The sequence below is a fragment of the Megascapheus bottae genome, chromosome 4 (assembly GCF_031878675.1).
Source record: "Megascapheus bottae isolate mThoBot1 chromosome 4, mThoBot2.hap1, whole genome shotgun sequence".
NCBI lineage: Eukaryota > Metazoa > Chordata > Mammalia > Rodentia > Geomyidae > Megascapheus > Megascapheus bottae.
This window is the reverse complement of record NC_143512.1, coordinates 22,455,230-22,527,318: the sequence shown is the minus strand read 5'-3', so window position 1 is coordinate 22,527,318 and position 72,089 is coordinate 22,455,230. Positions and strand designations below refer to the sequence as shown.

Genomic DNA, 72,089 nt, shown 5'->3' with positions numbered 1-72,089 from the left:
AGATTATTATAGATTTGAAGGATTGTTTCTATACTATACCCCTGGCGCCTCAAGACTGTAAGCGCTTTGCCTTCAGCGTCCCCTCTGTTAATTTTAAAGAACCCATGAAGTGATATCACTGCCTTGTGCTTCCACAGGGCATGGCAAATAGCCCAACTTTATGTCAAAGTTTTGTAGCTAGAGCCATTTCTTCCACTCGTGAAAAATTTTCTTCTGTTTATATTGTTCATTATATGGATGACATCTTGTTGGCTTGTTCTGACCCTATCGTCGTACGACAAGCCTTTGGACAACTAAAGCAAGATCTGAGCCTCTTTGGCCTTATAATAGCAGCTGAAAAGGTTCAGGAACACCCCCCTTTTACATATCTAGGCCATATATTAGGCCCACACTATTTTAAAAGCCAAAAAATACAATTAAAAACTTCACACTTAAGAACTCTTCATGATTTTCAGCAATTCTTAGGAGATATAAATTGGCTTCGGCCTTATCTAAAGCTCTCCACAGGAGAGTTAAAACCCCTCTTTGATCTCTTAAAAGGAGATACCAACCCTACATCCTTGCGCGAATTAAATCCTGACGCCAGGAGGGCCATCCAAATTGTAGAAAAGGCAATTTCCCAGCAACAAGTGACCTATTGTGACTATTCTAAACCATGGGGAGTTTACATTTTAGCTACTTCTCACTCCCCAACTGCTGTATTGTGGCAGGATGGCCCACTTTTATGGCTTTATCTACCATCAACACCCGGCAAAGTGCTAACCCCCTACTACGAATTGGTAGCTAATCTGATACATATGTGCCGAGTGGATTCCCGTAAATATTTAGGTCAGGAACCTCATTTTATATGTGTCCCATATAATCTACAACAACAAGATTGGCTATTCGCCCATTGCGATTCTTGGGCCATTGCTTGGGCCAATTATACGGGAAAAATTTTGCATCACTACCCGTCTAACAAACTTCTCCAATTTGCTGCGTGTCATACATTTCTATTTCCTTCCATAGTACAGGCCTCGCCTTTATCTTCTGCCGCTTTGGTATTTACAGATGGATCCTCTAATGGAACGGCTGCTTTGACCATCAATGGGAAAACTCAATCTTGGGTTACGGGTTTTTCCTCCGCCCAAGAGGTGGAATTAGAGGCTGTTTTACAAGCACTCGTCCTGTTACAAGACGAGCCCTTTAACTTATACTCAGACAGTCAATATGTAATTCGTGCTCTTCAAGTCATAGAAACTGTTCCCTTTATTGGAACTACTAACTCCAATATTCAGACCCAATTTCGCCAAGTACAAACTTTGCTTTGTTCTCGCAACCACCCCTGTTTTTTTGGCTTTGTTCGAGCTCACACTAATCTTCCTGGCCCTTTAAGTGAGGGCAATGCAGTTACTGACTCTGCCACCAGAGTTTACTTAACTCAGGTTGAACTTGCTAAGCAGTCACATGCCATCCACCATCAAAACAGTCGAGCCTTGCGCCGACAGTTTAAATTATCTAGAGAAGCAGCACAACAAATAGTTAAGACTTGCTCCAACTGTGTCCCTTTTTCACCAGCCCCCCATTTAGGTATAAATCCACGAGGACTGCTTTCTAATCACATTTGGCAGATGGATGTCACACATGTTCCATCATTTGGCCGATTAAAATATGTTCAAGTTACTGTAGATACTTATTCTAATTTTATCTTGGCCACCCCCCTTGCTGGGGAAGCCACTAAACATTGTATTTCTCACTGCATTCGATGCTTTGCTGAGATGGGGATTCCCTCGCAAATAAAAACAGATAATGGCCCTGGCTATGCAAGCCGAGCATTTCAATCCTTCTGCCATTCCTATAATATCACTCATATTACAGGCATTCCTTACAATCCTCAAGGTCAAGGCATCGTCGAGAGAGCTAATGGATTATTAAAACATCAAATTGCTAAAATACAGAAAGGAGAGTCATATCCCGCTACCCCTGTGAATATACTTAATCATGCCTTATTTGTTTTAAATTTTTTGAATTTGGATTCAAATAATTTATCTGCTGCTCAGCGATTCTGGGAAAAAAGAGAGCAGCGTGCTTTTGCCTTAGTAAAGTGGAAGGATCCCCTAACTGGTGCTTGGCATGGACCCGATCCTGTTCTAACCTGGGGTCGAGGGCATGTATGTGTTTTTTCACAAGGAGAAAATGACGCCCGCTGGCTGCCTGAACGCTGCGTTCGGATCATGGAGAGTGACAGTGGCCATCCAAGCAGCGACTCACTGGGCCTACACCCCCAACCCTCCCGTGGTGCATCCTGCGATGTGGGAAGGACCTGAGTTATTTGTGCATGTCAATTGGGACTGCTACTGATCCACTTGTTCCACACATTCATATGAGCTGTGTTTCTCCTCCTTTTACTATTATGTAGGGACCTTTTAACATATTCATTGACTCTACACAATTTAATATGTGACATTATTTTGTCTTTACCAGCCCTCTTCTTAATAACCTTTTTTGTAAAAGATGCCCAGGTGAAAAGCAAAGGCCTCCAGAGGTAAGTAGAAGTCGGCCGACCCCCTTGTATGTCTGCGTTTTATTTTATTTTATTTCATTTTATTTTTGTTTGTTTTTGTTTGAAAAGGTGCACTGTGGGCCTAAAACAGAGGCCTGGGTGGTCAAGGGATGCCTTGACCCCCCCTCCCCTTCTGAGTTTCTTGTCGATAACAAGGCATACCTGAGAGTCCCACCAGCAAGACATGTCTAAATCTAAAAATAACTGTTTGGTGAAAACATTCATTTGAGCTCATGTTTTTTTTTGTGTTAAGTGTATCTGATTGAGTCCAATTTTCTTGTTATATGTCAATGTCTCATTATTTAAAAGTCTCCGTTTCTCTGTCCTGTTCGTGTTACAGTTTTGTCTTTAAAATTGGTACCATTTCTAAGTATGGATCCTTATGGTTTTTCTGTGTGTACTCAAGCACACATCCTTGTTATTTATTTGAACATTTCTGGGCCTAGCATGGCCGCTCCCCCATGTCTGCAGTTGTAACAAGCCCTGGAAAAATAAATTCCAGCCAAGTTGCCTTGCAAAAAGTTTTGTTTTGAACCTGGTTCTCACCTGTAAGAGTAAAATTGGCAAAACTCTCTTGACACAAACTTCCGGAAATTGAACGGCCGATATTAATTTTGCGCGCTTTATGATCTTTGAGTATGAATGTGTGTGAATGAGTGAGTGAACATGTTCAAGGTTAAATTGTCAGCATGCTGTATAAAACAGTGGATAAATTTATACTTAAACACAAAGACAATTGGGTAAATCTAAGCTTAAAACTTCAACCAAAATATTAGGTTTGAATGTTTTACAATGTCTCAAAGAATTATTGTGTTGTCTTAAAGAAAAACTGGTAAATATTTTTCTAGATCCTGAAATCTGCATTTTATTGCAGGACATACAGCTGTTTACATTGTAAACATTGTATCCTGTTCAGCACAGAGGTGTTAGGGAATTTGGGATTTATTACTTTAAGTTAAAGTTTGGAAACATGTATTAGAGATTTAAATGTAAAATTGTTCATTAACGTCAGAAACTTTGCCTGTCCTTTCTTGCAAACTGACACTAGAAATCTGATGGTAAAATGTGATAATGTGGTTAGTATTTTAAAGGAATGTTTAAAGGTTTATCTCCATGCTATTGGGTGTATTTTAAAAAGGAGAGGAAACTAAGTCCAGACTTAGACTTTTGGTGCACTGATGTCTATAGTTCTTGAATTAGGGAAAAACTGTTATTTGAGTTTAAACTGTTGTTGGAGTTCTAGACCGTAATCTAAACTGCAAAAGAGCCCTTTTTTCTAAAAGGCAAGAGGAGTGCCTTGGGCCTTAGGGGGCCTGAAGGCAGAAGGAGTTCTTTGTGCCCTTAAAGGTTTTTCAATTGCAAATAAAGGCTAAGGTGTTAATTGTTTAAGCCAGTATCAGTAAAAGTTATTAAGAACATTGGAAATGGGTTTCTAAACAATATTTGAAAGTGAAGTTGTCTTAAATGTTTAAAGAAAGAGAAAAAAAGGAAAATTAGGACTACCAAAGTAATTGCTTAATTGCTATTTCAGCTTGCTCTTGTAAGTTACCTTATAGCAACTTCCAGCTAGCCCATGGAGAAGGACAGCAATCCTTATTCAGATGTAACTTTGGCTTTTACCAGGTTCTAGGTAAGCTCATGCTTAGAGACTATTTCTGTGTTGACCACCTTGTTGCTTTAATTGGAGTAACGTGGGCTTTTGTAGGACTCATTGATCTGAAAGCCTCAGCTTTGAGCCTGCCCGGGCAAAGCAAAGTCCCTGTGAGACTGTGGTGTCTAATCTGCCAGCAGGATGCTGGGACAGAGTTGCTTTGGAGCTTGAAGTGGCAGAGTGCTAGCTCTGAGCTGAAAAGCTGGGGGGAAGCACTCAAGCACCAAGCTCGGGACTCATAGTGGTAGAGTGCTAGCCTTGAGCTGGAGAGCTGAGAGACAGTGCCCAGGCCCCGAGTTCAAGTACAGCAACCAACAAAGTGAAATGCCAATGGCATGTTTATCCCTGTGTGGAGAGACACTACTGGGACACGAAAGACTCTGCTTGGATGGCAGAGATGGTGTCAGATCTTAGTCACTTGTGCTTGGCCGATCAAATTAATCAGAGCCGGGAGGTCATAGAATAGTTTGTAAGCATGCCTTACTAATGCCCGTGCCTTTCATAACTGGGCAGGAACTTGTCAATCTTCTGTGATAGTGGGTAGTTTAAAATCCTAATTGAGCGAAATTTTTATTTTTTATTTTTGACACCAGCCACAAATTCAGGAAAAGTTTGTGGATCTGAGGCTTGTGTCTCTATTAATCTGTTTAGATCTGACAACTGAAGCATTGTTAAAGTTGCAGAAATTTAGTTCCCCAGACAATCAAGAAAAAGCCTTTGCAAATGGGTGCTATGTAAGCTACACTATTGTAGCCAAAGATGGTTTGTGCAGCTGTTAAATGTCAAATATGATCTCTAGTTTGGAGTAAATTATTGTTCCTAATATCTAATCCTTGCAACCCCTTGATAAAACAGGCTAGGCTTCTTAAGGTCCCTGGTCAAGCAAAGAGACAACACCCCTGAGTCAGCTTGAAGAAGTCACAGAAGTTGAATCTCCGCCCATCAATCCCCGTTAGACCAAGGGACCAAAGTCATTTTTGGAAAATGTGACAGGATAAATTAGGGGTATAGAAAAGAGTAAAAATTGCACTTGTGTTTCTTTTAAAATAAAAAACGGGGGATATGTTGGGAGCCAGAGTGGAATCAAACTGTACCTTGACTTGCATCAGACGATGGCTTTATTGTCTTATTGCTTTCTGGCCCTATTCTATGTAAATGACCTGAGAATTACCATATGAATGTAACACCTGGAGGTTCCCTGGGTCTGGAGGAGGGAAGAAGCGGGAGTGGAAAATAAACGCGGCAGTCTCGGCAGTCTTTACCTGGACTGCGGACATCCCGGACCCGGTGTGTCTGTCTCTCTTCTATTTCTTGCTAGTCTTTGCCCCCGATTTCAGGAACCCCAATCTGCGAACCCTGGTTTGCTGCTGGTTGGCCCCAGCAAAACACCATGAAATGGGAACATGTAAAGAGTGGAGTGGGGCCAAGGAGAAAGCAGTAGATGCTTACAGAGGAAAAAAGAGAAAGAATACCGTGAAGAATTCAATACAGATACTACAAATTTAAGAAAAGAGAGGGAAAAGGTGAATGAGGAGTGTTGGCGGGGTCACACTGATCAGGATACATTGTAGTCATGGACTGCTTAGTTGACGAGCAACTTCTTTGTACAACTAAAAGATAGTAAAAAAAAATTAAGAAGACAAAAAAAACTGCACTTTAACAATCTCCCTTAATTATGCACCTAAATTTAAGGTTATTAACTATAATTTTTGTCTTATTTTATTTGTATGGTTTCAGACACTGAACTCAGGATCTCATGCACATGATGTAATCAGTACCACTGAGCTGTGCTCAACCTAATATCATTCATTATTGACATGCAGAGCTCTGATTTTATTTCTTGCTTTCTACTTCTTTTCTTCAAAGAAATGTTCCTTTCCATTCTTTTTCTCTCTTGTTTATAAGTTGTACATATTCTAGGGCTTTATTTTTATTTGCTTATAATGTTTTGAGTTTCTCTCCACATAGAGATTTTCGATATTAATTTAGCCATTCTGATCCTCATATACTATTTACAAATATGATATCATTTATCTGTTCCTCTGAACCATAGAAGCCTTCCTCCTATTATAATCATTTTAAGTACATATTTTCTCTATGTATACTAGAATTACAGTGTACCTTCCTCCTTCAAATATGATGGAGGGAATTCAAGAAGAGAAGGTAAATATTTTGCCTTTGTATCTATAGCTTTGCTTATTGTTTTCCCTCCCTTCTTCCCTCCCTTTCCTTCCTTCTCTCCATCCTTCTCTCCCTTCCTCCATCCCTCTTTTTCTCCCTCTCTCGCTTTATCTCTCTTCCCTTCTCTTTCCCTCATTGCTCTCTCCCTCTTTTCTCTCTGACTCATTCCCACTCTCTTGCTTTCTCTCTTCTCCTTTCCCCAAAGTTCCTTCACTTATTGTTTTGTTTTTGTTTAAAACTTCCTTGAATCTTTTGTGGGGATAGGGTAGGTCTGAACATACGACATTCTTTCAGGCTTTCCTTTTCTTTCATTTTGATTTTTTTAACCTGTGAATGTCTTAATTTTTTTCTTTCAATTCTGAGACATATTTTAGGAGGCTATAGGATTTTGAGATAACAGTTCTTTCCTTTCAGTATTTGAAAAATAATGTTCCATTTTCATCTGGCCTCTTTGGCTTCTGAAAAAAGATCTGCCATTTCAGTTACAAATGAACTGTCATTTCTCTCCTGCAGCTTTCAAGACTTCTTTGTCCCTTGTCCACAGATGTCTTAGTGAATATTTCTGTAAGTGTTTCCTCCTTTGGATTTTCCTGGCTTCTTGACACTGTAGCCTTATTATACCTTTGTGTAACTTGTGATGTCTTCAACCATCACTTAAAGCACTTTTTGAGCAGTAGCTTTTTTCTCTTCCCCTTCTAACATTCTGATGATGTGAATGATAGATCTTTTGTCAGAATCCCATCAGTCCCTGAAGCACTTTCCTTCCTTCCTTCCTTCCTTCCTTCCTTCCTTCCTTCCTTCCTTCCTTCCTTCCTTCCTGTTTGTGTCTGTTTATTTTGGCTGTTATCCTGTTTTTTTATTCTATCTCACTGTTTCCTCTGTCATCACCATCATACTTTTGAGCTCATCCATTTTGTATTTTTTGCTTCTCTGTTTGTTTTCAAGTATTTTACTTTTCAGTTCTTAATTTTCCTTTCCAACGTTTCTGATATTTTTTCTTTACTGTGTTGTTCTGTTTATTCATTGGGTCTTCCTATTTTATTTATTTACTTGTCTTTTTGGTGGTGGTAGGGGAGGACTGGATTTCCTGTTTTCATTTATTTCAAATATCTTTTTGTCTGTCAATGAATTTTCAGAAAGACTTTTAAAAAGTTGCAGAATATTAAATCTAACTACTGTATCTTGAAGTATAGCAAGTCTACAGTACAAGGTGTTCCTTTGAGGGCTCACTGAAATCACTACACTTTGTTTCATTCCTCTTTATTTTTTTCTGGCAGTGAAATGGAGTTCTAGGACACCCACACAGAGAGCCTATGGTTATTCAAAACTCATGAAGTATCAGTAAGAGTCTGATATCTTCCCTGTGCCAGGTTTCTGCTTGAAGGAGAAATTATTGGAGCCTCTGAATAGCTCTGAAGTTCTGAGCTGGCTTGTTTTTCACAGTTGGTACACAGCCTTAGTGTCTGCACAGTTTCTGTGTGTTTGACTTGGTGTATGTATTTAAAGAGAGGTGTGTGTGTGTGTGTGTGTGTGTGTGAGAGAGAGAGAGAGAGAGAGAGAGAGAGAGAGAGAGAGAGAGAGAGAGAGAGAGAGAGAGAGAGAGGAAGTTATGAGAGAAGAGAGAAGGGTAAAACTTTTTTTCCCTCAGGGAAAAAATGGTAGGTTAGTACTAATATAGTAACATAATTATATTGTCCTATTTGAAACACTGTCTACAGAATTAATCACTTTCTGTTTTAAAATAAAAACCTAAAGCAAATAGATATCTAGATACAGTCAACTTGCTACTATTTAGCAACTTTTGGGAAGAAGGGAGGTTTTGGTCTATGTGGATAAAGAACAAGAATAAAATGAGACTTTGTTTTATTTCATGGGCTTCCACTATGGGAACGTTGTGTAGGGGTAGTGTCAGAGAATTCTCAGGCTCCAAGGAAGGAAATAATCAACATTTCTCATGAACCAATCGTGGGATTAAATTTTGTAAGTTTATACATCAATTATTTGGCCTAATTTTAGTGTTAGGCCTTATTTTCCCATAGAAGCTTGTTTTCAGAGAATCATAGGAAGAATTATAAACAGTGATGACACTAAATTATAATGGCTTAATTATTTGTCTTATACCCTTGACTTTAAACTTCTTGAGGGAGAGTGTTTTCCCTTTGTACTCTGTATTCTCAGTACTTGATATACCTAGAATTATTTGAAAAGTATTGCTCTTTGATTTTAGGGGAAAGACTTTTTTCCTTACTCTTGGTATTTCTATCTCAGTGAATGTAGGTCCAGTGGTAATTGAATTTCTGCCTTGTCCTCATGATCTTACTCTATCTTTCCTAAAGGCAGAAAGAGTCTCAACAGAGAATGAAACTGGGCACAGTCTACTAGCTCTTCTTGTCTACTTGAGCATAAGGGAGCTTTGTAGGTGCCAAGATATAATAAACTTCAAGTGTTTGATGGGTGCAGACCTTCCTAGTCTAGTACTGGCATTTCAGTGTAATTATGGGATTTATAAAATAAGATCATTGGAATTGTACAGTACACATCTTTCCTCCGTTGTTAAAGAAACAATTCTGTCCAATTTTTTACACATTTGTCTTAGCTTGGAATGGGACAAGGAAGAGGATTGCTATTCATTGAGTTCTATGCAGAAGTGCATGGATATTGCTGAAGGAAATGAGGCCAACAGAAGTAAAGTTAAATTTAGAAAAATTCAAACTGTAGCTTTTGAGTAGTTAGTTCATGCAATGTAGGTATTTTAAGGGACACACATAATAAACACAGCTCAGAGCTGTGGGTGTGTAGTACTGGTGATGGACCTCAATTCCTGGGTGCTCTCTTTGGGCCCTCTATCACTTGAACCACAGCTCCACTGTCAGTTTTTTGCTTAATTGGCTAGCTCTAAATTGTGATCCACAGATCTCAGCCTTTGGAGGAGATAAAATTATAAGCATGAGCTACTAGCACCAAGTCAGAACTATCTTAAGAAGCCAACTTAGTAATAAACCTAAAATTCTACACTAACCTTACGTCAGGGTTGAAACCAAAATGTGACTTCTTTTGTGATGTTTATATTACTGTCCTTTATTTGTTCCAGTTTCCTCTCCTATCTTCTTTTTCATGAAATGATTAAGAGTTAAATAAAAATTCTATGCAAATTATGAAACTTTATTGTATGTTTCTATGCTGGAATATTTTTTAATCACTGATATTAATTCTCTGATCTAACTCCCTGCTCTGATTTCTGGAGTGACTCTTTGGCACTCAGCCAAATGTTTGCTAACTAGCTTTTGGGGGCTGGTAGGGAGACAAAAGAGGTGGGAAATGTTGTTTATAGGCTCTGCCAATTTCCAAGGCTATCCAAGCTTTAAGAACCAGCTTTCAAGCTCCTGACAACTCAGCAATGAATTCGGAATTAGAGAGAGGTTAGTTCCTGCAAGACTAACTGAAAGATCTTCTCCCCTCGTGTGTCACTTAAGTAAGCACCAATTGCAGTGTTTGGCTGTAGTTTTACTTGGGGTTTAACTTAGTCCATGCTTTCAATGGTTAGTAGTAGAGAGTCTATTTCAGAATCATAGGTGGTGATAGGAATTCCTATCACGGTGGTGATGGGAATCAGGGCACACTGTTCATTGAAATGATGACATTTATGCAGAAAGCTGATGAATGGGAAGGGATGAGCCAGGCTGAGGCAGGAATGGACAATTCTTTTTTAAAAAATTTTTAATTTATTTTTTATTGTAATTAATAGAAGGGTTACATTATATTCACCAGATAGAAACATTCACAAACATTGATACTCTTTCTCATGACATGGTCCCCATTTCCCTCCCCCCTCCCCCAGCTCTTTTTGATTTCCCCCTTCCCTATCCAATTTCAAATAACCAATTAAGCACATATAAAATATATCAGATAACCAGGTGAAATATTGCAACAATATGATACAACCAAGGGATAGCAAAAGAGATGAGAGATAACATAGTACATTAAGGACAACAATCACTCATTATATGGCTTTTGTTTCTATATCCTGGAGGTCCTTACATTTAGTGTCATACTATTTGGCTTATGTCTCTAGATTTTGTTCTATTGTAAATCTCTGAGAGGAGAGCCCAAGGTTTCTACTGAATTTGACAAATGAGGGAGACACTTGGGCCTATGTTCCTTTGAGTCTGGCTTACTTCACTTAATATGATTTTTTTCTAAGTCTTTCCATTTCCTAACAAATGGGGCAATGTCATTCTTTCTGACAGCAACATAGAATTCCATTGTGTATAAATGCCACATCTTGTTGATCCACTCATCAACTGAGGGACATCTGGGTTGGTTCCACACCTTTGCTATGGTAAATAGTGCTGCAATGAACATCATTATGCTAGTAGATTTAGTATGCCCTTGTTTCTGACCATTGGGTAAATGCCAAGTAGTGGACTTGCTGGGTCATAGGGAAGTTCTATGTTCAGCCTTTTGAGGAACTGCCATACTGTTTTCCATAGTGGTTGAATGAGTTTGCGCTCCCACCAACAGTGTAGTAGTGATCCCTCCTGGCCACATCCCCGCCAGCATCTGCTGTTATTAGTTTTCCTGATCCTGGCCATTCTAACTGGAGTGAGGTGGAATCTTAGAGTTGTTTTGATTTCCATCTCTTTCATGACCAGAGATGTTGAGCCTTTCTTCATGTGTCTATAGGCCATTTTTGCTTCTTCTTCAGAGAAGACTCTCTTTAAGTCTTTGGCCCTTCTTTTAATGGGATGGTTGTTTCTTTGGAGATTAGTTTTGGATTGATTCAATTTTTTGAGCTGTTGATATATTTTAGTTATGAGACCTTTGTCTGTTGTATGGTTAGTGAGGATCTTCTCCCATTCTGTAGGCTTCCTAATTAATTTACTAGCTATGTTGTTTGCCATACAGAAGCTCTGCAGTTTAATGTAGTCCTACTATCCAGCCTTTCTCTGATTTGTTGTGTTTCTTGGTCCTTATTGAAAACGTTTCGACCTGTGCCAAGGAGGCCTAATGTATCTCCTATTCCTTCTTGAAAAGTTTTCAGTGTGTTGGTTTTAACCTCGAGGTCTTTAATCCATTTGGAGTTAATTCTAGTGCAGGGTGACAAAGTAGGATCCAAGTTTTCTGCAGGTGCTTAACCAATTCTGCCAGCACCATTTGTTGAAGAGGATGTCTTTCTTCCAATCTAATTTTTTGGCTTCCTTATCAAAGATTAGGTGGCCATAGGTCTGTGGAGAATTCTATGTGATCAGGGAATGATTGTGTATAGGCTCAAGTGAAGAACAAGAATGTGAATTTGGAGTTACCTAAGGTGGAACGGGAGCTTATGGGGAGCCTATATCTCACTTCTGAACTCCCAGCTTACATTTCTAATCTATGTGACAACTCTGTGTAGATACACCACAGGCCCTAAATCAAACATAACCCATGGTAAGCTCCTTTCATCTTCTTCCTCCATTTTATGATATAATAACTCAGTCAATTTTTCTCTTGAACTCAGCTTGATCCCTGGTGCTCATTGTCTTTTCTTTCTGCAACTGCATAACATTTGTAGACATTATTTTTTGATTATTATTTTTTTAGTGCTTGCTTAAATTTTTTTGTTGTTTGCCTGAGGAGAGACATGTCGCAGGACACAAAAGGAGTATTATGTCTTCCTACTTTCAGTTGTTTACAGACTATGCCTCAGAAAGAGAGCAGAGTTTGCCAGCAAAGGAAGGCTCTGTATGAAAACAGGAAGAAGAGGCAAGGATTTTCCCTAAGACGATTTTTCAGTGTCTTGAAAAAAGGGGCAGAAGAAGGAAGCATGTTCAAAGACCATGGAACATAAGGCTTATATCTGGCAGTATTATTTTTCCTTAAGCATGAATTACTGAGACTCTGTAGAGGCTTAACAGGATGTTCTTAGCTCTGGGATATATCTCTGGCCTCAAGTAGTAAGGAACAAGAAATAGCTGAAAGGAGGGATGAAAGACAGGCCGTCTGTACATACAGGTGAAACCATAGATGGCAGCTCTGGGAAAGAACAAATGAAATATCTGGAGTATGGAATAACAGCAACAATAACAGCAACAGCAATAATAATAAAAGACTGACCACCTCCTCTCATTCAGGAGAAGGAATTGGCTATGTCCAAGAGAGTGAGTAAGCAAATAAACACATATACAATATACAAGGTAACAAAGTCAGATATAGTAATCACATGAGACTAACTGTAAGTGGAAAAAAAGAAAAAAGAAATAACTTCACATAGTATATTAATAACAGCAATCACAAACATAAACCTATATACATTCGTTTATTTTAAATAGGGAAGGGAGGGGGAAAAACAAGATGATTGGGAGGGGGGAGGAAAAGGCGGATAAAAACATGAGAAGGTGTATCAAGGTTTAGGAAGTAATGTATCCACTACCTGACAAATGTAACTGTAACCCCTCTATACATTATCCCGACAATAAAATAGAATTTAAGAAAAAGAGTGAGTGATAACATAAGAAGGTCTGAAAGTGAAATTAAATGGTATGGAAAACCTTGATGGATTAGCACTCAATGTTTTCCTTTACCCAGCTCTGTTTTTTCTTTCTTTGTTTTTTTTTTTTGGTGGGTCATAGGGCTTGAACTTGGCCTGGGTTCTGTCCTTGAGCTCTTCAGCTCAAAGCTACCACCCTACCCTTGAGCCAAGCCCTACTTCCCATTTTCTACAGGTTAACTGGAGATGAGAGTCTGTGGTTCTTTTGTGCCCGTGCTGGCTTTGAACCTTGATTCTCAGATCTCAGCGTCCTGAGGCGGTGTGAGCCACCGTGCCTACTCAACTCTGTGTTTTGAAGGGACCTATCCCTGTAATCTCTCCTCCCAATTCTTGAGGCAGCTGCATCTGGGTTTAGCCAATGTAGACATGGCAGGGGATCAGAAGTCAGGAAGAAAGGAGAATCTATGGGGCACTTCTTTCCTTCCCTGCAATAGATACTCCTTTGGCAGTTGTTCTGTCTGTTCTGCAGCAGCAGTTCCCAAAGGCTGGCTGAGTCGCCAGGCACCATAGCTAGAGGCTGTGGTTATTCATTTCTGGATAAATGTACTATTCCGTTGGCCTAGCTTCTGAGGTCTTCAATCCCTCTATTTCTGATTCATTGAACCCCATTTTCTCTGGGTGTAGCTATTAAAGCAGTCTGTACATACCTGATTAGGCCCTGCTAGAAATAGGTTAGTTTACAGAAAAGGCAATGAATGTGGTATTTTTTGCACACCTACTTGTGTAGTTTCTGTTTCACATCAGTACATCCTTACCACGTTCAACTCTCCAGTCCTCTCAAGTTGGTTGTTTGCCTGAATGACACCACTTAACATCAGTATGCCATCCTTTGCAGACAACTGTAATTTATTTATTTTTTTTTAATTTTGAAAAGATACCTTGAGAGGCAAACCATGCAAGGGGCACATACTCCAGAAAACCCTTTTTCATTTCAAGTTTAGAACGATTTGGGGGTTGGTCTTCTTTAAATGTCCCATCTTCCCTTTGCAGCAGGACTGGCTCTTTGCAGAGCACTTCTTCATTACCTTCACCCATCACATCCTTCTAAGCCAAAGCCTGTATAACCCACATCCAACCTAATGAAGACAGTGTATCATGGCCGTCCTGATGCAGCCACCTGCACAGTTGTTCTCATCCATTACTGTGTGGTGTGCCTGTTTGTTAGGTGTTTTTCATGACACTGAAGAACAAGACCTGTCTTTTGATTGGGTGAACAGTGTCCGGATTGAAAATAGAGCAAAGGGGTATCATCCAGGGCAGGAGACCATTTAGAGATGCTGCTCCTTCAGGATGACTGGCTTTGAGCCTATCAACCAAGCCACAAATCTAAACATCTTTGATTCTCACAAAGAACATCACAACACTTGGAGAACAAGGAGTGAGTACAAGGCATGCCACTGCAGAGATTGTAAGATCTCAGAGAGGAGAAATGAAACTTACTGTTCTGAAAAAATACAATGTATTAATAGAGGTAGCTTTATCAAAATGATAGTCCCAACAATACACTGCTAAGTGAAACAGATTAAAATCTGAAAACATTCCATACAAAAAGAAGTATAAAATAAAGAAGTCCACCCATTCACTTATTTATTCAACATGAATATTGAACTGGATTCTCTATTTGTAAAGTTGCTTACACACCTATATTGGAAAAGAGCATATAACTGCTGAATCCCAACTTGTTTTAAGAACATTTATGACATTTTCCCCAGTCTCCCATACTTACAGTTGAGTAGCTGCGATGTAAAATTCTCCAGACTCAGGAGAACTTTCGAATAATTTGTTCAAGTAGGAGTTTAGACATTCATTCGTCTTTGTATCAGGAACAAACATTCTGTAAGAAGTTTAAATCAAGACATCTTTGAATTTGTATTAATCTACACCAAGTTTATGATTTTTCTGTTCAGATAATGTGGAGGTTCTTTTTTTTCCCTTTTACACATCAAAAAATCTTTTGGTTGGTTTGAGATTACTGTCTACATTCACATTTTTAAATTCTTTTTTTTGTTCCTGGTTGGCACTTTATCACTTGAGCCCTGGCTCTAGTTTGGCCTTTTCCTTTAATTGGAGAGTTTCTAGACTTTTCTGCCAGGTCTATCTTCTAGCCAGAATCCTCAAATCTCAACTTCTGGGGTAGCAGGATCACAGGTACTGAGCCAATGGTGCTTGGCTCATATTCATAAATTCTCAGGTTCACCATCTGTAGTCAAAGCCAGCTCAGATATTTACTAGGTATATGACTTCAAGTAAAATACTTTTTTTTTCTTTTCACATTTAAAAAATGTGGATCCTGAGAGTGGTAAATTTGAAAGTGCATGTAAAACGTGCACAATGAGATCTAAATAAATGCCAGTAAATATTCTTAACCCCGAGCCTACCCATTTAAACACAGGACATAATAAATGGGGTTAAGTAAAAGGTGTTCAAGAACGGAAAAGATCAAGCCTGTGGTTCAAAATCAGCTAATGCTGTCAGAATCAGTATGTGAATACCCGACCCTTCCCCTATACATTTCACTATTTTTCTATAACTGGCATTATAATCTGTAACTTTCTGGGCTTTCCATCTCCACTCCTCAGTGGTGAGCCTTCCATCAAGCAGACTCTCCTCACCCTTCGTGTGGTTTTATCAGGCCTGAGACCTGGAGCTGTTCAGTTAAGAGTCTGGACTGGTTAGGAGGAATATCACAACTCCACTCCTCCCCTCCCCGCCCCCCCACCTGCGTCCTCTATCCCTCCCCACCCCCGCCCCGCTAGCTCCCCGGGCCTCTCTGCGCCTTTCTCCCGCTGGCCCGCCCTTCCTAGCCGGGCGCGGGAGGCGGGCTCAGCGCTGACGGGCTGCGCCTCCGCAGCGGAGGGGAGGCGGGAAGGCGGCCGGAGGAGGAGGAGGAGGAGGAGGGGGGAGAGGAGGAGGAGGCGGGATTACGCCGGGCGGTAGCTGGCGCTGAGCGCGGTGGGAGAGGAGAGGGTACCCGGCTGGCTGGGCTCGGTGGCCTCCGCCTGCATCTCGGCGCCGCAGCCCCGCGCCTCTCCCGCCCTTGTGTCGGAGGAGGGGGGGGGTTGTCCGCGGCCTTGGGCAACGGAGGAGGCGGCGGAGCTCTGGGCTACGGGTAGGTTGAGCAGGGACGGCAGCTCCGTCTCCAACCTTTTGTGCCGCAGCGAAGGTGGTTGGTGATGGGGTGTGGGGGCTGCGGGTGGCACCGGTCCCCGGTGACTGTCCCGGTCACGGCGCCGCCCCTTCCTCCCCGCCTCGTGTCCGAGCCGGGCGCGTGGTGTGTGCGCAGTGTTGGGGAGCTCCGGCTGAACCGGCCTCTCTCGGGGATGGGTGGCGGGGCCGCCTCGCTGTCCCGTTCCCCCCCCCCACCTACACCAGTCCCTCCTCCCCGTCCCCTGCCTCCGTGGGCCGCTTCCCGGGAAGGGACGCGGACGGGGAGCCGAGGGTCGGGTGGCTTGGGTGGGGCCCGCGCGGGGTGCGGGGAGCCCGCAGTTTCCTGGCACAAGGGGTGGGGCCGCCGTGAGTGTGCAGCGCGTGTGAGTGTGCGGGGGCGTGCGCCCCGGTGTGCGCGCGCCGTGCGGCCGCCGGAGAGCGGCGGGGACTCCGCCACCCCGGAGCGCCTCTCCCACCGCCGTGCGGAAGTCGGGGCGCATTGGCGCGAGTGCGCGCGCCAGCTCCGTGGGCCCCCCTGCCGTGGCCGCGCCTCGGGGCAGCAGGCCCGGAGGAGGGGGGGCACCGGGGACACGAGTCGCTCTCTCGGGGCCTGCTGCTGCGACTCCGCACGCGCGCCTGGCCGGGCGCCGGGTGCGGCGGAGCCGGCCCGACAGCGCGCCTCGAGGCCAGCCTGGGAGGCTTTATCTCCCCGACCCTCCTCGCCTTGGCAGCTACCCCGGGGTGAGGCCGCCCGCGCGGGCGCGGGGGAAGGACGCACGGGCGGGTGGCGGCCGTGCGTTTGGGGATGCGGGCTTTGGGGCCGGCCGGCCGGCCGGCAGGCAGCGGGAGCCGCACACGTCGCTGGGTTTCGCCGCCCTCGCCCCACCTGTCGCGGGTGGACTTTAGGGCGAGGGTGGGAAGCGTTGGAAGAATGGGGTTCGGGGTTCGGGCGGCAAGTCCGGTCCCTTTGGAGTAGCGGGCCCCATGGGGAAGCTGCCAAACTCTTCTCCAGTGGTGGAATCCGCGCGGCTCCTGCCAGAACGCCGGGAACAGGGAAGGGAGGAATGGTGGTCTGTCCTTTTCCCTGGGCGAGTGGTCCACATTCTCAAGGACCCTCCCTGTTTCTTCTTCCAGAAAGGTGTGTGTGTGGGGGGGTGATGGTGGAGGTGTTCATGGTTTGTGCTGAGGTGTGTGTGTGTGTGTGTGTGTGTGTGTGTGTGTGTGTTTGCATGCCTGGGTTGCATAGGGCAAACGGGAGCTGGAACTTTTTAATAATCCGAAGAGGAGAGGAAGAATGGAAGCAGTAGCGTTGTATAGTGTACTTGCCGCAAGGACAATTCTTGTAAAACTGTTATGACGTTACAAAACTTCGTTTTACTTTTTTTTTTTTGGTCTAGAAAAGCAACCCTATAATTTATGTTTGGTAGTTGCTTTATTTATTTTGTTCTATTTTCATGGAACAGATATATATAGACTCTGGGAGATAGAAATTACCGCTTCCCAAAGTTTATTTTACCAATTATTTCAAAATACAGTCTTTGTTATTATTGTTGAAGCTGGGGGGGGTACTTTTTGAATTCAAGGCCAGGATTTATGCTTAGCAGTACTGAATAAATGTTGCAGACATTCCTGTTTTCTTTTTCTTTTTTTTTTTGACTATATAATGATAGTATTGTCAACTTCAAAAAATAAATAGGTGGAATGTAAAAGTTAATCTAGATTAATTTGATAACTGGTGTATAAGGGGAAATCCCCCTCTCATTATTTACATCTGTTTAATTGTAAATGGTACTGTTAATAAAAACTACTTCAGGGTGTAAGATTCATTTATTGACTTAACTGGGTGAAATCGCATATGTTATTTGACAAGCTATGTTTAAAATATTTCGATATATTAAAAAGTATACGTTAAAAATTGGCCTTGTGGATGGCTGAAGCTACTTGGGAAATGAAGAGCAGGGATTATAGTTGTAGAACAGCCAGGCAAAATAATAGTTTTGGGGACTTTGTCTTGACCAGTGGCTGGACTAGGGATTGGGTTTGTCAGAATAGAAACATGAATAAACACAAACAACATAGTCTTGGCCTGCTTTGGCATAAAGTGACACGTTCCTCAAAAGAAAAAAAAGTACAGAAAATGCTGGAGGCCCATGGTTCACGTGTTAGCGCACCTGCCTAGCAAGCCTGAGGCCTTGGGTTCAAACCCCCAGTATTGCTATAATAGTAGGAGCAAAGCATCAACAGTAGTCGTAATTGGCATGATGGAAATAGTCAAATGCATAAACACAATTTAACAATTCTTTGCCGATCTGTAGCCCAGGGTGGGGATCCGTCTTCTCTAAAGAGTAGGTTGTTTTTGTCCCCAAGTTATCAAACTGGTACAGAGTTTTAAACTTACCTGTAGAGGTTAGTCACACCCAGAACACCTCCATTACTGTGAGACTGCATTCTTACAAAAATCAAACATACATTTGCAATTCCTGTTCCTGTCAGAAATACTTGCAGCAAAACAGTATTTTCTCCCTAAGTAGAAGGATGACTTCACATGGTAAGAAAATATTATTAACCTAGGTTTAATTTGTATTTGCAGAAGTTAAAAGAAAATGTTAAGAGATTTTTTACAAAGGGGGTTGCTACTAAAAAAGAGCTGAACATAGTAAAAACACCACCTTTTTTGTCTTTCTGAATCAAAGTTGTTTTACCATGTTCATGAAGTTAGTGGTTTGCAAGGTCAATATTTTTTTAAAAATCATATCCTATTTAGCAATTGCTGTTCAAAATCATTGGCAATTTAGTTTTAAATATTTCAACAAGTAAGAATTTTTGGAAATAATCTCTGAAGTAATATGTAGACATAGGCAGGTATTTTTTCCCATAGTGTGTTGTGCTGTGGTGGATAATTCACTTTATTTCTGTGCAATGTTTTATTACTTGGGAGAGGTCCATTTTGCTTTTACCTGTTTTCAGAGTAACATTTGAGACTAGTGACCACAACACATTTTCACTATTCTGAATAGAATTGTAAATTTTTTTTAATTCTATTTTTTCTCAAGCACTTTTTTGGGGGTCCTTATTGATTTTGGAATTTAAATTAGCTACTCTGTTTTTCTTTTCTAAGTTCTGGGAGCAAGAATTAAAACATTGCGCCTCTACTAAATTCATTTGCCTAAAATTTGACTTTGCTTTTTTTCTTTAAAGAATAATCTTTAATGCTTAAATAGTATTTATTTACAAAGATTCAGATAGGTCATATGATATTTTTCATGTTTACACCATTTGATTTTTCAGTCATAGTTTTGCTTATTTTTTCTTGTTATTTTGTTAGTGAATCTGTACTGATACCTGAGATTTATGAATCTGTATGGATGGATTTTGTATGCATCTGCGCTTTATTTTCCCCCTATAGACTTTCTCTATTTGGGGGAAAAAAACACTTTTCTGGGTTCCTGGTGTCATGTCAGTTTACATGTATTAAAATTGTGTATTTTCATGTCTGTGTGTTTTCCCTTCTGTGTTGGACTGAGTCTTTTTTATATTTGCCTTTGACGTTTAATAAGAGAGATTCAAGAATACCTTCAAGTGAATAAATGAAGAAATGAATGGCTGTGTCAATACAAAGTTTTCCTCAGATTACTTTGCAAAGCCACTATTAAAAAATCCACTAAACCTTATCCCAACCAAAAAAAAAATCCATTGCTTTCCTATTGTTTTATATTACTTTTGAGTACAATAAGAATATTATTGCCATATTGGGACAGTATAAATCATTATTACATGATATTGCCTATGACCAGAGATATACTTTTGAGGCATTTTCTTCTTTACTTGTGGCAGTGCAAATCAAGTTGCCTGGGGAATTTGAAACCCTTGGTAGTTAATGTTTGTGAACTTTTCTATTTGTAGAAGGTTCTTTTACACTTAGTTGTTGGGTGTGTTTTGCTTAGTCACCTGTGACTTTTCTACCCTGTGGACAGACAGGATAAGGAAGCGGGTGGCCAGCTCTTGGTCTTGTTTAAGTTTTCCTGCTTTCATTGTTTACAGGATACAGTCACTGGGCTTTAGTTTGTTTCAGCTTCTTAGGACTGGAAACATTGTAACATATAACAGGGATTCTATTTATTTCAGTTTGTGTTTCTATGTATCATTGACTTGGTCTCTTCAGAATTTCAGTTGAGTCTTTCTTGTGGACCACTGAGGAAACAATATTCATTGACATCTTTCTCAGACTTTGGGCCAGGATAAAGCCACCATTAAGGAGAGATTTTGTTTTAAGCATCCTGAAGGTGGATCATTTTATTTGCAAGGTTTATGCTTCCGAGGACTTTTAGATTGCTAACTTTTAATCGCTGTTTATGGGAGATGGGAAACAAAAACTATCACATTTTCATAGTAGATTTCCTTGAGAGGTGATCACTTAGAGAAAGCTTATTTTTAAAACTAGTTTGACTGTTTTTCCTTCATTTTACTCTTTTTCACCATCATTACTATCACCACCCCTCTGCACATAGTACTCAGCCACTTGCAAACAGCAAGCAACTACGTGAGTGAAGAGGGGAAATAGAAGGAAGTGCCTGTGCCTTAGCTTAGCCCTTGCCTGCTCCTTTGGACTGTGTTTAGATTCTATTTTGGACTTGGCATTGACCGAATGGGTTATCAGTTAGTGCACTTTGTTTACTATGAAATTACCACCATTTCCTGGACTTGTTCATCAGCTCCAGTGCAGGAACTGGATAATTACTTCAAAGCTCCCTGCTTTTAAATCTATGCTGAGTTTTTAAGTTGATTTCTTTATTTGGTGATTGGGAAAAATGTTTTAAAATGTCAATTCTTTTCCCAATGTATTCAACAGCTTGAAAAGAATATATTCCCAAATACTTGAGACAAACTATATGAAAAGATTAAAACCAAATGTAAAGATTAAGTCAAATGGAAAATGTTTGAAATTATCTTTATTGAGGGTAAAGACATCAAGATTTCTCATGTTCCCTATTGATTCCCAGTCATATTTGTAAGATTAAGTGAAACCTATCATGGATTGTTGTGATTGATGTAGCCTTAAAAAAATAAAGTTAAATACCTATCTGTATTTGCTATCCAAATGAATAGCGAGCACGTAAGTACTGTGTGATGTTTTTTTCCAGCTTTAAAATTTGTGATATAATAATAATAATAATCTAATGGAAATTTGGAAATGCCTGCTAGAAAGAGTCCATTATTTACAATGGTTTTGTATAGAACATTCCCCTAGGAATCTTGTATTTTTCAAGTTGGCAATTTAAAGTCAGTGGTAAAACATGACACCCCCCAAAAAATAAAGTTTCACAAGTGATGTAATAAGTCTTTTAGATAAAGTACATTGACATGAACATATAAATAACATTCCATTTACAGAAATGGATAATTATACATTTTCTTTAAGGAATTGATGGTTAGGCACAAGGCTTACCAATGAACAGTGGCCATGCAAGCAGAAAGATTTCACTGGGAGATCCCATTCCTGCCTACATTCTCAGGTGGTCTTATTGGATTGAATTCTTTAAAGTGAGGTCAATAATATTTTCCCTGGGGATTAAAAATTAAGTGGTAATTTTGACTATTGTTATACAGAAAATGTTAAAAACTTAGGCTGTTTTAAATCCCATTCCCCATGAAAATCTCTTTACTTTAAGATACTAATGTGAACTAACAGTAATACTGGGGGAATTCTTTAAGGCAATTATGTGAAACAAACAATGCTATTAGAAAATAATTTTTGTTGTATTACAATTTATTTAGAACCAGAAGCTTCATTAGCGATGTGGAAGCAAGTTTTAATTATCTAGATGCCTTGTTGTTGTTTTTCTTTTTTCCAGTTTTGAAAGTAGTTAAAGGTAAAATATATGAAACAGAACATGTGTGTTATCCATGTGCCTAGACTTGCCAAAAGCTGATGAGCATAATAACCTCTTGTAATGACAGTTTTGTTGCATTAACTCCTCTAGTTCTTCAAGCCGGGGAAGCAGACAACCTTGATTTCATCCACTTATCCACTTTCCTTGCTGGAGTCTCCCCTGTGCTAGAGGAATAAAGTAACAGAGCCCTGTCTTTTCCCTCACCACTAGTCTTCAGTTTGGGGCATATGGGATGCCTGCTCCAGGCCTCCCGCCCTATTTAAGTGGAATGTGTCCACTTTTCTTATCTAAATCGCTTCTCCCTTCTGTTGAACACAACAGGATGCTCAACAACTAAGGAAACTTTTATCCATAGAAAAAGGCTTTGGGGAGTTTTCTTGGTCTCAACAAATTAACCCAATTAACTGAAGAGGTAAGAGATAAAGATAGATTCTCTTACACATTAATTCTCCCTGGTAAGGAGAGGAAGGCACAGAGGAGATGCTAGAAATCATAAGCCAGGTGACAGCTAGAAAGAAGTAAAAAGAATGTTCTGGATTTTTAAAACATTTTTCAAAAGCCTTCCAATTATTTGTCTCACTGCAGTCTTGTAAGAAATTTTTTATCATTGCTATCTTAGGGCTAAAATTGAGTACACGGCAGGAATTAATGGCATAATAATAACATCACACACCTGTGAAGTGCATTCCATGCAGAACAGAGTCACCTCATCACAAATTGGATCCACTAACAACTGTATTAAGGACAGATTGGTATGTTTGGCCTCATTTTAAAGATTACTGTTGCTGGGCATTAGTGGCTCATGCCTACAATTCTGACTACTAAGGAAGCTGAGATCACAGTTTGAAGCCAGCCTAGATAGGAAAGGTTGTGAGACTCTTAGGTCCAGTTAACTACCAAAAACCAGTAGTGGAGCTGTGGCTCAAGTGGTAGAGTGGTAGCATTGAGTATTAGCAGAAGAGCTCAGAGAGAGCATGCAGGCCCTGAGTTAAAACCCCACAACCAACAAAACACACACACATACACACACACACACACACACACACACACACACACACACACACACATATTATTGTTTTTGCCAGGTCTGGAGGCAGAGTTCTCAAGCAAGATCAGAAAAAAACTCTGGATAAATGGGACAGAGATGGTAAAGCCAACATTTAAGCATCTTCTTTCTTGTCCCCATAATTACCCTTGTTAAATCCAGGGAACAAGCAAGGTGCTGGAGGACTCATTTAGCTGATCAAACTCAAAATTATTTTTAGTTGAAATAATCAATTATTGTGTAAGATTTAATCTGTACCTTCTGATAGTTTCATCCTGTTTTGCAGTAGAATTGCTGTAATTGCTTTATAATTTTTGCTGCTTGTTAAATTACAGGTTTATTTTTGTATTTCATGTTTAGTATCAGAAAAAATTATTATGCCTGTGCTCTCTTGGGACTCTTTGGAAATTGTACAGTGACATCTTCTGGGACTTTGTCTGGTAAGTTATAGTTTACATTTTCTGGTTGTTAATTGGGCATGAGCATAATATCACACTATCTTAAGGATTATATAAATAGGTTAATGTGAATTGTATTATTGCAAGTATGTATGTTTCAGTTACAAAATTTTTAATGGGCGGAGCTGAAAATATAATTATAGTATACAAAAATGATTTGTAGTGTTGACACTTTATTTTCCTTTTCTGAAATTCCTGTAAGATAAAGGCATTCTCATGGAAGAATTAAAAAATAGGTAGTGGGCCGGGAGTTTGGCCTAGTAGTTGAGTACTTGCCTAGCATGCACGAAGACCCGGGTTTGATTCCTTGGTACCACATACATAGAAAAACACAAGAAGTGGTGCTGAGGCTCAAGTGGTAGAGCTCTAGCCTTGAGAAAGTCCAAGGACAGTGCTCAGGCCCTGAGCTCAAGACCAGAACTGGCACAAAAAAAAAAAAAAATAGGTAGTGGGGCAGGGAGTTTGGCCTAGTGGTAAAGTGCTTGCCTAGCATGGATGAAACCCTGGGTTCTGTTCTTTGTTACCATATACACAGAAAAAGCCAGAAGTGGTACTGTGGCTCAAGTGGTAGAGTGCTATCCTTGAGAAAGCTCAAGAAGAGTGCCCAGGCCAAGAGTTCAAGCCCCAAGACTGACAAAAAAAAGATAGTGATTAGAGGTAGCTGTGCTAATGGAAATTTTAGTGAATATATTATTCTCAGAAAGTATTGAGAACTGGGCACAGTGGGTCATGCTTGCAATCCTAGCTACTCAGGAGACTGAGATCTGAGGATCTCAATTCACAGCCAGTCTAGGCACTAAAGTTTGTCAGATTCTTATCTCCAGTTAACCACTGGAAAACCCGAAGTGGCGTTGTGGCTCCAGGGCTAGGGTGGTAGCCTTGAGTGGAAGTGCTCAGGGACAATATTTAGGCCCAGAGTTCAAGCCCCATGACTGCCCCCCCAAAAAAGTATTGGGTAAATAATACTATAAGTTTTATATTATATACAAGAGTAGCCAACTAATTTTTAATATTAGTCATATATCAGTTTACTGCAAGAGTGGCTATTCCTTTCTTTATCACACCTCCATGAACTTAATCATTTAAAAATATTCACCTCTGTCTTCCTTTAGTTGTCTTTCTTTCCAACATCATCCATTTATTTGTGCTGACACAGGTGTCTGTGTCACTCCAAGTCTTTGAATAGGAAAATAATTAAAACACTATCTTAGTAAGTCTTAAGCATTTATTATGTAGAGAGGTCATAACCCATGGAAGATTGTTTGTTTGTTTCTTTCTTTTTTTTTTTTTGTGGGTCATGGGGCTTAAACTCGGCCTGGGCTTTGTCCCTGAGCTCTTCAGCTCAAGGCTACCACCTTACCCTTGAGTCAAGCCTCACTTTCCATTTTCTAGAGGTTAACTGGAGATAAGAGTCTCAGGTCCTTTTGTGCCTGGGCTGGCTTTGTAACTTGATCCTCAGATGTCGGCCTCCTGAGTAGCTAGGATTACTGCCATGAGCCACCATGCTGGGCTTGAAGATTCAGTTTCTAAACAAGTGATTTCTTAATTTGTAGCTAGCAATAGAATGATTCAAAGGCATTATAGGCAGTATTGGTCAGTAGATGAAGCTATTTTGTAAAAATGCATTTTTTGTTTTATTATCGGTCCTAAGGCTTGAACTAAGGACCTGAGTGCTGACCCTGAGCTTCTTTTGCTCAAAGATAGTGCTCTACCACTTCAGCCACAGCTTTACTCTGGCCTTTTCTGAGTGGTTTATTGGAGAGAAGAATCTCACAGACTTTCCTGCCCATTCTGGCTTCAAAATTATATCTCAGCATCGTGAGTAGTTAAGATTACAGATGTGATCTATTCATCTGAGGAGCATCTGGGTTGGTTCTATATCTTAGCTATGGTAAATAATGTTGCAGTGAATATGATTGTGCTGGTAGCTTTAGTATGGCCTTGTTTGTGGTCATTTGTGTAAATGCCCAGAAGTGGAATCATTAGGCATAGGGGAGTTATGAGGAATCTTAATACTGCTTTCCAAAGTGATTGAACAAATTTACACTCCCACCAAAAGTTTAGCCTCTCAGTAGATGAATGGATTAAGAAAGTGGTACATATATACACAATGGATTTCTATGCTTCCATCAGAAAAAATGGCATCACCCCATTCATAAGGAAATGGAAAGACTTGGAAAAAAAATCATATTAAGTAAAGTTAGCTAGAACCAAAAAAAAACAGACTCCATGGATTCTCTCATTTGTAATAATTAGTGTATGTCTTGGATATTCTAAAATAGGATCACAACAGCTCAATTAGCTGTGTATATATGACTATGTAAGATGTTGCCAAGCAACATGAAGTCCCAGATAAGGAAACAAGAGTTTTTTTCTTTGTTGTTGTTTTTAATGTACTGTGTGAAATTATTTCTTTTTTCTTTCATTTTTGATTCCTTTGGTTTATCCCCTGTTGTCACTGTATTTGATTTTGGTACCATGTCTTATATATATGTTTATCTGAATTGGAGAAGGAAAGGGGAACACCAGGAGAAAAAAGAACAAAAGGTGAAACAATGCTACAAGACATTATGTTGGAAATGGTCTTTATAACTTGAGAGGATGGAAGAGAAGGAAAGTGTGAGGAATTGAGGGAGAGGGTAACAATGTTCCATAAGAAAAGTACTTATTCCTTCCATGCATAACTGTAACCCCTCTGTACATCACCTTGACAATAAAAGTAAATTAAAAAGATTACAAGCATGATATTGCAATTCCTCTTGTGCTGTTTTTTTTCTGCTAAGAAGTGTTTTTGCTATATGGGGTCTTTTATTATTCCATATGAAATTTTGGATTGCCTCTTCTATTTCTTTAAAGAATGACATTGAGATATTGATGGGTATTGCGTTGAATTTGTAGATAGCCCTTGGCAAGATTGTCATTTTCACGATGTTGATTCTTCCAATCCAGGAGCATGGGAGGTTTTTCCATTTCCTTAGTTCTGCTTTAATTTCCTTTTTCAGGGTTTTAAAGTTTTATCAAAAAGGTCCTTAACATTTTTAGTTAAGGTAATTCCTAGGTACTTTATTTTCTTTGAGGCTATTGCAAAAGGAGTTGCTTTCCTGATTGTTGCCTCATTCCTCTCACTGTTGGCGTAGAGGAAGGCAGTTGATTTTTGCATTTCATGAAAGAAATGCAAATCAAAACAACACTAAGATTCCACCTCACTCCAGTTAGAATGGCCATGATCAAGAAAACTAATAACAACAGATGCTGGAGGGGATGTGGCCAGGAGGGATCACTACTACACTGTTGGTGGGAGTGCAAAGTCATTCAACCACTATGGAAAGCAGTATGGCAGTGCCTCAAAAGGCTAAACATAGAGCTCCCCTATGACCCAGCAATTCCACTACTTGGCATTTACCCAATCATCCAGAAACAAGGACATATTAAATCCACTAGCACAGCAATGCTCATTGCAGCACTATTTACCATAGCAAAGATATGGAACCAACCCAAATGTCCCTCAGTTGATGAATGGATCAACAAGATGTGGTATTTGTACACAATGGAATTCTATGTTGCTGTCAGAAAGAATGACATCGCCCCATTTGTTAGGAAATGGAAAGACTTAGAAAAAATCATATTAAGTGAAGTAAGCCAGACTCAAAGGAACCTAGGCTCAAGGTTTCCCTCATTTTTCATAATCACTAGGAACCTTGGGCTCTCCTAGCAGAGATTTGCAATAGAGCAAAACCTTGATACATAAGACCATACAGTATGACGCTAATTGAAAGGACCTTTAGGATATAGAAACAAAAGCCATATAATGAATGATTGTTGTCCTTAAGGTATTATGTTATCTCTCATCTCTTTTGCTGTCCCTTGGTTATCTCATTGTTACAGTATCTCACTTTGTTATCTGATATATCTGATATATTTGTATTTGGTTATTTGAAATTGGATAGGGAAGGGGGGAAAAGAAGATGGGGGGTGGGGAGGAGGGTAATGGAGACCAAGACATGTGAAAGGGTATCAATGTATGTGAATTAATGCACCTTCTATCTGGCAAATATCATGTAACCCTTTTATTAATTACAATTAAAAAAATAAAAAAAAAGATTACAAGCATGAGCCAAACAGTGCCTAGCTTAAAAATGCATTTGAAAGTACTGAAAAAGGGGAAACATTTGTAAGCATTCCAGTGATGAAGGAAAGCGGAAGGAATTTGAAAATGCTGCATATAAAAACAATCAAAGAATATTAATTTGGGAATAATGTGACTGGGATTAGCAGTCAGCCAACAAAAATAAAGGAATTAGAAAGTACAGGAATTTGTGTGTGTGTGTATTTCCGTGTATTTCCATCACTTCTCTGTATTATATATATATATGTATATATATATATATTTGTATGTGTATATTTTTAGTTACAATGACATTCTAGCATAGATACAATAGGTAAAAATAAATTACCTTGAGAGTGATCATATATTTGGGAGTTAGCAAATTACCAGTCATTGCAAGTGATGGGAAATGGATGGAATGAATGGGTGCCAGTGGCTCATGCCTGTAATCCTAGCTACTAAGGAAATTGAGATCCAGAGAATCATAGGTGTAAGGCCAATGCAGCAGAAAAGTCAGACTGTCTCCAAAGTAATCAGCAAAAAGTTGGGCCAGAGTGTGGTTCAAGTGGTATATGCTACCTGAACTAGGACAAAGCCCTGAGTTCAAATTCTAATACCAGTTTAAAATAGAAACTAAAGAAAAAGGAGATTCCTTTTGATTCTGAGATTACACTGTCCCAAAATATTAAAGTTTGGAGTATCATATAATACTTGGAAGAATGTGATGAAAACCTTTTACGTTTCTTAAGGTAAGTCATAGCTTACATATTGTAAAAATAAAAGAGGTGTGCACTAATTGGATTCCTTCTGCAGATGTGTCCACTTGTGTGATAGCCACAGCTGTGTGTACACAGCCCTCAAATCTCAAATTCCTTACATCTCTTCATAGTCTTGTTCCTTCTCTGCACCCAGCTCTTAGAAATTATTGGTTTCCGACCCAAACTGTTGCATTTTTTTTTCAGAATATCACACAGATAGAATTATATTGTAGGTACTGTCTTCCATGTCCTTATTTAATTTGGTGTACCCCAAGTTTGTATCTTTTCCTTAGGGGATTGGTATTGTACAGATCCTTATCCTCAAGATGGATGTTTGGATTATTTCTAGTTTGGGGTAATTATGAATGAATGGGCCTGTTAGAAATACTCATATTCAGGTTTTTGTGTGAAAATGTATTTGACTTTTCTACCCCCTTGGTGTGGGGGTAGGTGGGTTGTTTAATAAGCATTTGTTCAGTTTTTAATTTTACTTTTTGCTGTTCTTTGAGCTTGAACTCAGGGCCTGGGTGCAGTTCCCAAGCTTCTTTGTTGTGCTCAAGGTTAGCCCTCTACTCACTTGAGCCACAGCACCACTTCTGGCTTTTTGAGAGTATTCCAATCTATCTATTTTTTTGTTGTTGTTATTTGTTATTGTTTTGTTTTTGCCAGTCCCAGGCCTTTAACTCTGGGTCTGAGTGCTATCCTGTCCTTAAGCTTCTTTTGCTGAAGGCTAGGACTCTACCACTTGAGATAAGGTGCAGCTCTACTTCTGGCTCTTTATTTTTCTGGTCATTTTAGATAAGAGTCCCATGGACTTTAAAAAAAAATAACCATGCTAGCTTCATTGTGATCCTCAGATCTCAGCCCACTGAGTAGCTAAGATTTCAGGCATGAGCCACCAACACCTAGCTCTTTTTGTTCAATTTTCTAAGCAGGTTTCAAACTAATGTCCAAAGTAATTTAATAGAACCAAATGCATGTAGATGTAAGAGCTCAAGTCTCATTTAACACATTTTTGTATTATATATATATATATATATATATAGTTTTAATGTGTTTGTTTATCAGGTATTTTCAGATCATAGTGGATTACACACAGAATATTAGAAGGCTTTAGTGGTTGCTGTTAGTGGTTATAAAGAGGTAAAAAGTGACTAAAAACTGAAGGACTTAAAATAATGGAATTCTCTCTGTTAAAAGTTCTACCTGACAAATTTCTCAAACCGCTGTGTTCTGTCATAGGGTATTTCTAAGTACAGTAAAGCATATGAAAGTTTTATTGACATGGGGGAAGGAGAGGAGGGAGAATGTCAATATAGGTTTTTTTTTTTTTTTTTTTTTTTAGATACACGGGAGTCTTGAAAAGCATTAAATGCAATACTTTTCAAAAAGAATTGTTTGTTTAGTTGGTGCACAAAAATCAGTTATTTGCAGAAATGGCTTAGGAAGCTAAGCTATCTATGTGGTATTTTCAAGATATTCTTTTGTGTTAAATGTTTTACGAGCTTGGCCTATTGGAGACTGTCAAGTTGTGCAGATTCTGTATAGGTTGAAATCCTTGACTACTGGTCCCTGGTTCATTGAGTCTCCTCTGTGTGTGCTGTGGTAGGGCATGTTTGCTTTTAGGTAAACCAGAATACTTGCGGTGGGATATTGTATCCTATGTACAATATTTTAAAAAATGCATACTGAGTATATTTTTTAATATGTCAATGCTATTTCCTTATATTTGAAGGAAATTTAGTGTTTAGTTTGTAAAATTCTTTACAGAAAGTATTGCACATAAGATATTGAAAATATTATAGATTGAAGGTTAAAGAATGGAAATCATGCCGTTTTTGTTTTTCTTTGAGTAAATCAAACATCCTATCTTTTTGCCACATTGTCTTTCAGTCTTAAGTAGTTTTTGTATAGCTGTAGTAATACAATGTATTTGCATTATTATTATGACTATTATTATTATTTTGCTGGTTCTGAGGCTTGAACTCAGGGCCTACACTGTATCTCTGTGCCTATTTGTACTCTTGGCTAATGCTTGTCTCTTTAGCCATAGTGCCATTTTCTGCACTATTATCTTTTTTGCTGGTCCTAGCCTTGAACCATCTGGCCTGGGTGCTGAACCTGAGTTTCTTTTGCTCAAGGCTTCCCCTCTACCACAGCGCCACTTCTGGCTTTTTTTTTTTTTGTTATTTAAGACAAGACTCTCATGGACTTAGCTGCTTGGGCTGGTTTAGAACCATGATCCTCACATCTCAGCCTCCTGAGTAGTTAGGATTATTGGCATGAGTCACCAGTGCACAGTAAAATGAAAGCATTTTAAACAGAGCTTTATTGTTAGTTGCTATTAAAATTTAAATAGCATATATTATTTGACTCAACATTTTTGAAATTTCTTCCAAAAGGAAAAATAATTGTGCATGCGTGTGTGTGTGTGTGTATGTGTATGTGTGTTAACTTACACATTTTTTTACCATAAAAAGAAATAGGTGTCCACTCACGTATATGCAAATAAACGGAAAAAGAAGGGTTTCAGGGGGCTGAGAGTTTGGCCTAGTGGTAGAGTGCTTGCCTAGCATGCACGAAGACCCGGGTTCAATTCCTTGGTACCACATGCATAGAAAAAAAGCCAGAAGTGGTGCTGTGGCTCAAGTGGTAGAGTTCTAGCCTTGAGAAAGTCCAAGGACAGTGCTCAGGCCCTGAGCTCAAGGCCCGGGACTGGTAAAAAAAAAAAAAAAAAAAAGAGTTAGAGGAAAATTTATTTCTTTTTTATTTTTGTCACTGGTCATGGGATTTGAACTCAGGGCCTGGGTCCCTGAACATTTTTTTTCTTCTCAAGGCTGGTGCTCTACCACTTTGAGCCATGGCCTTACTTCTAGTTTTTAGTTGGCTAATTGCAGATGAGAATCTCATGTCCTCTCCTGCCCTGATTGGCTTAGGTGTATGACACTCAGTTTTCAGACTCTTCAGTAGCTAGGATTACAGGTTTGAGCTACTAGTGCCTACTTAGCTAGGCTGTAGCAAACTTTTAGTAAGCTAGGCTACAGCAAAGTATTAATAAGAGTTTCCTTTAGATATGTTTAGGCATTGAAGGATGTCATTAGGATGGTTATTGTGAACTATTTTGATGAAATGTCTTTCATTTTGCACATATTATTTTTATAGGGTTCGAATACATTGAAGTCATTGGAGTCAGAAAATATCTGGTAGGGCAAAGTGGCGATAAAAAGTGTTGCTTGGCTCAAAGGGCTCTTTGAGATCTCTTTGTGCCAAAAAATAACTGAGCAAGTACAGTGGAGCTCCAGTCTCAAAGCCCAGTGTAGTAAGCCTGCTTCCTGGAGGTTGTCCTGGACTCAGACATTCTGCTGCAGAGTAGCTGTTGGGGCTACTTGGAGGAACCATAGTGTTCACTCAGCTCAGCTTCTATGAACTTTTGTTTGTCTTACTTTTCATGAGTATTACATTACAACCAGACCTTATCATAAAAATTTTCTGATAATCACATTTAATTTATGATGCAGGAGAATAAAGGTGTGTTAAGAGAAGCCATATTAAAAAAATGATTAGTGTCTATGTTGGGGGTATGAGTCTAGTGATCGACTTTTATGCCTTTTGATATTTAGCTAAATCTTAGGGAGCTGACAATTTTTAAGTAGGTGAGCTACTGATCTATGAATATACATAATAGGAAAGCTAGAAAGCCATTAAGTCTTGGGGTATCTTAGATTCAATACTGATAATAGTATTTCTCAAAGAAAATTCCATTTAGAACAGTTGGGAAACTAGCAATTTGTGGAGTTGTTTTAAGGAGATAAAACAGTTGGTTTAATTTTCAGTTTATCATACTTTCACTCAAACCTGAGGAGTTCTGGCTTCTTGCTTCAAAGGGTTGTGCAGACTTGCTTTGTGTTGCATTTTTCGATGTATGGAACTTCCTTTCTTGCCTGTGTATAGTGTGCATTTTATAACATGGAGCTTTGCCTTTTCTCTCATTGAAATTCCCAAGTCATATGGCACCCGGGGTTTCATAAATGTACACACTACATTTTTCTAGAGTTGGTATCATATTGTCTAGTGTCATCTGTTTGGATTCTCATGTATTAAGAAAAAAAAAAAACTCTAACAGCACCAATGAGCATGTCCAGAACTTTCATTCCTCAGTGGTTGGATTTGTGAGAGAACTTGACTTTGATGACCTGGTCATTTTAAGAATTATATTAGCATAGAATACTTGCTTTAGAAGCCTTAATTTTTAAATTAATAAGTAATTAATTTTTTTGACATGTCTGGGGCTTGAACTCAGGGCCTGAACACTGTCCTTGGGCTCTCTGAAGGCTGCTAGCGCTTTGCCACTTGAGCCATAGCACCACTCCCAGCTTTTTCTACGTATGTGGTGCTGAGGAATCGAACCCAGGGCTTCGTGCATGCCAGGCAAGCACTCTACCACTAGGCCATGCTCTCTGCCCCAGAAGTTTTATTTTTTATATTATTTATTAACATATATTTACTGTATGCTGTGGTCTTATTGCAACATGTGCTTATGTGTATAATGTAAGTTGATTAGACTCCTCCAGCATCATTCTCCTTCATCTCCCTTCATTTCTTCATGAAACAGTTTCAGGAGCTGGGAGTTTGGCCTGGTGGTAGAGTGCATGCCTAGTATGATGAAGATCCAGGCTTGATTCCTTGGTACTACATACGTAGAAAAAAAAAGCTGGAAGTTTTGCTGTGGCTCACGTGGTAGAGCTGTAGCCTCGAGAAAGCCAAAAGACAGTGCTTAAGCCCTGATTTCAAGCCCCAGGACTGGCAAGAAAAAGAAAAAGAAAAAAGTTTCAACACGTCTCATTGTTCTATTTTCATAATGCATATAAAGTACTTGAATTCAATCTATCCATTCGCCTTCCTCCTTTTTAGTATCCACTCCTGAATTGGACTGTTTAAATTCATTTTATTCTTTTTTTTAAAAAAGATTACATTGTTTGAAGGTTTTTGCCATAGTATTTTACACATGCACATAGTATACTATTATCAGAATAACTCTTCGTATTGTGTTCTTTCTTCATTCTTCCACCTCCTTTTATTCAGCATCTTTCAGTGAATTTCATTATGCTTTCTTCATACACCGATGCAATGTGCTTTCGTATTATAGGCCTTCTACTTGTAGTTGACAAGTTCAACTAGCCAATACGAGGGCTGTAACTGAGGGCCTAGGTGCTGTTCCTGAGCTTCTTCACTCAAGGTTAGTACTCTGGTTCTTGACCCACAGCTCCATTTGTGGCTTTTTGGTGGTTAATTGGAGATAAGTCTCACGGGCTTTGCTGTGGTTGGTTTTGAACTGCTATCCTGAGATCTCAGGGTCTGACTGAAGAGTGCTTTTAAAATTGAGTTTTTTCTTGAAATATGTCCTGCCAAGAACAGAAAAATAGGGTGTTTTTTCCCCTCTCTACCTTCTTCATAATTATTTCAAACAACTCCACTTCTATAAACATGTTCTCTCTCTCTCTCGATATGTATATTGTATGCTGTGACTATGTATTTGTGTATTTATGACTGTTTATCTCATAAGTCTAGCTTCCACATATGAAAAAAAAACAAAAACAAACGTGCACTCTGTTCTTCTGAACTTGGCTTTAGTTTTATTAACATGTTACTCTGTAGTTCTGTTCAAGTATCTGAAAATGACATATTTCCATTCTTCTTTATGGTTGGATAATGCTCCATTTTGTTATTTAGTACACTTTCTGAGTCCATTTATCAGTTGTAAGGCATCTGGGATATTTCCATAATTTGGTTATTTTGAATATTGCTGTGATAAACACAAGTTTACAAGTGTCTTTATTTCATCTTGTCTTAAATTCTTTTGGTTAAGGGCCCAAGAGTGGTATGACTGGATCTGATAGTGGTGCTTTCCATAACAGATACACTGTTTTACATTTTCCCCCAACATGTCTGAGTCTTCTTTCCCCCTACATCCTCCCAGTAGCTGTAGTTGTCTGCCCACTCTGGTGGTTATTCATACTAGTATGAGAAGAAACCTCAGTATTACTTTGGTTTGCATTTCTTATGTCAAGTAAAGCAGGACATTTCATTATGTATTTAATGGCCATTTAGAATAGTTTGAGAATTGCTAAATTCATTCACGCATTTGTTTAATTTTTGGAGTTCTCTACATATTCTGATTATTGTCATATGTATAACTGGCCAAGATTTCTCCCATTCTGGCCACTAAGTGTTTCTTTTGCTGTGTGGAAGCTTTTTAGTTTGATGCAATTCTACATGTCAGTTGTTGCTCTTACTTGCTGAGCTATTTGAGTTCAATTAGGAAATCACTGTCTGTGCCTTTGTGCTCTAGTATGTTCCCTATTCTTATTAGAGTAGTTTCCAAAAAGAAACTTAGTTTTAAAAGCACTGCATAGTTACAAGTTGAGGCATCTAGTTTGATTTTCTCTTGTAGACTTTATAGAATTGATGACACTTCCGTTACTATATATTTCAGCTACATATGAAAGGCATCAGTAGCAGCCAGAAGGGCATGTTGGGTCTCTGCTCTTTAGCAGTCAGTCAGTCATGAAAGAAGAAGGCAGTAGTGCTGTGATTTCTTGGTGCTCTGAAGTAATGCCAGTTGTCTATCTCTAGGGTGATATTTCTAAGCGTGCCATCTTGGCAGCTGGCCTTTTAGATGCACATTTATATTGCAATGTAAAAAATGCTGAGTCATGAATATGCTTGCTAAAAATAACCATCTTACAAGTAGTTCTTTCATGTGACACCCTGAGGAATGTCCTGGGAAGCACAAGCCATCTGCAGGTGACAGATTTCCTTATGAATGCTTTGTAGTAAGAAACATGGTGACTGAGTGTAGCTCCATGATAGAACATATATTTAGCATGCATGAAGTCCTGGGACAAAACCCCAACACACACACTAAGAAATCTTGCTGAAGAAAATATTGGACACCTCTGTATAAATATTTGATGGCATAGTAGAGTACACCTGTAATTCCAGCTTCATGGAGCAAGAGCATGCTGACTTGAAGACTGTTTAGTTATCATGTTATTTTCTTTAAGTAGATTTTTGGAATTAGAAGGCATTTAAACTTTTTCAGTGGAGACATAGCTAAGAAGATTGCTTGTATTTATAAACATGACCTGAGAAAATAGATTCTATAACTTGCGCAGGATATTGCTTCAATGTTTAAATCCAGTCAAGAAAATTTCAGGAATTTGGTAGTGTGTTAACTTTAAGTAACTGTTTTAACTCATATCGAAGAACTGGAATTATACTATGACCACTTAGTTTAACTCCATTGTGTCTATTAAACACATTATAAATGAGATATTTGCCACTGGGGGTTCTCTTTTCTGAAACCTAGCCTCCATGTGCTACATGCAACACATGTTCTTCAGAAAAGTAATATGTGCTGGTAGGAAGCCTTTATACTTTTGTGAAATTCTTGATTGTACCAGTCACAGTCTCACTTGAATATCAAGACCTACTGAGATCTTTTCTTTCTTATTGTAATAGAGGGGTTACAGTTATATTTGCCAGATAGTAGGTGCATTCCTTCTCATATTGATACCCCTTCTCATGTTTTTGTCACCATTTCCTTCTCCCCACCCCTGCCCAATCATCTTGTTTTCCCCCCTTCCCTCTCCTATTTCAAATAAACAAATAAATGTATATACAATATGCCAGGTAGCAAAATCAGATACTTTAACAATATGAGATTGACCAAAGGGCAATAAAAGAGAAGAGAAATAAAATAGTACATTAAGAACAACAATCACTCAAATATTTAAGCAACTGTTTCCATGTCCTGGAAGTCCATTAATTTAGCCTTATCCTATGGCCTTATGTATCGAGGTTTTGCACTATTGAATCCTCTGCTAGGAGAATCCCAGATGTGTAGTAATTATTACAAATGAGAGAAACCATTGAGCTATATTCCTTTGAGTCTGGCTTACTTAATAGATTTTTTTCCACGTCTTTTCATTTCCCCACAAATGGGGCAATATCATTCTTTCTGATGGCAGCATAGAATTCCATTCTGTATAAATACCACATGTTGATCCAGTCATCTACTGAGGAGCATCTGGTTTGGTTCCATATTTTCGCTGCAATGAACAATGTTATGCTAGTGGGTTTAGTATGTCCTTGTTTCTGGACTGTCTATAAATTCAATGCAGTACCTATCAATTCCCAATGTCATTCTTTAAGGAAATAGAAGAAGCAATCCAAAATTTCATATGGAATAATAAAAGACCCCATATAACAAAAACACCTCTTAGCAGAAAGAACAGCACAGGAGGAATATCAGTACCAAATTTTAGACTCTATTATAGAACTATAGTAACCAAAACAGCTTGGTACTGGCATGAGATCTTTTCTATATAGCAATGCATGCACAGAGATCTATGAATCCACTCGCAAGAGCTGTTTTGAAAAATACACAATTTGGAGCAAAGGTACTGATGTTAGTTTGATAGCTTAAAAGAAGGGCAAACATTTTCAGTACTTGAAGTTGCTCTTCAGGAGTTTAGCAAACAGCCGTGTACATGTAATATTTAAAGCAAGCCTTTGATGTCCAGGGAAAAGAGTCCATTGACAAATTTTGCTGACTATTGACCTAGTTTGCATGGGCCCTCATTGTTAAATTACATCTTTATGTAGAGAGACATAGAAATGCTTAGTTTTAAAAAGAACTTTTTGTTGTTGTTTTGTTTTAAAAAAAACTTATGTACCTCTGTAAAATATTCTTCTCATGGCAACCACATCTGGTTTTTGTTTTTGTTTTTTTCCTTTTCCTAGTTTACTACCTACCATGTAGATACCAGAATTTCTATTTGGATAGTTTTACCAGGCCAGGTGATTTTTTTTGAGGGGTGAGGTCATGGGGCTTGAACTAGGCCTGGGCACTGTCCCTGAGCTCCTCAGCACAAGGCTACAGCCCTGTCTTTGAGCCAAGCCTGTTTTCTAGAGGTTAATTGGAGATGATTCTCAGGTCCTTTTGTGCTCAGGCTGGCTTTAAACCTTGATCCTCAGATCTCAGCCGCCTGAGTAGCCACCATGCCCCGGCTCAGATGATATTTTTTATGGCTGGAACTTTATTGATAGAAATTATTAATCTAACTAGGCACTGTGGCTCACACTTATAATCCTAGCTACTCGAGAGGCTGAGATCTGAGGATCACGGTTCAAAGCAGCCCAGGCACCAAAAAGTCCATGAAACTCTTATCTCCAATTAACCACCAGAAAGAGAAGTTTGGCTCTTTGACTTGTTTTTAAATTTTAGGTTTTTATTTTGTTTTTTAGTTTCCTAGTTGCTTAGATTTTAAATGGTGATCAACATTTGAGGAAATTCTTCCGTTTAGAAAAGTGATTCATTTTATAGAAGAACTGAGAATTATATAACAAAATAGCCCTCTTCAGTAATATTTTTTAAATCTTAAACTCAGTTATTTGACATTTTGATTAGTAATTTGTGAAGTGTACTCAAAACTGTACAAACTACTTCCATTTGAAAACTAAGTAGGCACACAATTTCTCTGAAATGACATTATCCCTGCTTCCACTAACCTTGTTTTTCTTGTTTTACCTGCGACTTTCTAAGAACCTTGCCATTATGTGTAGAACTTTTTGTCACTGTGGTATTTTAAACTGTCTAGTGACAGTTGTAATGAATAATATCAGAATTCATTGTGAATCATCCTGCTATTAAACTATCTTAGACATTATAAAACAAAATAACTGTCAACACATGGTATACTTTGTGATTAGTTACAAAATTGCATTTAGAATTATTTGTATGTTTTAATAAAATAAATGGATTCTTTGCAAAGATTGATCAGCTCAGACAATTGAACTATATGCCCTGAATACAATTGTAATGAATCATAAGCCTGAAAAGCTGAGCATTTAGTCTAAATTAAATGAGGGAAATTTTTAGTTTCCATTCAGAAGTATTTTGAAAAGTCTTGTGAAACTATAAGCTTGCTTCTATTTGCTTACTATTGAGAACTTTATTTGATTTCCTTCATGTTGCTTAAAGGGATAAACTTCATATGGCTGAATGCTCTGCTGCCTTTAATATTGTTTTCTGTTGCTTCTTCTGAAACTTTTCAAGATACTGTAGAGTGTTATTTAACCTGCCATTGAATTCTGGGAAGCAGAGAGGTTGTGGTCATTTCATGCTTGCTTGAAATTTGTGTCAGACATACATAACGTATCTATCAATTATATTTCCTGTTCCTCATTTGGGCAAGTATTTCTTCATGCTCCTTGACTTGTAAAAGGATCCTGCTTAGCTCAAGATACATCATTTTCTAATCCGAGTCTGTTTACTTTTAGGAGTGTGCAGACTGGTGCCTAAAATGGAAGTAGATATAAATGGAGAGTCCAGAAGTACCCTGACCACCCTGCCTTTGCCTGTGGCTGAGGGGAGTTCCCCGGGGAAAACAGAGGCAGAGAAACCTCGCTGCTCGAGCACACCCTGCTCACCCATGCGTCGGACTGTGTCAGGCTACCAGATCCTACACATGGACTCTAACTATTTGGTTGGCTTCACTACTGGTGAGGAACTCCTGAAGTTAGCCCAGAAGTGCACAGGAGGAGAAGAGAGCAAAGGGGAAGCCATGCCTTCCTTGCGATCCAAACAGCTGGATGCAGGACTTGCGCGTTCCTCTCGTTTGTATAAAACCAGAAGTAGATACTATCAGCCATATGAGATCCCAGCTGTGAATGGGAGGAGGCGAAGACGCATGCCCAGCTCAGGAGACAAGTGCACTAAATCCTTACCTTATGAACCTTACAAGGCCCTCCATGGGCCACTGCCTCTTTGTCTTCTTAAAGGTAAGAGGGCTCACTCCAAATCTCTGGACTACCTCAATCTAGATAAAATGAACATCAAGGAGCCAGCTGACACAGAAGTGCTACAGTACCAACTTCAACACCTAACCCTGCGAGGGGACCGAGTGTTTGCTAGAAATAATACATGAATGACTTGCCCAGAGTTGAAACCACTTGAGCTTAGCCTGTACTTGGCTAGAGGGGGGAAAAAAATCTACTGCTGTACTCTGTACATGACTCTTCACATTCTAGATGGCTATTTCAGCTAAGTGTTCCTGGAACATAAAAAATTGTTTGGATCAAATTCTGAATACAGGAATGAAATCACAAGTACTTAGGACGGGGGCAGGGGACAGGGAATGTCATTTTAGAGCACGCAACTGCAAAGGAAACAGAATGTTGACCATTAGTTTGTATAGCTATTTAGCTAGGAGAAAAAAGATTTGGTACAGTAATTTCATCTTTATGATTCTGACACTCAATTTGAGAATGTTATCTGCTTGGTTGTTGCTGACTTGGTATGATTCATTAGAAATTTATATCTCAAGTACTCAAGTACTTCTTGAATCTCTGTATTTTACTATAAAAATATGTAATGATTTGTTCTTTTGAAATTTAGAACTTGAACATTGCTGAATTGGACCACTTTTTATTTTTAAATATTGAGTTTAAATATTTTATAACTGGTTTTGCACTGAAAAAAAAAAACCAACAAACCTAACATTTCAGATTAAGAGAGTAATCTTTCTCACTTGTCTCAATAATATCATTGAGCAATGAATCTTTTTATTTCCGCATGGAAAGTTATTGATCTCTATGGCTGTAAAATATTTCTTTATAGCGTTATTAAAGTGTGTCTTAATGAAATTAAATTTGGGATACAAAGTATTTATTTTACAATGGGTGTGGCGGGGGGAGAGAAGCTTTTCCAGAAAGTTTCCAGTATGACGTTTTCATAAGTTGAAAAAGTTTCCTTAGTGCTTATTTTCTAAAATTCATCCGGAACTTTAAAATGGAAAGGATTCTTTTAATTATGGTTTCTAGGCATAATACTGTTTGCATCTGAATTTTCTGTAAGTGAATGGAACTTTAATAGAGGATCTCATGATTTCTACGATTGAATGTTTAAGAATGAAGTACTAACATTCGCATGGCATTGGGTCACTCCAGTTTAGTTCTGTGCATCACAGTACTTATTGAGTTTCAGTTTCTAGGATTAGTGTAGGAGCCTAAAGGGCTTCTACAGTTTTAATAGGTTAATCCTGGATTACTTAACAATTTATGTCAATTGCACTGGTTTAATTTGTTACTAAAGAAATAGTGTCCTGGCTTTAGTAACAAAGACAGCTCAGCTGTTCTGGAATATATTTTGGAAAAAGAAATGTGTGTAATTTACCTTTTGTAAACATTTTGATTTATTTTCCTTAATCTTAAAGGTGCAATTTATTACTGATCTGGCATTCCTGGAAACATGCAACTGCACATTTTATGTTTAGGGACTGTGAGTTTCTTAGGGGTTAGTAATCTTGCTTATAAAATAAGAACACCATTTAATTAGTGAGTGGGATGTTTCTGGTAACAATTGTGATTTTCCCTTAGCCAGAATGAATGGCAAATTTTATTTAGAGGAGTAAGTATTAGAAAACCCTAGGAACTCATAATGTTTATTATACGTTCACAAAGGCCAGCTGTGAAAGAACTTTGGGGAGTTTGGCCCTTGTCTTTCTGAGTTGGTCAGATTTCTTGGTGAGCTGGAAATTTTCAGCTGTTGTACATTTTAAAGTAAATTGCACCTTTGTAACATATTGTATTGATGAATGATCACTAAGATGAACTATATCTATACAGTCATTAGTTCAACAAGAAATAGAATCCTGTCAGATGCCAAAGAGTTGGGATTTTTACGTTTAATGATGAAACACCGTTATTTATTGATGATTTACCCTGTGGAACTGTATTATTTCTAACTATGAAATAAAAGGGTGATGTAAATGCATGTTGGTATGTGGTCTTTAAGTCTGATCCGCCATCAATTGGCTAGTTCCTAATAATTTTACCCAAGTACTAATTTTAAGAATGTAATTTTGTCAAAATAAACAAAAAACAAGACAATGAAACAAACAAAAAAACATGTACAGGGCTGGAATGTAGCTCAGTTGCAAAGCATTGCCTAGCAAGTGCAACAGCCTGGGTTTGGTCACTAATGCCGAAAGAGGACAAAAAGAGTTAACCACCCCACCAGAAACAGCAACTGTGACAACATGTACACATGATGCTTCTCTAGCCATTTAAGATACAGGATATATTTGTGGCAGTGATAGTATTCAATCTATGAGAAAGCAGTGATTTGCCTGAGTGATCTCTCACTGCCTCGATGCCTATGTTGTTTAACCAAAATGAAAATAATGTAGCTTTTTAGCAAAGCTACATTTTTAGTCTCATTTTTCCATTTCAAGAGAGATGAAGTTCAATAGCAAAATGAGTTAAAAATTGTAGATGGCATATTTGTTTTTTCTGCTGAGTAAAGGTAAGTACTTTACAGAATTGCAAGAAAGAAAGTTTCAGAACTCTTAAGTAGTTTTCAGAATGTGCCTGCAAAGTTGTCTCATAGTTCAGTCTTTCTTTGCACGCTTGTGCAGTTATTCTCTTCCAGTGAATATTGTTCTGTTGAAAAATAGTTGAGTGGGTAGAACTTTATGCTGAAATATACCCCTTGTAGTATTTTTTGTATTTTTGAATTCTTTTAAAATATTCAGTTCAATAGACCATACTAAACGAAATATATTTTACTAGAATGTGTCTGAATATATCTTACAGTTAAGATATATATCTTCTGAGATATATATTATCAGATAAGAATATATCTTACAGTTCTTATTTCACTACTGAATAGTATAGTACCAGATAACTTAATTCCTTCATTTGTTTTTAGTGTGCCAGTAACAGGCCTCAAGCTCTTACCTCGCCATGCTTCTACTCCTGGCTTTGGCTAATTAGAGATAAGAGTCTCTCAAATCTGTCCACCAGGGCTGGCTTCAAATCTTGATCCTTAGGTCTTAGCCTACTGGGTAGCTAGAATTATAACAATGAACCCATAGCACGGGCTAACTTTTATTTTTAACGCCATAAAAAATGTACTAGAGGGCCAGGAGTGGTAGAGTGCTTGCCTAGCAGGCACAAAGACCCAGGTTTGATTCCTTGGTACCACATACATAGAAAAAGCTGAAGTAGTGTTGTGCTCAAGTAATGGAGCTTTAGCCTTGAGAAAGCCCAAGGACATTGCTTAGGCTCTGAGTTCAAGCCCCAGGTCTTACAAAAAAAATGTACTAGAGAATCTGACAGTGCATTAAACAGCAATAGAGGCTATGCCCTTCCCTCAGTGACTTGAGCTCTTTATAGTCTGCTGACTTCCAGCTGATTTCCATCTTATCTCTGCTGACTTTGGCCCTGTGGACACAGGCTCTTCTAGTAAGCCGTCTGGGAAGAGAGGACTAATAAGGGAACACATTTGAGTTCTTTGGATCTGCATGGCTGCTTAATGGGGCTCTTTCTGATTCAGGTTTACCAAGTCTTGTTCAGATCTCCAAATGCCTGATACATAATATAGAATTTGGGACACTGTGTCTTTCCTTTTATGAGATTTACTTAAACAATTTCATGGGGCTGAGAATGTGGCCTAGTGGTGGAGTGCTTGCCTAGCATGCATGAAGCCCTGGGTTTTATTCTTCCACACCAAATACACAGAAAGACCTGGAATTGGTGCTGTGGCTTCAATGGTTGAGCCCTACCCTTGAGAAAGCTCAAGGACAGTGTCCAGGCCCTGAGATCAAGCCCCACGCCTTGGAAAAAACAAAACAATGTGGGAATGTGGGAAAGGTTCCCAGTTAACTTTCAAAGGCAAACTGATGAAGGACATTTTTTTTTCTTTTTTGGTATCTTGAGAAACTCAACCGATTTTTACTTATTTTTTCATCCTGTTTTTTTTTCTCCTCAGAGGAGCTTTTAGACCATTATAACAATTGAACTTGAAGTAGGAAACTTTAAATGGCCCTGGACTAAATGGTTTGTTCCCAATCAGTGTAAGTAGGCAGAGAGACTGCTGTAGTTTGTAAATGGCATTAAATGCCCTGGACTACTGTAGGTGGAGAGAGAGCAAAGATGCCCATTACTGTAATGCAGAGTACAGCAAGTATTAAGTAAAATTGCCCTTTTAAACAATATAATTTGATTAGGGAAATGGAAATTGATGAGGAAGATTGCCGTGAAAAAATATAACAAATGAGATTACAGAACTAGAAGTAGAGATGGTTGGCACTTAACGGTGCACATCTCGTTGTGAGGCTGTTCTTTAGACAAGAAGTCCAGAAAAAAATTCTGAAATGGACTTCTTTGATATTTTCCATCAGAAAAAAATTAAGCATTTTTTCTGGGTGGGCAGAGAAGAAACAATCTAAAGAAGAATGGATTTGATTTATCACTTTCAGATTGCTTGGTTCCCAGAATACTGCTGTACTCAAGGGTGAGAGACATTGACTTTGGATTCTGCCCTTTGTGAAATGGCTTTGTACAAGGTTTTTCTTTTATAGTTTCTTTTATTTATTTATTTTTAAATGGTTTCAGAGAGAAAGTCTGAAATCTAATCTAAGTTCTTGAATATTGTCACTGCTGATCTTGGGGTTATGTTAGATGTACAGATCTATGGTAGAGGACGAGATGAGAAAAGGGAGTTTGACATCCGGCAGGATAGAAGAGAGTAGCTGTACAGACAATGGAATATTGAGTGATTCTGGTTGGGTTTGCTTCTGAAAGGAGGAGCTTTGATGCTTTTTGGAAAAGCTAGCAACACTTTTCAAAGCGTTTTCTCAATATTCTAGAAAAGGATTCCTTCTGTGTGTGTGTGTGTGTGTGTGTGTGTGTGTGTGTGTGTGTGTGTGTATCTGAGTGACTAAGAAAAGTGTTCTTTACTAAATCTGTAAGTAAAAGGATGACATGAGGGAATCTATACTAGGAAGATTTTGAATCTTCTTTCTCTGGCCTAAAGCTTCAGTTAGGGAATGGAACATGTTGTAGGAAGTTCCAGAACTTAATATAATTCAGGTTTTAGCTAAGTGGTTGGAGTTGGGATGGGAAATACTGAGCATGAGTACCAAGCTCTTCACCTATGCACATGGCACACATGAAAACCATTAAAGCAGTCTCTCTTAGAGCCCCCATATAGCCTCATTATCTTAATTGATCTGTATGGTACAGGAGACAAAAACATGTTTGTCCACCACAGTCTTAACACCTCTTGTAATAGGGACTGTGGAAATTGAAAAATTGTGTGAATAATTTTGAATAGAAGATTCCTCTGGATCTTGTTGTCTAACTCAGGAATAAGCATACCCCCGTCACCCCCAAATCCAGCACTCTAGAGATGATTTTAAGACATATTTCAACACTCTGAAATATTCTAGCACTTTCTCTAGCACTCTGGAAAGGTTTAAGACAGGTTTCACCTTCAGTGCATTCTTGCTATTGGAGATGAGGGCAAGTGGGAGCCTAATTCCTGTGGGTATAAAATTTGAGAGAGAAAAAAAAAACCTTATTTATTTTTCCTCTTTGTACCCTGGACAATTTAATCAATCACTCCTTTACATTGCTAATCTGTATGAAATCTGAAATGTAAAAAACAAAAAAGATTTATTTCTTCTGAAAAAGTGCCTTTACATGTAAATTGGGAAAAAATGTAAAGTACATAAAGCTCTTTTTAAAATTTTTCCTTCACTACTGGGGTTTGAATTTAGAGTCTCTCATGGCTATAAGACAGGTATTTTACCTCTAGAGCCATGTCTCTGGCCCCTTTTTGCTTTTTAGTTAGATATCAGATAAATTCTCCAGTTTTTGCCTGGGACCCAGCCTTACTTATACTCTGATTCTTCGTCAGCCTCCTGAGTAGCTGAGATGACAGACATGTACCTTGATATCCACGTTTATTGACTGGCATGAGGTCCTGCTCATATTTTGAACTCTGTCTCCTGATCTCTCTACCTTTTGAGTGACTGAGACTGAAGGCATGAGCCATTCTGACTCTGCCCTTGTTCTTGATTTGTTTGGGGGAACTTTTGTTTTGGTGTAAAGTAACACATTTATTATATTACAATTCTATGAGGCAAAAATCCAACATGACTTTCACTGGGCCATAATGGAGTCTTCAGGGCCTTTGTCAACTTCTTGGGAACTCGAGGAGAAAGTCTATAGTCTTATTTTCAAAATTCTGTAGGTCTCTCTCATTCTTTTGACCTCTAGACACCCTTACTCCATTACTGTATCTTTCTGACCCTGCTTGAGGAACCTTTTGACAAGGCTAGTGATACCAAAGAATACATGAAAAGCATGACCGCTCACTAAACCAGGTGACTTCAGAGCAACTCTGAAAAATGCTGCAGACAATGGCTCCCAGTTTGTGATGCTAGATGCATAGTCTCAAGTAGTACTGATACAAGGATCCTTTGTATACTGACAACCCTGCATGCCAACATCAGGAGGCTATCAGTGCACAGCCTTCTCAGAGAGTTATGTTAGATTGCAAACTAAACAGATAAAAACAAAATTTTAATCTGAAATAGAACCACAAAGACAAAATTGCACTGGAACCTGGGGAGTTAAAAGTTTGCCAGTAGGGTAGGAGAGGTAAGGGCCTCTCAGGAAGAAAAGAAAGTCCATCTGAGAATACAAAGCATTTTGCTTTCCTGCTATCCAAAGCAACCTGCATAGAAGTGTGACACACTATCTATAAAGACATCCCCAGGAGAGGAGACCCTGCTGAGTCACTACCACAGTAGCCTGACCCCCACCCCCCTGTACAAAACATAGCAGTGAAATTTCAAATCATGATAGCCAAAACTGCCAAAGAAAATCCTTCAATCAACACATCTCCTAATCTAACCACCTTTCCGGCTTAAAATCATTTTACAAGTCAGAAGCAGCTGTTTATTCTAGGTGGGTCTCACGAGATTTGGTGTCTGCTCAGGAAGTGGCAGCTGTCCCTGGAAAATGGATAAGCATTTTCAGTAGCAGTCAGCTGATTTGTGGCCCTATTTGGGAGCAAAGCTGGTCCCCATGAGAAAGATAGAGGTTCATTGCTAACTTTGCCTGTGAAAAGCCTGTGAATGGAATCTGGCTTTCTTGCCCTAAACTGCTTTCCTTCTTTCCCAATGTAGAATAAAATACCCAGATGTGCAAGCTCAAATACACATCCTTAACAAGTTCTCTTTCAATGTTTCCTTTGTCTTTTTGTGGTGCTAAAAATCAAATGCAGGGCATCCTGCATGCTAGGAAAGTGCATCCTCTTTACCTGCATTTGCTCTTAAGATTACATCATGTCCTACATGCACAGGACTCTGTTACTACAACCTCTCCCTGGGCCTAGTTTCCAGGCTTCTAACTACTCCCATTCTCTTCTGAAATCTCCTTTGATTATTTTCCAAGGGAGAAGAGGAGAGGATGAAGCATGTGAAATATTTGAGAGTAGTTACTATTTTTTTTAAATATAAATTAGTCTCAAACAGCAACAGCTTATCAGTGTATCTCACATTGTTTTAAGCAGCCGGCTATGAACAAAGAAAATATGAAAAGAGATACAATGCTAGGCCCTTCACATATAATGTCCCACAACTGTGACCATTGATTTTATGATTCTAAAGATAAAGTCACACCCACACTGGCTCCACCAAGTTTTTTGCAAGATATGGGTACTCGACATGTACTGTATATGAGGTCAAATGCCTATCACGTAGTTCTTGAAGAAAATGTAGCCATTGGCAGTAAGAAAAATCAATCTGAAATCCTTGATTTGTCTTGTTCTTATTTCCCCACAAATGCTTTAAAAGTTTTAGGTAGTAGAACAGAAACACTACATTAAAAGTGCAATTTAGACAAAATACAAAAAAAGGATGTATGTGATGTGTGGATATTTGCCCTCACACCCAGTTAATGGAGTAAGAAAAATAAGCTTTGTTCTGTTGTGGACTATTGTCGGGGTCCTTCATCCCCAGTCCCTCTTGAGGAGGGATGGGAAAAACACACCCCAACCAGTCCAAGCCGCAAGAGGAGAGGGCCCACTGTCCTCCCGCACTCAGCCTTGCTTCTCCGGAGCTCGAACAGAAACGCCAGGCAGCTTCATCAAGGCAGGAATCTCCCTCTCTCTCAAACTCCCCTCCTTATATTGGGTGCGGGAGCCTATCAGCACAACAGGTGGGCAGGATAAAGAGGTCCACTTGTTTACCCCTACTACAGGTCTCAGCAGAAAGTTATTAGAATGGCGTTACTCGGCCCCCAACAGATTATGGCATTACAGTTGGTATAAATTCCTTTGTTTGGGAAGAAAATATTAGGCCTGTACTAAGTACTTTTATCACTTTAAAATGTAGGTAAGTGTAAAGAATATTGAAGCTACTGATGTAATTTTTAAAACTTTTTCATTGTTGTGCCTCCAGTGAGCCTCTGTTCTTGGCAACAATTTTCAGTCATGCCTTTCACAGGTAAGAGACATATTATACTGCAGAGCTTTCCATGTCCCCTCCTGCAGTTCTTTTTTTTTTTTTTGCCAGTCGTGGGCTTGAGCCCAGGGCCTGAGCACTGTCCTTGGACTTTCTCAAGGCTAGAGCTCTACCACTTGAGCCTCAGCACCACTTCCGGCTTTTTTCTATGTATGTGGTGCCGAGGAATTGAACCCGGGTCTTCATGCATGCTAGGCAAGCACTTTAACCACTAGGCCAAACTCCCAGCCCCTCCTGCAGTTCTTTTAGTCAGTCACCTCCGATCATTTGAACGCTATTTTGGGGGGAACAGCAAAATTCCCAGTATTGTATTTTATCCTGTATCTATAAAGAGTTTTCTTGTGTTAGCACATTAGTGGTTGAAGTATTTACTTTCTGTTCCATACTGGGAAGGAGAAGGCAGTTCTAATACATTTTGTGAGAAATTTAGGCAACAACAAAATGATAACCAACTTAAGTGACTTCAAAAGACTGTCTAGCAAGTGGTTCACCTTGTCTTCTTTCTCACCCACTCTTTCTCTTCTTTTCCCAGGTGTTGGCACAACTCCTTAGAGACAATATTGACCCCAAACTTCTTTACGCCCTGGCTGCTTGCTTAAGCATGGTCTTTAAGTCACTGGGCTCCATGTTGTTGGTACAGCTTCCCTCAGGGAACTCCTACTGTCTTTAATCATCAGCTGGTATAAGATACATGGTAATGTCACTACAGTTAGCTACAGCTAATTTGCTTTCAAATACATATGGAAAGTGATTCATTTCTTAGCAATCCTCTCCCCTCTTTGCAGAGAAGGAATCATTTCCTTTTCTTTCCAATTTGTGTACCATAACTTATGTGCTTTCCTATCATCTCAATGTCTACTTTGGTTTCTAGTGTGTATTTTTTTGATTTGAGAATTGTCTTTGTTTTGCATAGGTTCTAAATTTAGAATCCACAGAGTAAATTTTCAGTTCTTTTCACTGCAGTTTTCCTATGTTGCTTGGTAATCAGGGCCTTAGTTTGTTGTTTAGCCACCAGGTAAACTGACTTGGACAAAGAGCTGAGAGAATTGGTTTTTTCTTTACTTTTCCTGCAGCAATATGTTAACCATCTTGTAATCTCCTTGCACTTTTCCCCCACTCCCATAATCTCCTATGAGAGATGTAGCTTGCCTTGTCATAACTTCTAAAACAAACACATTTGTGTTTTTTAATACACAGCTTTAAAATTCTTCATTCTTAAGCCTCAAAATGATAGTAATTCCTCCTTAAGAAGCTCTATGATGGAACTAAAAAATAGATAAATGGCAAAAAATAAAGTAAAATACAATGAAAAATGAAAAATTTATTTGGCTACACATGGGAAAAGTAAAGTAGCTCCTCTGATTTAAATCTGCATTCATTATACCTCAATAATGGTTAGCAATTGAAACAAAAATTTAAAAAGGACAGAAACAATAAAAATTGAAATGAAGGAGTGCTCTGTGAATGTTATTAGACTTTTCTGGGGAAAGCATTATAGAAATTTTGAGGAATGCTTTGAACCTAATGGATTTCCAAAGAAGAATGTCATTTATATGAATTTTAGTATATAAGCATGTTTAGAACACCAAGCTATACTGTAGGTTTCGGGAAAAAACAAAACAAAACAATGGGGCCAGGAGTTTGGCCTAGTGGTAGAGTGCTTGCCTAACATGCACGAAGACCCGGGTTCAATTCCTTGGTACCACATACTTAGAAAAAGCCACAAATGGTGCTGAGGCTCAAGTGGTACAGTTCTAGCCTTGAGAAAAAAATCCAAGGACAGTGCTCAGGCCCTGAGCTCAAGCCCAGGACTGGCAAAAAAAAAACAAAAAAACAAAAACAAAAACCAACTTTTACTAACCAGACTTTTGAATGTTTGTCTGTTCTCAGACTTTGTTTTAGAACTCCTGGGAAGTCTTATTGCCCCTTCCAAATCCCAGATAATAATAGAATCATGCCTCATGCTCATTCTATTACGGTTTTGTTCTGAAGTTACTCTTTGATTATATCTTATGTTAGAACTGTTTCAGTAGACAAGTCACTGAGAACTTTTAATTTCTGATAGTAAAATATACAGGTATACCAGGTAGCTTTTAATGATAACAGCTTGTCTCTGAGATAAATATTATGCGCTTTATGTTTCACAAATAGGTCCAAAGGTACCATACACTTAAGTCATCAAGACAACTTTTTCAGTGTGATAATTTGATAGTGGTCATGTAGCTATTGTTGATATATAATTTTAAAAAAGAAAACCCCCTGAAATTATTGTTTTAAAGTAGATAAAGAATCTTTACAGATAACTTAACATTAAAAGCAATATGAAGATAAAAGACTATGTAGTAAGCATCAGTGTAAGGGTTTAGAGATTAGTGTTCTAGATTATATCAAAGTTTTACAACACAGTGTCAGAAACAAAAAGAGCAATGCAAGCAATGTAATTTCCAGAGGGGGAAAGTTCAAATTGGCTCAGTAAGTAACACTCACCTGCTCTCTGTTATTAATTATCACCTGATTGAGATTTAAAAATAACTTTCCAATTGCACGTTTCCAAGTTTGTCTCCATGTTGTCAATGCTGTGAGTTCTGTGTAGATGCATATATTAAGACTAATGTCTTGTAACCACTTCAGGATTATTAAATTATGTTTTTAGTTCCAAGAACTCCCATAAAATACCCTTGCTGAAATATGCAAAATTAAGAACAAAGAAGTAGGATGTAGAGCACCTTGTAAAAGCTTGCTTTCATGCTTTAATTTGTTTATCTCTTGTATCTTCATTAGAAGCCTGATCACATTGTATTTGGGTTTTGTTGATTAAGACAACTATGTCAGATTGACTATAAAATTAGTTTGCATATGTTGGGTAGTTTGGGTACTGTTTGTAATCACGTAGAGAAGGACCAGAGCATCCTCTTACGAACACAAGACTAAGGCCATGCAGGAAATAGCAATGTGAATGTAGGAAAGTGATTATCTTTGTTCTGTATGCAGTTTTGCTATTCAGCACTGCTAAAGTTGGCCATCACACTGAAAGCTGCCTGACAGGAAGGAGCTAGGTCAATCTGAAATAAAGTTGAATACACAGTTGAAAAAAAAAGGCCCTTGAAATGGGATGAACTTGAATTCGAATTTTGGACCATGGCATTATCCTTTTAGCTGTGTGATCTTGAGCTACTGACTTCAAGACTGTATTTTAATTTTTTTGTAGGTATGAGCTATGTTTATATTAAGTAATTGCTTTCTATAGTCTCTGATGCAGTAACTACTCATTTTCCCCCGCCTTACTCTGGATAAGGAAAATACCATTTCACCTTTGACATAGAGGAAAGGATACTTGCAGCATTTTTTTTACTTTAAAAATTGTTTTATTATTTTAGAAAGTGCCATAGCATATCATAGACCAGGATTATATATATATATATATATATATATACATACATATGGAGAGAGAGAGTATTATTTCCTTTCTAAGAAACAAGATACTCTCTTGAGTTATTTTTATGTTTAGTACTATACATATAGCCAATGTAAGATTGGAACTGGTTTTCCAAGGTGTCAAAACAATTGCACATTTTGCTGATATCTGAATTATTAAATAAGTTTCTGCTCCTGAATATTTATATCTCATTTTAATGATGAAAGCAATTTGCAAATCTAAAACAATTAAGTCTCAGATAACAGTACCACATATAGTTCTTGGAGAACAAATAAGACTCTGCTCTTCAAGATGAAGCCTCAAAGCATCCTTTACATACATTGTAAAATTAATGAAATTCTGTGATTTAGAATTTGAAATTGAAAAATCCTCTATGCATTGCTTCTAGGCTTAAACTAATAGGCTAGTTATAACCAGCCAAACTTTTAAAATGTATAAAAAATGTTTCTAGGTCCAGAGAGTGTGGCCTAGTAGTAGAATGTTTGCCTAGCATGCATGAAGCCCTGAGTTCAGTTCCTTCATACCACATACACAGAAAAAGCTGAAGTGGTGCTATAGCTCAGGTGGTAAGAGTGCTAGCTTTGAGAAAGCCCAAGAATAGTGCCCAGGCCCTGAGTTCAAGTCCCAGGACTGGCAAAGAAAACAATCTTGCTATGTAGTGATAGATACATCTAATTTGATGGTATTGTGGACTAACTAAATTAAATGGGAAATTAATTTAGAGGCTGATATTGAGGTAGAAATGTGAACTCAGGTTTCAGCCATCATAACTTTCAGTTATTGTGATCTTCCATATTTTGATGTAATTCTAGGCTAAGAACTTCCAATGTCCCCTCCCCCTCAGTTTTGAGCAATAAGAAGCAAGCATTCTTAAGCTTATCTCATTATGATATCAATTTATGAACTTAATCATAGAGATGGCAATAGCTAGCTGGACTGGTTTTTTTTTTTTTGGACTGTTTTTTGATTGGTAATTTGCCATGTGATTTTTTTTCTATTTACCAAATTCTTTTTTTAAAAGAATTTATTAACATTGATTTTTACATCATATTTCAAATGACATGTTTAACAAATGAGTATTCAAGAAGGGAATCTCTACATACAATCACTGGCACTTAGTTTTTAGAACAAAATCAAAGTTAGGCTAAGGGTTTGTATATCATAGATACATATTGATCTATGTAATAAAATATTATGTCTATAGAGTCATAGGTTTTTATGTCTGTGTAGTGTGTTTATAATTCTTGATGGTACAGATGTTTTATGAGTCTCTGTCCTGAAATTTTTATTCAAGAAGAACAGATTTCTCTAAGAAGTATTTACTTCTTTTTTTCTTTTTTACCTTTGTGGCACAAGAGGAAACAGAACTATTAGTCATATATATATAACATCATTTATTCTTTTTGAAAAAACATCATTTTAAATCTCTCTGTTCTGTCACAAAGGAAATGGATCTGCCTTTAACATACAAATGAGAGGGTAAAGTTACATATAGGATGCAGTCTTATTATACTGGCCATGGTAGACTCCTGAGAGCGACTGTTTTCCAATTTGAGTTCCATAAACCAGGACAGTACATGTAAGAATGGTGGTCAGCTGGAATGAATGAGAGAAAACGGCAGTGACCTTTGCATTGGGGGAAAGACATCATTCTGCTTCAGGCTTTTCACAGCTTATGTGTTTGTGTTCTTAATGTATGACTGAACTGAAAGTTCATCTCTAATCTTGATCCTCGGGGAAATGGCAGAAATCTAACCAGTCAGATGATGCAAATTTAAATTTCCTGTGGAGAAAAGGTCAGAAATGTTCTGCTCACTGGGGACAATCTTGGCACAGCAAGCAATCCATTCTGATTAAAATTCCCGTCCAGACCTAGTGATTTGTCTGATTGTCCTTAATCACCTAGATAAAATGACATCACTGGGCATCATAAACTGCCCAACAGATGAATAAGCATTCTGAAGTATCACCTTCATTTATTAAAATTGATCAACAAAAACACAGGGCTGTATTTAGCAGCGACTATTTATAGATCCATGACATAAGGCCTCTAGTTTCCTATCATTCCCATTGTTCTATGAAAATAAAGACTCATTTAACTGAGAAGGACTGATGAGAGATCTTGTGATGCATCTGAGTTATTGTTCAGTAAATGCCTGTCTACATTGCTGGGGATATGACCTGTGAAGGTACTGCCTTTGCGCCTTGTTGATATCTGTTTGAACACTGATCTGGTTCAGAGAATACTGTTGAGAGAATACTTGAGCTGAGCCCACCCCACACCTTTAATTGGTGACGAGAGACAGACCCAATGAATTAGATCACCAGGTTTCACCGACCCCATCTGGAAGATTCTGTGTGAGTTTCATACTTATATGTGTGAGTTTCATCCATCTAAGTGGAGATCTTCCAACGAAGTGAGAAAGGTTCAGTTATTTGAATGGGAGACAATCTCATTTGTGTACTATTTTAATTTGAGGACAGTAAAATGATTCAAAGAGATTGCATAACATCTTAGGTAACTTTACAGTGACAGATATTACTGGTCATTGTCTACTCATGGTTTATTTTCTTACTGCATTTTTTCTTTTTTCATATATTTTTATTGTAATTAATAGAAAGGTTACATTATATTCACCACAAACATTGATACCCTTTCTCATGTTTTGGTCCCTATTTCCCTCCCACTCCCACCCCTCATCTTGTTTTCCCCCCTTCCCTATCCTATTTCAAGTAACCAGATAATCTTATTGCATTTTTATGTGCACTGCAGTGTTGGCATTTTTTCTTGTAAACTACAAGAAAGTATTATTTTTGAAAAAGCTAGGAAGACAGAAAGCAAGGAGATGCACCTAGTATGTGAAATTATGCAGGAAGTTCAGCTTTGCTGGCTCTGCAGTGTGTGCAGAGGGCTCTTCACAGCCAGAGAGCATGGCTGTATTCAGAAAGACCCTGGGCGTCCTTGTTTGAGGCCTCTCATCTTGTCGCTTAAGGGCTGAAGGAGAATTGGAGGATTTTTCCCAACTCGCAAGTGCTGACATTTTGCCTTTAATCTCCTTTCAATGTGAACTCTGTCAGACACTCCGAGAAGACACCCAATTACAGTCGGAGTTGCTACCCAGTATTTAAAACTACTCAAGAGCAGGGCTTTCTTTGCAGCAGGAAGAGCATGAATGGGTGTTCTGAGCTTTTAGCTTTTCATATGAAATGCTAACAAATTGTGCATGAAGGTGAAACACAGGCAAATGCAGCCTTATTAAATTGAATTTAGAGGATGGTTAATTCTGATGATGCTGAAATATTGCTCATTCTGAAGTAGCACATTGTTGCTAAGGAAGTCCTTGATGCATTTGGCATGGAACTGTGGCATTTAGAATGGAAGCTGGAGTGAATGAAGCATCTTGAGCACTGTTGACAGGCTACCGGCTGCATGCCTGAGTGGTCTCACCTCTAACACATTTGTGCCTGGTTGGAATTAAAAACTCTACATTACAAAATATAGTAGATAACAGAATCTCTAAACAGTAAATCCCAAACAGACTAAGAAGGCTAAGTGGTCAAATGTATTTACTGAATAGTTTAAAATGTCCAAATTGCACATTTTCAGTTACCACAATGCAACAATATATTATGGGTAAAAATCAATTTCTATTTTTGATAAATAAGTGAAACAGGTGATATAAGAGGGAAACATGCATGCATGCAATGCATAGCAGTTTTAACGAGCAAAATAATTGCAGATGTCTATTTTAAGGATGCATGCATTGTATAGAAACACTTTTTTTGTTTTAAATGAAGATAAGCTAGATAAGCTCATGGACAGAAAACTTAAGTAGAGCTTCTAAACCAATGAAAATGATGGTCAAAATTGAGAAGAGCCTTTGAATTTGCTTTTGCTAAACTCTTTGTGTCACTTCACATTAGAAAGCCCTGGCAAGTCTGCTGGTGAATAGTGGGATGGGAAACAAAGCCTTTCCTCCTTGTTCATATATAACCAGCTACAGATGGTCTTAAGGGATGATTTGAATTTCAAACCGAATTCTATACAATGCTATTCAAGCCCTTGATGTGGTGAAGTTATTTATTTGTATTAAATGGTCTCTATTTATACTAAATGGTTTTCTTCATCAGTGAATACTCATATTTTAAAGAGAGAAATAAGCAAAGCAAAACAAATCAAAACAAATGTGCCTGCTTGGTGTCCATAAGTGGTTTGCATTGTGATTTTCTTTGCTGACAGGAAGGATGGTCATGTGTGGGTGCTGGACATCGGTGTGCTGTGCAGGCTCTGCCTCAAATACTCTGCAGGCCATGTGGGTCATTCAAGGACAAACAGAATCTGCCATCGTGCATTCTTTTCAAAAGGCTCCAGAAGAAATTTTCCTTATTCATGCTTATTTCATTTGGAGATCTAGCCAGTCTTGAAATGGTAGATGTTGATATAGGTAAACAAAACTGTAGAGATCTACAATCTTTGGGGAACTTTTGGATGCTTCCTGCAACTTTTTTAGATAGTTATTCTTTTCTTTTTTTTTTTGCCAGTCCTGGGCTTGGGCTCAGGGACTGAGCACTGTCCTTGGACTTTCTCAAGGCTAGCACTCTATCACTTGAGCTTCAGCACCACTTCCGGCTTTTTTCTATATATGTGGTACTGAGGAATCGAACCAGGGTCTTTAGATAGTTATTCTTGAAAAGCATAGAAAAAAACACACCTAATAACTAATTTTAATATTCAGAAAAATATTAACATCTATCTATATATAGCCCGAATTTTTTACCTGTATGAGGACTAAAATTTTGATTTTTAAAGTGATATTTAAATTTTTTGTTATGGTTAATATTTTCATAGCAATAATTTTCTATTACAGGCACATTTTCCATTGCCACTCTGTTAAAAATTGCAAGCCATCTTGAACTTTCCCAATCCATTTTTTTGTTTTTGTTTTGTCTTTGGTTTTATGACTGCTTAGCATATGCAAATATCTTATTTACTGGGTGCATTTTCCGTTTTCTTCTATGAAAACAGGGGATTTTTTTGCTCTTGTGTTATTATTAATAAGAACAGTGTCTGCCACACACCTGGCATTGAATGGATAATAAAGAAGTGAATTTTAAGAGACTCAGCATTTCCTTATTCACTTAACAGGACATATTAAGTAGACCCTGTTTTTAGGCCTGGCATCACTACCTAATTTGGTTTGTTAGGCTATCCCCTTTATTACAGATGCACTTCACGTGATTGTCTGGGTCTACTATTAAACAATGCGTTGCTGGCCATGATGGCTCATACCTGTAATCCTAGCCTGTACTCAGGCAGTTGAGATCTGAGGATTATGGTTCAAAGCAAGCCCAGGCACTGAAGACCCCAAGCCTCTTATATCCAATTAATCACTAGAAAAGAAGAAGTGGCACTGTGGTCGAGAGTCCAAGCCCCACAACCAACAACAACAAAACAAAAAACATAAAACAACCCCTTCAAAAAAAACCCCCACAATACATTATATTCAGTAGGCACATATTGAATTGTAAGAATGAACATATATTAAAGAGATTTCTATAGATGCTTAAATACAAGCAATATTTAATACAACTTTAAGTGAAGAATACATTTTTGGAGAGTAGGAAAAAACAGAAAGATAGAGAAAACTATATCTTATTAAAGAAAAAAAAACTGTGCTCTGTCAAACCATACCATGTTGCCTATCACTTGCTCTTACACCCTTGTGGTGAGGACCACATTTGTGGGCTTCAGTGACAGCTCTACCACGTGCTTGCCTATGCTTCAGAGACGTTGGGTAGCCTACAGTGTGTCTGTGTCTACATCTGAAGACCTGAGTTGTTGGAGGGTGAAACAGTGTCTGCTCTTTGACACTGATGTCACTGAAGCCTCAACCTACCTCAAAAGTTTCTATGCTAACTTTGAAGTTTTGATTGCATTTGGAAATTATGTCTATCATATTTGTGTCACATGAAAAGCGATTGAAAAATTGAAAACTCATTCAATGCATTATAACTCATCTTCAGATACCTTTTTATTTAGCTTGGCTTAAACAAAATAGAGAACCATGTCATTCACATTCTAATATTGTTGCCTTATTAGAAGAGAACCAATAATCATTAAATGTCTAATTTTCTTACCTTGTGTTGCTTTCACTCTCAAGTGGGAGCTAGGGATAACGTAGATGATGTGCCTATCATCTTCTTGAAAAGAAGCACAGGCTAGAAATTGGTAATTTCAAGAAAAAGTCTGGAGGGCAGTTTTCAAGTACATTGTACTCCAGGGCCCTGTCTGGTACTACTGGAGGCAAAAGAGAAAGAAAGTCAACCAAAGGCTCTGAGGATTGGATGTTGTGAAGGAAGATAGACTGAGCTTCCTGTCAATACAATCTCAAGGACATTCCCTGACTTCTTAGCAAGAGTCAAGAAGAAATACCCTGCAGGCAGAGGCCTCATGTGAATATTACTGCTAACCAGTTCACCTCAGATTTGGAGTGAAATAGCTGAATCTTTTCTAAAGCCTTAATTTTCTCATCTGTATATTGGCCACAGAAGAATTGATGGCTCACAATGTTCCTAGGATAGATGTAAGTTAAATCACTTTGTACAGTGTCTGGGACCTGAAAAACAAAACCCAACAAAAACGAACAACAAATGGCTGCTATAATGACAGAGAATAACAGCATTATGTTAAAAGCTTGAGGAACAAAATGAGACATACTAAAGTGTCTAGACTCTACCAGACACCCTTATGTAAATGTTCTTACCACTTCCTTATTGGCTTTCCTGGGAATTGGTAACATTTTTGTACTTAGTTGGAAAGTGATTTCAACTTTCTGCTTCATTTTCTCCACTATGGAAGTGTCTCCTTGCTGATGCTCCATGAGCGATGCTCAAACAGCGCATCTGCCCACATCTCTGGCTTTGAGCTCCTGAAATTCAAGATCTAGCACCATGGCAGCATGGGCTTCTTAGTGAATGCAACACATTTCATCTTCCTGAGGCTCTCACGGGAAACATGCCCACTTACACCCCTCTTCTTCCAAAGGATGATTACTCATCTGATGCTCAAAGGACAGAATGCAAATGCTAAATATAGTGCCTCGGTTCAGAGACAGAAAACAGAGAGTCTGTGTGGCAAAGCGGCCCAGGTGCAAGTCCCAATCACTTGTGATCACTTTAACGGATGTTTAAAAGTTTTAAAAGGAAGTGGCACTGTGGCTCAAGTGGTAGAATACTAGAGTTGAGCTGAAAAGCTAGGGGACAGCACCCAGGCCCAGAGTTCAAGCCCCACAATTGACAAAAAAAGGTTTAAAATTAGTTATTAAATGAGATTTTACATGCACACACACATGTACTTCTGGCTACTCTGGAAAGTGGAACAATGTGACAGCAAGTGATGATGGCGTAAAGCTGAGCAGGTGTTTCAATAGCATCTTCTTTAAACCGAGAACCCACCCCTCTCTTCCTGGTTTCTGCCCACGCAATGCCCTGGATCTTTCCACTTACAGATATGGAATCAACCAAGGGAGGTAATGCTTCAGTCACAAAGTGACAAATTGCACAAAGGTGAGAGTCTTAGTGTTTGGAATCTATGGCCTCTGCTCTATAGCCTTAGTTGGAATTTGGGAAAGATCATTGTTCATCTGAAGATAGCTATTTCATTTTGTTAGTTGAGTTTTTAGACATTCTGGGCCATTGTCTTTTTTTTTTTGGTCAGAACATAAATGAACATAAACAAATTCACAGAACTGGCCTTGCTCTTCCATGTGATTCCTTCACATTGCTGGTTTCTAGACATAGCCACTACACTGATTCTTACTGCACTTTTATAGAATATTAGAATATTAGAATACTTGGTGTCATTCCACTCATCTAGGAGTGACAAGCTCAAAAGCCTATTGGTGCCAGGTACGTAACTGGAAAGAGTGAGACTAGAGTTATGTGGGGCTTATCAATCAACTTGAAATAGTTCAGCCATGCCTGGTCTTAGTCTGAGCTTGTCAGTGGCTCAGAGCACCTGTTGGCACTGTCATATCCTTTCTGTTTCATTTTTAATAAGCTTTAAACCAAGATTTTTATATGCAATTAACTTGGCCAGTAATTCACATTTGTAATTAAGACTCTGGCTAATGGGAACAAAGGTTCAACAGTTTGTGACTCCTGTCAAGGAGAATTTTATGTAAAAAATAATAGCAAATTAATAGAACCTTACTAAAGACAGAGGAGAAATACACAGAGAAGACCCAAGCTTTGATTTCATATAGCCTTGAGCTTGAAGCTTAGTTTTACCACTATACCTGTGTAATGCTCACCAAATTATCCTGAGTTTCAAAGCCTTCCTTTGCAAAATTATTTGATCTGTCCCAGACAAATCATCCATGACAGGACTCAAATCCAACAGATTCAACATAAATTTATATTTGGCAAACAATAATATTATTAATAATAATTTTGAGAGAGAAGAAAGGAATGTGCACTGTGGGATAGATGTAACACACACATGATGAGCTGGGCGCGATGGCTAATGTCTGTAATCCTAGCTACTCAGGAGGCTGAGATTTGAGGTTTGCAGCTCAACACCAGCCTGTGCACTAAAGCTTGTGGAACTCTTATCTCCAATTAACCAGCAGAAAGCCAGAAGTGGTGTTGTGGCTCAAGGGGTTGAGCTGAAGTGCTCAGAGGCAATGCCCAGGTCCAGAGTTCAAGCCCCACAACTGACACACCAAAAAGAAAAAAAGTGCATGATAAGAGCAACACATATGCTTCTTGTTGGCTCCCTGTGGTCTATCTGCCTGTATTGTGGCTCAGAGGACAGTCAGTGCCAGAAAGGCTGGGAGTACACAGTGCACATATTTTAAAAACTATTAACACACTTTGGTGAAAGAGAGTGATCTAGTAGTGAAGAAATGAAATGACACGATTCCTTAGGACATTTATGGTCAAGCCACTGATGACTGACAATGTATTTACTTCTTTGTTAACAGAGATAATAACACCAGCTGAACCTTTATCCACACACATGATCAATAGTCCTCACAAAAATGCAACTATTGATGAATATTAAGAAAATTTCAGTACATCAAGTTGATGCAGGGTTGGAATGGTGATCAAAGCAAAATAATTGACACTGGTGACATACACATGGGCAGTTATTAAGTAATATAACATTATACAAAATTTGACTAAAATAAAAATGTTGACGGAAAGTATGTATGATTTTGAAAAATATGAACAATTTTGTTGTTGTTGAACTCAAAGGCAAGCCAGTATGCCTAGGTTGGGGTACTGTACTAGCAATAACAATAATAATAATAATAATGCCATTGGTGATCATTACTACAGCTCAAAACATGCTAAACTCAAACTGAAGGCTAACTGTATGGTGGTAAAAATCAATGTTTGCCAGTAGAGTTGGAGTTTGAAATAACAACAAACCATATTCACTAGGTCTTGTAACAGAGACAGTGTTATTCAGATATGTAGTAAGCAACTTAATGGCAAAGATGAGAACTTTCACAGCAGGAAAGTTTGAGAAAGATTAGGGAGGATGTTGGTGAGTTGTTGGTAAATTTAGGATGATGCTGTCTTCTTAGTAAAGTTGTTTCACAGTACTAGTATATCACCATCTCAGATAAAATTACCGACAACACATGCTTTTTTATTTAACTTTCAAAATCTTAGCTTAATTTTTTTTAATTGATTAAGCAGTAGTCTCTTAAGGTGTTCTCTTAACGGTCTCTTAAGAACGCAACACTTTCAGGGCTTCTAGTGACAGCAATACCTCTGTGTGTCAAACTCTGCAGTTACTCCATGACTACAGCCCATGGGACAGTATTTGCTAAGTCAGTTGTCTCATCACAAGCCAGAGGAAAAAAATGTTAAATCTGGAAAAATTCTTCAAATACCAAGACATGTGAAAGGGTATCAATGTATGTGAATTAATGCACCTTCTATCTGGCAAATATCATGTAACCCTTTTACTAATTACAATAAAAAAATAAAAAATAAAACCTTACTTAAAAAAAATTGAAGAATTTTTCCAGATTTAACATTTTTTTCCTCTGGCTTGTGATGAGACAACTGACTTAGCAAATACTGTCCCATGGGCTGTAGTCATGGAGTAACTGCAGAGTTTGACACACAGAGGTATTGCTGTCACTAGAAGCCCTGAAAGTGTTGCGTTCTTAAGAGACCGTTAAGAGAACACCTTAAGAGACTACTGCTTAATCAATTAAAAAAAATTAAGCTAAGATTTTGAAAGTTAAATAGCTTTAGTACAGAGGAAGCTCGAGCTGTGTTTGGCTTGAAGGAAAAAAAAAGATTGATCACATTTTTCAAGAAAAAGAAAACAGACTTATTTCAGTCTTGATCCAAGTGATCAATTATCTGCCGCTACATCATACTCCAAGTAAGTCTCTGTGTCATCACAATGACATCACAACGTGAAGTCAGCGGTGCAGCACACACAGTTGTTGTCAGAAGCAGAGTTTAACAAGCACCAGTGTATGGAGTTTGTGAGTGAGGTTGACTCTGAGTATGATGACCTGTTGTCATTGTGAATTTGTGTTGGTTGAGACTTGAGAACATGCTCATGAGGTTTTGCACACTGTGAAATGAAGTCAAATGGTTCAGTTTATGGAGATGAAGGAAAAACTGGTCAGGGAACTCCATGAAAACAATTGGCTGCGTACTAGAGTATTGATAGACAAGTATGTCTCAGATGTAAACTCTTCCCACCTGCACCCCACCACTCATACTCAGCTCCCTGTTTTCAAATGGGAAAACATTGGAAGCCAAATTAGAGCCACGGAATGTACAACAGAAAAGAAATAACACAATTTATTTCCCGTTCTGGAAGGACAAAAGCCTTCCACTCACTTGAACTGGCTGGTGAATGTGTGAAACTAATTTAAGCATGTAATGGATGATTCAATGATGTGAAAAGCAACCACATGGAACTGAGCATCTTTGTTACACCATTCAACGTGGGACCAACTGATGTGTCTGATAACCTTCAACCTAAAATCATTCCACTGCAAAGTGATGATGGGTACAAAACCCTCCTGTTGCATGAGCTCTATACACATTACATAAGCAAACATGAGTTTCTTACTTTGCAAGACCATGCATTAAACTATGCACCGGTGTTTGTAACAACTTATGGTTGTGAGCAATTTGTTTCAAAACTTGCTATTGCAGAGTTGATTATACTGCAAAATAACTGACTGAAAACTGGAAAAACAGCTATAAATGGCATCATAAATCATATCGACCTCTCGTTACCTCATTGACGAGAAGAAGTTCCAGCTATCTTATAAAAGGGGAATTAACTACGTGTTTAATCAAACGAAGTAGGCTCAATTTTTAAAGGGATAATTTTTGTATGTCCCCCAAATAATACTATAAATATCCAAATGACCCTTGGCTGAAAAAGAATACCAGTTTTGGTTGATTTGAGGACCATGACTCATAACAGGTTCTGTTCAATTTAGTTCCCTTCTTCCTCTGTTGATATTCTTGTTTTCCCCCTTTTTCCCCCCCTCCATTTGGATTTTGTATTTAGATCTATATTATTTCTTGCTTTGTTTCCCTTTGTTTACTTCAGAGTACTATGAAATGGTGGGTTGAAGATGGACCTTACTTTCTTACTGCATTCATGCCTACTGTCTCAGTTCCAGGACTGAAAACAAACCTTTAGAAAAAAATTATCTATATTGAATGTTATCTTATCAGATACAATTAGGACATTAAGAAATGAGTCAGTAAATATATTAGTAATTCATGCTACATCCCTAAACATTATTTTATTTAAAATAACACACACGTGTGTGTATATGATATAGGCATATGCGCATATATATGTGTGTATACATATATTCCAGAAATGCTCAGAAATTCACATTTCATTTTATTTCTACACATACTTCCATTCTTATGTCAAAATATCATCTTATTGTATTTTTTAGAAAGTTTATCTCACACTGAATATTGATAAACTTCTAGATTTCTCCTTTTTATACCTTTCATAATGAAAGCTTTTAAACAGCAGGATGACAAAAGAATTGCCTGCCTCCTCCTTTGATGTCACCTGTGACAGAGGAGTAAGAAGAAAAATATGACAATTTTGATATCTACCTATCATCCAATTAGAAATTCTTTGATTTGTAACAATTTTTCAGTTAATAAAGGGAATAAAAACAGAGAGAAAAGAGTGGAGTCAGTGGTGACTAAGTCAACCATTCTACCAACTCAAATGCTAAAGTTGAGAAAGCCCTCTCCAAGCCATTTTCCTATTTTTATATTCTCTTTCTCTCTCTGAAAAACGTTTCAAGCCAAATATTCCTATGGCAAAGATTTTAAAAACTGATAAAAATTCTTTTTATATATTATCCTATCATTCTTTTCCTGGTTCAGAGTAGCCAAAGAATTGTGCGATGTAGCTGTTGCTAGGGAAACTTGCCTTTTAGTGAGCAGCAATTTTCCAAAGCAGATGCCTTTCCTCTCTAACTAATGAGTGTGTAAATGGTATCTCTATTGCCTTTTGCCTCCATATTTTGGAAACAACTTGAACTATTTGCTTAGGACAGCACACATCTGCTTTATCAAATGGAAGCAGATAGATTCCCAGGATGCCTGATTTATATGCAACTTGAGCTGCACATTTCACGAGCATATTTGCTGTTTTTGCACTTTTTTGTTACACGACATTTTATACCTGTTCATGGCAGAAATAATTACCTAGATTTTTATTTTAATAAGTATCTAGAAGAGCTTAACTGTATTTGGTTGTCCTGTACATTTCCTTCCCACAGGTCTAGCCATAGAGAGGGACCTTCCATTGAGTTGGGTGCCTGGATGAAAGCTTTGGTGAATGATGGCAAACTGAAGATTGTTATGTAAAGTGGCAAGAGCAAGGCTATAATGTTTTCTTCCAGTTTATTGACCTGATAATTTCTATGCTTTTTCAGAAAAGGAAAAAAAGTGACTTTCTCCCATTTGCACTGTTCTAATCTTTGGTTTTGAACAAAATCTGCCTGGGTAACAAGGAGATATAGCCACTCTCCTGCTCCTGGGAAAACTGGAAATGAATCCATATACATGCAAATAAGGAGTGTAGATATTTCCTTAAAAGGGAGAGCCACACATACTCTCATTATGTTCTCTGATTCTAGATGGTAGAGAAAGATAGACCTAAGGGATCAAAAGAGGGCAGGGCCAGAAAATGAGGGCAGCAGTGTGAACAATCATAAAGAATTATCTGAGCAAGACAATATACTCACATGTTGTTAAAACTATCTTCCTAATGGCAGGGCATAATGCCTGTGTGCATCTGACTGTACAACATAATATTAATCTAAATGAACTCCAGGGTTGTTCCTTTTTGCTATCTTTCTTTTCTATTTTTTTTTGTTGTTGTTCTGTTTGTTCGTTTACATGTCTGTGGGAGTGTAAGAAGAGACACAAAATGGAGGGACAAAGAATGAACAAATGCAGCAGTGGTACTCACTGGACACTAGGTTGACAATGAACTTGTGAGTGGGATGGGAGGGAATGGAGGAAGAAGGGATGACATTGTCCAGAAAGAATTGTACTCTTTATCTGACTTTGCTTTACCACGTGCTTCCACCATAACACTCTGCCTCACCTCAGGCCCCAAATAATAGAGATACATGGCCATGAATTGAAACATCTTAAGCCATAGAATAATATTTAGATCCAAAAAATAATTAAATTATGGCTGGGTGATGGTGGCTCATACCTATAATCTTTAGCTGTTCGGAGTCTGAGATCTGTGATTCAAAGTTAGATTGACTAGGAAGTGTATGTCAATCTTATCTCCAATTAATGAGAATTAGTTCGTTTTATTCTTAGACTTTTGTGTCTTTTAACTGTGTTCTTTGAAACAAAGCTACAGTAATAGTGACATTGAACATATTAGAGGTATGACTTCCTATTACATTCATGACTTTATATTACATTCATTTAATTAAATTTGCTGCTTTATTTTCTTTCTTTCTTTTTCTTCTTCTCTTTTTAGTGGTGTTGGTGATGGGTGGGTGTAGCTCTGGGGTTTGAAATCAGGATCTTCAACTGAACTTGCAAAGCAGAAACCCTTCTGTGTTTCAGCCCTTTTCCCTTTAGTTGTTTTTCAGATTGTGTTTCCTGATTTTTGCTGAACAATAGCTTGGGATGGATGTCTTTCTACACGTTTCAAGTTTAGCTGGGGTTAAAAGTGTGCACTATCACAGAATAACACAGCTTCCTAATAAAACAGTTTGAAGCTGAGCTAATATTCTGCTTGTGGAACATGAAATAGAAAATGAGAAGGACTACATTAGTTTTCTTTTTTTTTATTGTAATTAGTAAAAGGGTTACATGATATTTGCCAGATAGAAGGTGCATTAATTCACATACATTGATACCCTTTCACATGTCTTGGTACCCGTTTCCCTCCCCCCCACACCCCCCACCCGTCTTGGTTTTCCCCCCTTCCCTATCAAATTTCAAATATCCAAATACAAGTAAATTCAATATATCAGATAACAAAGTGAGATACTATACCAATATGAGATAACCAAGGGACAGCAAAGGAGATGAGAGACAACATAGTACATTAAGGACAACCATCATTCATTATATGGCTTTTGTTTCACTATCCTGGAGGTCCTTTCAATTAGCTTCACATTATATATCCTTATGTATCAAGATTTTGCTCTATTGCAAATCTCTGCTAGTAGAGCCCAAGGTTTCTACTGATTATGACGAATGAGGGAAACCATTGAGCCTAAGATCCTTTGAGTCTGGCTTACTTCACTTAATATGATTTTTTCTAAGTCTTTCCATTTCCTAACAAATGGGGCGATGTCATTCTTTCTGACAGCAGCATAGAATTCCATTGTGTACAAATACCACAACTTGTTGATCCACTCATCAACTGAGGGACATCTAGGTTGGTTCCATATCTTTGCTATGGTGAATAATGCTGCACTACATTAGTTTTCTAATGTATCTTATACAAGAATTATCAGAAGATTTCTAATGTATACAGCATGAGAGACTAATTTTTTTAAACTGTATTTTTTTTGGTCTTTTCTTTTTAGGTACTGGGGATTCAACCCAGGATGTTGTACTTGTTAGACAAGCTCTCTGACACTGAGCTACATTCCAGTGAGGAATTTTTTTGAAGATATTTTCTTTGTGTATTTGGTAAAACACCCCAATTTTTCTATTTGTTTATTGAGAAGATGAATTTCCTAATTCTTTTTTTCATATATTTTTTATAATTAATAGAAGGGTTACATTATATTCACCAGATAGAAGGTGCATTACTTCACATATATTGATACCCTTTTTCATGTCTTGGTCCCCATTTCCCTACCCTCACCCCTGCCCCTCACCTTGTTTGCCCTCCTTCCCTATCTTATTTCAAATAACCAAATACATATATATACAATATATCAGATGACAAGGTAAAATACTGTAACCATATGAGATAACCAGGGGACAGCAAAAGAGATGAGAGATAACATAGTACATTAAGGACAACAATCACTCATTATATGGATTTAATTTCATGAAGTTCTTCTCTCTCATGTTCTTTCTTCCCTTTTACTAAACTACATATTTAAAACATTTCTCTATCTCTCTTTAAATTTCTTTCTTGTGCAGGCTGGAACCTACGGCCTCACTGTGCTGTAACTTAGCCCAAACTTCCTGTGGTAGATGAGCATTTCCTCTCATCTAACTTGTTTTTCTCTTTAAAATTAAACTCTAAGTCTGTTTTTAATTTCACTAATTTTTCCATTAATATATTCTTTCTGCTCTAAAAAGAAGCAGAAAGGATGTGAAGAATGCAAACATTCATGTCACTGATGACATAACAAGAAGAAGGTCCTCTGTAAGCCATAGAAAATGAGCTTAGAAGCAATCAATACTATCCATATTGTTCTTGGACTCGTATCTTCCAGAATTATGAAAAAAATCTTTGTTAAACCACCCACTCTGGTACTTTATTATGGTAAAATTATCAGACTAATGGAAATTATTTGCCTCTAGGCCTCATCTATTTAAAAGTCCATGCAGTTTCATGTGGGAGAAAGGCACTATTGAAATCATGAAACTATAATAAGAAATAGAAGCAAAAAATAAGAGCTCAAACTCTCTCTCTCTCTCTCTCTCTCTCTCTCTCTCTCTCTCTCTCTCTCTCTCTCTCTCTCTCTCTCTCTCTCTCTCCTTTATTCCCATCATGGAGTGAGCAGCTTTGCTCAAATAATAGAGACACGTGATCATGGATTGAAACATCTTCATTGAGTACAGGAGTGTGTGCAGTAGGGTGAAAAGGAGGACTTTTTTCCTTATATATTTTTTATTGTAATTAATAGAAGGGTTACATTATATTCATCAGATAGAAAGTGCGTTACTTCACAAACATTGATACCCTTTTTCATGTCTTGGTCCTCATTTAACTCCCCTCACCCGCGCCCCTGATCTTGTTTTCCTTCCTTCCCTATCCTATTTCAAATAACCAAATGTGCATATATGCAGTATATCAGATAACCAGGTGAAATACTGTAACAATATGAGATAATAAAGGGATAGCAAAAGAGATGAGAGATAACATAGTACATTAAAAACAATCACTTGACATCACCCCATTTGTAAGGAAATGGAAAGACTTAGAAAAAATCATATTAAGTGAAGTAAGCCAGACTCAAAGGAACATAGGCTCAATGGTTTCCCTCATTTGTCATAATCAATAGAAACCTTGGGCTCTCATAGCAGAGATTTACAATAGAACAAAACCTAGATACTTAAGGCCATATAGAATGACGCTAAATGAGAGGACTTTTTTTCTTTTTTCTTTTTTCTTTTTTTTTTTAACTGAGTAAGTAATGTTTGAACTGAAGCCTAGAAAAGCAGAAGCCCATAGCATAAATGGCACGAGCAAAATAGCTAAGAGGATTTTGATGAGGTAAATACCTGTATTCCATAAAAGAGGCTGTGTGCTCTCAGCAATCTGATTTTTTTTCTGCTAGTGTTTTGAATCCCATGCCATTAAGGATTCTTGTAGGCTTTCAAATTGTGCTCCCCAAATCCTGGTGTCCTTAAATGCAACATTATTGGGACCTGGTTCTGGGAAGCCAAATGTATTTGAACCTAAGTATCATCTTGAAAGAATGCTTTTACTTTAAGCTTAATTCAATGTTTGATATAAGCAGAGTGCTCTCAGAAGAAGTTTCAAAATTGCTCTTTGACTACTCAGGTTTTTTTTGCTACGTGTTCATCCATTTAATGGCTATGTTTTATTATAAGACATAATCCCACATAGATCACTGTTGAGGTCATTTTTAATGTTTCACTTACAAACAACTGTAATGAACTTCTCAGAATTTTTGTGTGTATCATTGATTTATGCAATACCATTGATTCATTCTTAGAATTCCTCATTCTGTGCAGCTGATTCCCAACCTAGGAATAGTCAGGTAGGTGACAGGGTGTATTGGTTATAATGTTGCAATGGTAAGTCACTCCACATCTTAAGAAGGCTTCATTGGTTCAGGAACTGGTTCAGTGATTTGGGAGTCTCTAGACAGTGCTCCTTGAGAGTCTGCTGGCTGGAGCTACAGTCACTGAATGCTTGACCGAGCATGTCTGGAGGATCCATTCCTGTGGCTCATGTGCATGGCTAGAAAGTTAGTGATGACTGGGCTTGAGGAGGTCTCCTTCACTTTCATGGAGTTCTCTCTACACAGCAGCCTGGCAACCAGCTACCCGCACTGTTCCCCAGAGCAAAATATTTCCGAAAACAAGAGAGATGTTGCAGTTTCTTTTGTGCTCTTTCAAGGGGAAATCACATGATATTGTTCTTGCTGTGCCCTATATGTCACTGTGATAGACAGAATAATATCTCCTCAAAATGACTGTTCTAAAATGTTCAACCTGTGAAGGAGCTGTTTTTATGGCAGAAGGGCAATTATAAATGGGATTCATTGATCATTTTGAGATGTGGAGATTAGACGATATTATTCAATCAGGTTCTTATCAGCAAAAGCTTGGACTAGACTCAAGAAAGAGATGTGACTGTAAAACCAGGTGTCCAGGTGGCCTAATGGTTGGCTAGGAGAAAGCCACAAGGCGAGAAATGCAGACAGAAAACCAGAAAAGGCAAAGAACCAGATTCAGAAAATGTCAACTTATTCTGACTTTCTGACCTCTAAGATTTCTAATGTAATACATGAGAATGAAGTCTCTAAGGCTACTGAAACTTGTGATGGTAGCATCAGGGAGTGATGCAGCCACAGCTAGAATTCATCCTAGTAGAGAATTATACAATAAAGTGGACCTCAGGAAGAAGTACCACTAGAGCAATCTTGGATGCTCTCCAGCACAAATATATACTTGTTCTTCAAGTTCTGACATGTGCCTCTATCATCAAACTTCCTTAGAAAGAAGGTATGCGTTCATACAACCAGAAACTTGGATTAAGTACAGATTCAATGGAAAGATATTAGGTATTTGTCAGATAACCATCTTTTCTAGATCCTGATCCTGTTTGTGGGGGAGACCAGGAAGTAGAATAATCTCTTTAAAGTCCTTATTTTTATTCCTTTTGGGAGGAGAGGTAGAAGATGCAAGTTCTACAGTCAAGGGACCTACTTTCTTTTCTTACTTCAGTATATTATGATCTGTCTTAGAACAAGTGAATTCTCACTTGCAGTTCTATAAATACATGTTCTCTTAACAGAATTCAAGAACCTATTGGACTCTAAAGCCAAGAGTTTTCTAAATATAGTTGAGTTTTGTGTTTTCTTTGAGTGTTATTCTGATTTGTCTTTCAACCAAATGCACACTCTTATTATACTGCTTCAAAATGAGGAAGCTTGAAATAAAGACACATATGTGTTTAAGAAGAAACAATGATTTTTATAGCCGACAGGGCACGCTTTATCTTGCAGAAGGTAAAGGCTTGGCTGAGGAAAAATTTAAAATGCTTATCTCAGTCTCTCTGTTGGTCATATCTAATATCTACATATGCTATTGTAATACTGACATTACAGGGAATGAAGGAAGATTTGTCTTTCTACAGATTATCTAAACACTCAGTTGAGAAGTGCTGAGCAGAGGCCTTTCTCATTTTGGAAGATATCTTCTTCTTTTTTTTTCCTGGAAGATACACAGTGCTTTAAAAATTAACTAAGCCAAAAAAAGAGAGATGCTGGTAAGCACATGCTATTTCTAGCAAGCAAGATCTATCAGTAAGCTTTCCTGACTTCCTCTACTAAATGAATAAACTTTCTCAATCAAAGGAGATTTAGAGACCACTTGGTTTCCCTTCTTTTATCAATGAGGCATGTGATGCTTAGAGCTTGATCTGCCAAGGAAACTTAGGATATGTGGATACAAACCAAATACTAAAGTAAGAAATACTGTGTTTTATTTATCATGCTCATGGCTTGGAGATTTTGCTTTACTCTTTATGCCTTCCTTCTTCCTTTGTAATTGGTGGGAGTTTTCAGTGGAAAATCTTGAAGTGTTCTTGAACTCAAGAACATTTAAGCCAACATGGTATTTATTGACTAATGTAACCAAAAATCTACAGACAGTTTGACTCTAGCAAGGTGTGACTCAAGTACTCAGGGCCTTCTCCAGGGCCTGATTTCTCTCTTCATTTTGTTAAAACACCGGCCAATCTTCAGGTTCTTACTCAAGGGGAGAGAGAACTTGCCTCCTCCCATTTGCCAAACACATTCCTTTGCATCATATGGCCTTGGGCTAGATCACTGGGACTTCACTAAGTAGCCTGTGTTGGTAGGCTGATGTGGCCTGGCTTGATTTATCTGATTTTAGCCATGTCTCCCACACTTGCAGCTGGCACCGGGAGCTGCTGTTATTGAATTACAGGGACTGAAAACAGCTGTCTACTGGTAACAAAAGGTGGAGTGGTTGATGGCTGGCCTCCAAGTTGCAAGTGGTTACTTGCATTGCCTTTGTAAACTTCTCCCTTTTCATTTTATTTATTGAGCACCTGCTCTGTGCCAGGCATGCAATCAAGGAAAAGCAGACAAGGTCTCTTACTTAGTCCATCTTGCACTTCTCTAATAGAAGACTGGAAATGAAATAATTTAGAATACAGATGTGTGTTCTCTCATAGTTCTGGATGCTAAAATGTCACAGATGAAGGCACAGGAAGGTTTGATCTCTGGGGTTGCATTGCTGTGTGTCCTCCAGAAAGAAGGGATATTGTTTTCTCACATAGCGTGAGAAGGACAAGCAAACCGACACCTGCAAGCACTCACTATCCTGTCCTTACTGTTTCCCTCATTTATTTTTTGTGTGTCTATTTATTTTTTGAGTGTTGGAGTTCCAATCAAGATCTTGTACTCGCTAGATAGGCACAATACCAAGTTAGCCAGACCCCAGTTCTTTTGGCTTCAGTTATTTTGTTTTTCAGATAGGGTTTTGTGGCTGGCCTCAGACCACTATCCTGCATACCTGAGGCACATGCTACCACACTTAGGTTATTAAGTGAAGTGGGGTGTGTCCCTAGCTTTTTGCCCCTGGTTGGCCTCAAACTATGATCCTCTGATTCTTTGTCTCCTGAAGGCCCTCTGTCCTCCAACTTTCCCCTAGAGAAATTCTACCCTCAGGTTTCTTGATGCTGCTGTGTGAATGGCTTGCAGAGGTAGGAAGCTATAGACACACCAGGATGAAACTCTGTGGTCATGATGGTTCCAATTGTAGCAAGAGGTTAAGACTGGTCAGAATTTGTGCCACATAGTGAAATACTTTGGTGACTGGTAGGCATTTCCTTTGAATGCTGCAGCTGTTATGTGAAATAACATTGCCATCCTCTTGTCTTCCCTGTACTTTCTAAAGCTTTTAAAGAAACAACTTTGAGAGAGTGCCTCTTTATAAGTGAAGAAGGGGAGGAGGAAAGAAAGTTTGTCTTTCTGGAGCACTGTGACA

At 38.4% G+C, this 72,089-nt stretch overlaps 1 protein-coding gene across 5 annotated transcripts; it reads left to right on the top strand.

Moving 5' to 3' along the window:
- The first annotated feature begins 15,826 nt into the window (after positions 1-15,826).
- Macir (macrophage immunometabolism regulator) lies at positions 15,827-41,134 on the top strand. 5 transcript variants are annotated; one of them, XM_090331549.1, is made up of 3 exons: positions 15,827-16,009; positions 23,344-23,423; positions 38,649-41,134. In XM_090331549.1, exon 3 carries the CDS (start codon positions 38,672-38,674, stop codon positions 39,293-39,295), a length of 624 nt encoding a protein of 207 aa, XP_090187675.1. In that variant the 5' UTR covers positions 15,827-16,009; positions 23,344-23,423; positions 38,649-38,671; the 3' UTR covers positions 39,296-41,134. The 5 variants fall into 5 exon arrangements, with proteins under 5 accessions (XP_090187675.1, XP_090187674.1, XP_090187676.1 ...); XM_090331550.1 differs by lacking the exon at positions 15,827-16,009 and adding an exon at positions 16,701-16,788; XM_090331547.1 differs by lacking the exon at positions 15,827-16,009 and adding an exon at positions 16,943-17,185.
- Positions 41,135-72,089: the final 30,955 nt, after the last annotated feature.

What these genes read in the sequence shown, in the direction of transcription:
- Macir (XM_090331547.1), top strand. Translation starts at nt 17,112, where the DNA reads ATGGTGGTCTGTCCTTTTCCCTGGGCGAGTGGTCCACATTCTCAAGGA. An exon ending in CTGTTTCTTCTTCCAGAAAG is followed by an intron (nt 17,186 to 23,343) that starts GTGTGTGTGTGG and finishes TTTCATGTTTAG; the next exon opens with TATCAGAAAAAATTATTATG. An exon ending in ATCTTCTGGGACTTTGTCTG is followed by an intron (nt 23,424 to 38,648) that starts GTAAGTTATAGT and finishes GTTTACTTTTAG; the next exon opens with GAGTGTGCAGACTGGTGCCT.